Here is a 59668-nt window from a genome sequence, read left to right on the forward strand (position 1 = left end):
AGACAATACAAAATATTGATTTAATGGTTTTCAACTCATTTCAATTTCATTCAAGAACCAATGGGATATTCAATGTAAATCATCATGTGCATCATACCATTTTCTAACAAGAGTCGCGATAAACTAACGCGGTTAACATGGCAGTGCACATAACCATAGATCTTTTTCTTCTTGATACACAAGGAAAAAAATCTATGGTTCTGTGCATATGGCACATCAACCGAGTCAATTTATCATTAGTCTTTTAACAAACATGGCTCACAAGCGATATTTGAAAATATTAATTGATTGAGTCAATAAAACTCGACACAGTCAATTGATATTTTGATTCAAATAATTTAAATATGGGAGCAACTAATCGAATACAACCTAGAACTAATTGCAATTTCCAAAGAAAAAAGTTGCACTTTATATTTTTCTTTCCTTCCAACAACAACACATACACACATAAAGATTTCATCTTCTTCCTTATCCTTCAATAAATAGATATAAAAAAAAGGATGGAGAGAGTGAGAGGTTATTCTTCTTATTTTCTTCAAAAAATATATATTTAAAAAAACAAGATGGTTCTCCCCCCCCCCCCCCAATCATTATCATCCGTAGGAAAACGTTTCTTGAGACAACTTTATTTTCTTTTATCTTTTCCTTTTTCAGGAATATATCTTCAACTTTATATATTATTTTTCCTTTTTCAATAACACCTCTCCATTTTTATTATCTTTCCTCTTTTACCCCCTTAACCCAAGGGGATGTATGTGTCATAGGCACGAAAAAACTTTAGTACACCTATATAATAAAACACAACAGTTATCTTCCTAATGTTTATCTCGAGGTACCTTTTATCTTCTGTCCCTTTCTAAGAATACCTCTTCAGTCCTCAACTTTATTGCCTTTCATCTTCTACCTTATTTTCGAAAATATCCATTCAACTATATATTATTTTTTCTCCCCTCCCCTTTTTCCAATAATACCCCTCAACCTTATTGTATTTTCTCTTCTAGCCCCTTAACCCCAAAGAGGATGCTCGTACTGATGAGCATAGGCAAACACAATGGTTCCCATTCCAATGTTTATCCCTCCGTAAGTAAGGTTTGGAATTTAATATCCTCACGAATCTCAATGATTAATTTCAATTTTATTTCATTTTCTCTCCTCTCTGTCCAAGAATACCCTTCAATTTTATTTCTTTTTATCTTCTATCTCTTTTATCTCTTTCCAATAATACCTTTCCATCTTTATTGTCTTTACCTTTCTACTATTTTTCAATAATATCCTTAAAATTTTATTATCTTTCCTTTCTTACCCCCTTAACTACAAAGAGGATGATTGTGTCGTAAGCATATGCAAACTCTATGATATATATGGGTCAGGTTCAACATCCAAAAAACATAGCCAAAGTATTTTGTCCTATATGGGCTAAAAGTTTTAGAATGAGCTGATTTTTTGTGAAAACAGTTTATATGGTGATGAAATAATCCTCACATAAAATCAACCCATTCCGAAACTTTTAGCCCATATTGGCCAAAACTTTGACTCCCAATTTTGGCAACCAAATGTTGTGATATATATATATAGGGAAATGTTCGGCATCCTACTATTTACCTTACGCTTTGCCCTATGTGTTTTGTCCTACATGGGTTAGAAGTTTTGGAATGGACTGATTTTTTGTGAGGATAATCTCTATAGTTAGAAGATCATCCTCATAAAAAATCAGCCCATTCCAAAATTTATAGCCCCATGTTTACAAGTTGAAAAATCGTGGGCTGTCCATTTTTTATTAACCATTTTTTATGGGGTTAGAAGTTTTGGAATGGGCTGATTTTTGTGAGGATGATCTCCTCATTATAGAGATCATCCTCACCAAAAATCAGCCTATTCCAAAACTTGTAACCCATGTAGGACAAAACACGTAGGGCAAAGCGTAGGGTAAATAGTAGGGTGCCAAATGGGACCCATATATATATATATATATATATATATGATAGAGTAAGAACTTTTGATTTGAAGTCATTCATTCCCTTAAAATATTTATTATTGGGTCTTTTAAGGGCATATGTTTAGGTGCATTAAATATACCTTGGAAATTAGAATTTGAAGGTATTTTTTATATAGAAAAATCTTTTGAGGGTATTTTTGGTAGGAATTTCAATTTTCAAGGTATATTTAATGCAGGGCACACATCAATAAAACCCTTTGTTATTTAACTGAAAATATGATAATATGACTATGCATCTTTTAATCATCTTATTATATATAAAAAATTAATTTTTTACATATAATTATACTAGAGTTTGCTTGTGCCTATGACACAAGCATCCTCTTTGGGTTTAAATGGGTAAAAGATGAAAGATAGTGAAGTCAAAGTGGTATTCTTGAAAAAGAAAGTAAAAGGGGAAAGATAGTAAAATTATAGGGATACTATTGGGGGAGGGGAGAGAAAGACAATAAAATTGAAGGGGCAAAGAAGAAAGAAATTAAAGTGGGATAGTATGAACCCCACTCCATTGTATTGGAATGAGACGTTTATATCCCCTACAATTTTAGTTAGAGTGGGATCCACTGAATGGTAAATTGAGTTAAATAATTTATCTCATATGGGTAAAGATGGTCTCGTGAAATTTAAAACGATTTATTGTTAAAATTAAATTAAAAGGATGAATCTACTCTTAGGAATTAGTAAATCCCGTAAATGATTGTTCTGATGTATTGTTGAAATTCTTTGGGATCAAAATATCTCTCATGTCCCCCTCGAATAGATTCTTCTTTTGGATTTCCAAAGGAATGTTGCTGTGTTGACTTAAACGGTGCACTAATCCTTTAAATCCGGTACCAACCGGTATCATCCCCCCCAGAACAACGTTCTCTTTCAGGCCTTTCAACCAATCGATACGACCTCGTAGAGCAGCTTTTGCTAAAACTCGAGCAGTTTCTTGGAAACTCGCTTCGGATATGAAACTTTGAGTATTCAAAGATGCCCTCCATTAGAGGTTGGTTGCACCCCAATCTTAAAAAAATACCTTTTTTATTTATTATAATCTCTCTTAAACTACAAGTTGCACTTCATTATGAACTTTCCTTGTTCATCTTCTTTATTCTACTCATGTTCTCTTTTTAAAAAAATATTTTATTATTTGTTGATTAAAACCTGTCTTTTTTATTTTGATATCGAGTATCCTTGTAGATAGGGGATCGGGCCCGTATTTGGGCTTTGCCCAGTCCTAGGGAGCATGCCCCTTGAGAAACATGATAAAGCATAGACGTTTGAAGAAGTAATCATTTTTGTGGGTGTGTTTAAAGAAGAAAGAAAGAAAATAGAGTTACAACTTTTTTTTGTTAGTGAGTTCAATCATACAAATGAAGTGCAAGGGGTTTTTTTTTTTTTTTTTTAAGGGATGGAGTGCAATTGATAATGGATGGTGTGCAACTAGTCATTTCTTTGGATAGGATTTAAATAGTTTAACTCGTCTGAGACGAGATGACCCATACGAGTAAACTCAATATACCAGATAGCGTAAGCGGACAGAAATTACAGGTTTTAAAACCATTCTCTGTACTTTGAAACCCTATTGTCTCTCTGTCCCTCTCTTGCCATTAACACAACCTGCAACTCTTCCTTCTTCTTCTACACGCATCAAATATGATGGGCAGCAGCAGTGGCAGCGACATTGAAGCAGGATTCGCAAAGCTTCAAGGCGAAGATTTCGAATACTACATGCAAACCTATTCAATCATTCTAGGTCGCAACAGCAAAAAATCAACAGTAGATGTAGATCTCGCAAGTCTGGGAGGAGGCATGAACATCTCTCGCCACCACGCACGAATCTTCTACGATTTCCAGCTTCGCTGTTTCGCTCTCGAGGTACTCGGAAAGAACGGATGCATTGTCGAGGGTTTTCTTCACCTTCCTGAAGATCCAACAATCAAACTCGATTCACAGTATCTCCTTCAGATTGGAGACAAGAAGTTCTATTTTCTTCTTCCAATTCGAAGTATTCTTGGTGGTAGTGGTGGTGGTGGTGGTGGATCTTCGTTGCCTCGTCACATTGGTCATCAATCTGGTGGTCGTGTTGCGCCTCCTCCTCCGTTGTTTGGGTCGAAGAAAGGGAGAGCTAGGGCACCGAGTGAGTATATGGAGGATGATAAGGAGGAGGAAGACGATGATGATGTTGGTGGTGGTGCTCTTGTTGTTGCTGGTCCGAACAAGAAATTGCGAAGGAGAGCAGGTGAAGGGCCTGAATTTGGGTATGGTGTGGCTGGAAGGGCAGGGTCCTCTGGACAATTGGGTTAGTAATTCTCTCTTCTGATTATTATTATCATTATTTGGATATTAGTTAGTTATCCGTCGATAATGGATTTAGGGTTTATATATATATATATATATATATATATATATATATTTATTTATTTATTTATCTCTCTCTGATTAAGTGTTGTTTATAAGTTTTCAAGTTTATTTTTTGGATTACAAAATATGAAATTTTATGTTCTTGGAGCTTCTGGATATTTGACTAAACTTTTGGTTTATATCAGTTGTTTTATTTGTGATTTAGAGACTTCTATTTCACACATTTTTGGGAGGAATAAGTCTTACTCATTTTGATGATTTTACTCAACTATTTTGTTTCTTGGCAATATATATCAGTGATCTCTAGTATGGATTGTAGAATTTTGTTCATTGGCCCTTTTTTTTTCCATCCACTTATAGATAGATAGATGGAATTTTTTGTAGAGAATGGATTAGTTGAAATGTTTCTTGGGTCTCAATTTTCAATGTTTTGTTTCGTTGAGTTTAGAGGGGTTGTGTTTGATGACTTTGTAGTAAATTGGGAGAGGGTTTACTCTTTATGTGTAGTCCTCTTGAATCTATATTGCCATGGATATCTTTGGGGAGACCTGCAGGAGCCCACTTCATATAGATCCTATTAATGAGTTGAAGCCAAAAAAAAATAGTTTTGTGGGTATTTTCCCCATTTGCTATCTGTTGGGGGATTTGGAAAGAATTGGTTAAAAGGTTTTTTGAAGGGAATGAGCATTCACTTCCAGAAGTTCTTATTAGCAGTGGGATATAAGTTCCTTGCTTCCTTTTGTTGTGAGGTCTATCCTTATTTTAAGAGGAGGGGGGGGGGGGGGGGGGGTGTCCTTTTGTTTTTTTGAGCAATAATATTTTTACTTATTAAAAAAAATTGAACATTATTATTATTATTATTATTGTTTTTAAATTGTTGACAAGTTAACTGAGGACAAAGTTTGGTTGTTTTCTTCATCTAATACAAGATGAGCCTTTTGTTTTTGTTGATCTTTACTCTTTGCTACAATGCCCACTTGTGTACCACCATCCCATTCGGAAGGTCTTGGGTTTGAGATACCCAAGTGCATAGTGCAATGGGATGAGGCCTTCCCAATATCCAGTGCGTACAAGCCCACTTTACCAATTGGTTTGTGGTATATGAACGATGCATGGTTCCTTTAATGGATTCATTGAACTTTAAAATAATTCCCCTTTAATAAATGTGAAGAAAATCAAGATTTTTGTAGGGAAGGATGGCCCCCCATTTGGTGTCTCTTTTGGATTACTTATCATTGTCGATTATCTCACCTATATAGGGCCATTTCTTCACAAAAAAAAAAAAAAAAAATTGATAGATAAAATATCATTTCATTAAGACGGTCGAGATGACCAAAGCAAAGAAAAAATACGAGTAGGCGCAGCTAGGGAGACACAATGCTACAAATTGTGATGTGGTTAAATAAAAAAGTTGCTCTTTTCATTCATTGTGTTGTTGATGCTATACTTTTTTTTTTTTTTCATTTTAGATGTTGTGGCCTTTTCAAAGGGACTGGTGGACTTGTTAGTTGCTTAATTCCCTTTGTAGAATAAACGGTGTGAGAATCAATAAAAAAACTATCAAAATAGAATGTAAATTAAAAGTAAAGAGAATTTTATGTGGTTCAATGAGATTCTTCCACAATTTTTGGCGAAAACTAGATTTACAATCTCTCAATTTTACATCCTGTAGAAAAACTAAACTCCCTCATTGAAACCCTAAAATGAGTTGGTTATGAATTTATAAACTGTAGAGAGATGAAATTATCCCTTGGGAGAAAGTTACAAAAGTCCCTAGGATCCACACTATCCACTCCTTGGTGTACAATCCCTTCTGCCAATACAAAGCTACCATCAACAGAAAACAAGGAACATACATAACAGCCCATGTGACCTTCATTGTCTTTTGTTGGAGGTAGAAGGAATGAAATGATAAGATACTTTACTTTTTTTTCTTTGGATGAAGTGACAACTCACCGTTGATAATCGGGACAGGGCTTTTGTGATTGGGCTGATAATGGGTCAACTCATGAATTTTAAATGTAAGGCTGCCTAGATGATGGCATTAGTGTGTATCCACTCGAGGAATTATTTATGCTTTAAGATTAGCATGCTTTAGGTGAAAATGTGATAGAATTTTTTTTGATAAGTAGAATCATTTTATTGAAAGAAAAAAGGCTGGTTGAGAAAACCAGCCAAAGCACAAGAGTCAATTTACAAAAAACAGAAAGTTAAGAATTACACAATTAAATAGCCCATAGGGATTCCCATTTAAATACAATATCATCAAAGAAGACCCCTTTTGAAATCTGATACTAGTTTACTCCAGAAGAACAAGAACCCCAGCACCTCCAATATAATTTCTTGGAACTCCAAACATGCCCATTAAACACTCTGATTTCTTTCCTTCCACATTACCCAACATATCGCAAAAGGGGTGAGGGACCAAAGATATGTCTTTCTACCCAAAAACATGTTATGATTCCATTCTTGAAATAGTGACACAACCGAATTTGGAAACACCCATGAATAATTAAAGAGACTTAAGAAATGAACCCAAATTTTTCGATCAAGTGGGCAATGAATCAAAATGTGGAAAATTGACTCCCCATCCCCTCTACACATGAGACAAATATTTGGCCCAACATAACCTCGTTTCATAAGGTTATCAAAAGAAAGGATTTTCCCTAAAGCTGCCAACCAAATAAATAAGGAGACCTTTGAAGGTACTTTATGTCTCCAAATGGGGCCAACTAGGAAGGAGTCTAGCCCACGTGGGACTAGTGAAACATGGAATGAGCTTATCGAAAAGTTATTGCCCCTTGTGCGTGTCCATACCCTCTTATCAAGCTCCGACGGCTCCATATTGGTTTGCTCCAGTTTGAAAGTCAAATCTGCCATCTCCTCCTAAATCTCCCAATGATTAAGACCCCTTTTGAAGCCAAAATCCCAAGAGTTCCTTAACCCCGAGTTATTCAAGAAGTCTGCAATCGGACTTTCCTTTTTCAAGGATGGTGCATAAACATTCTTGTTGGAGTAAACGATCAAAAAAAATTCTTGTTGGAGTAAATGTATTAAGGTGTCCTAAAAAGAAGAAATGTAAAGAGATTCGCAGTCTTGGTAAAAAAACGGCTTCTATTGGTGCATGTTATGTGTTTCTGGTATTATTTAAAATGATCTTTTTATATCCTTTGACATGTCTATTACCAATGAGCGTTGAGTGCAGTGGCCTAAGCATTCCTCCAAAAAGGGAGAGGGCTTGAGTTCAAGCCCCCTTGTTGGCCACCCACAGGGATTTATCCCTGCTTACCTGGTATGTGTGGTTTGTGGGGTATTACATGTACCCGGGGGATTTGGGCGAGATGTGGTGCTCTAAGAGGCCAGTTGCCTTGCCCCTACTAGTCGGGCCTACAGGTCCCCCCACACACCCACACACACTGTCATCAAAAGAAAAAAAATCCTTTGATGTGTCTCCAGAAATAGTATTGGCCAGGAAAGGCTAAACCTTTATTTTCAGGGATGAGACTGAGCTTGACTTGTAAATGGTTTTAACAATTTTTTGGGTTTTTCTTTTTTCTTTTTTCTTTGTTTCAAGTAACAATGCACTGGAGTTGCCTACTTATCTGTGGCTACTGTAGAGAATCTTCATGCATTACCTATTGTCCTTCATGACTAAGTAGGCATTTCCTAACGAACTCCAGTAGCGTATAATTTTTTTTCCCTGTTTTGGCTACTAAATTTGCTACTGTTGGATCATTATTTCCTTTTACCCTTAAATTCCTAATAACTTCAATTATGAGGTGAGGATAATTAATCTTACTGTTAGTTACTTTTCTTGTTATTGATTTTATTCTTCTTCTTTCATGACTTTCTATATACATTTGCTTATGTTTCAATTTAACTTGGATTTGATAAGTTTGACTTTGTTTTCCCACAATAAGGTAGTAACCATTCCCTATTTCCTGCAGAGAAAAAGTCAGAGGCAAGATCAAGGGCTGATAGAGAGGCTGACAACCATCAACTTCTGCAGTTAGAAGAAAAAGATGTGGTTTCATCTGTAGCAACTGTGCTTTCTGATCTTTGTGGTCCAGGAGAATGGATGCCCATGTTAAAACTTCATGAAGAGGTTAGTTTGGTCATAACCTTGATACCTTATTTTAAAATAGCTGGTCAAATATGTTGCTTGACAACAGGATAGTTTAATATGAGATATGATGATGCTTTTACTTGATCAAATGTCTCATTTTACGAGCATACACATGAGATGACCTGCCCCTATGGGATATGCAGATCATGTTTTTAGATGCTAAGTTGTGAGGCGGCATTTCACTCACCAAGCCTTTGGCTTAAGGCATAAGCCTTATAAGCTTGCATTTTTATAGTGTTCTTTTTACCATAAGAAACACATAAAGTTGGGTTTCCACGAAGCAGGCAAACACGACGTATGCATCAAGCTTTCAATTTTTATCCCTCTAATGCAATTGAGACGAAGTCTTGTTCAAAATCCTTGGATGCGGCATTTCACTCACCAAGCCTTTAGGCTTAAGGCATAAGCCTTCTAAGCATACATTTTTATAGTGCTCTTTTCACCATAAGAAACACATAAAGTTGGGTTTCCACTAAGCGGGCAAACATGATGTATGCATCAAGCTTTCAATTTTTATCCCTCTAATGCAATTGAGACGAAGTCTTGTTCAAAATCCTTGGATGTAGAGCATCCAAGTTTTCATATCAAATAGCCTCAGTGTGATTAATTAGACCACATCCCCAAAAAACACCCTTTGAAATCACCATGGAGATATGTTTATTCGATAATCAGAACTTTAATGTTGATAATGAGATTTGGCTCATTTTATTTCTTTATTTAGAATTCCATTGTGTTTTCCCATCTATATTCTAGAGTTGGCAGGTAAATTTTCCCTCTCAAAAGAGAATCCTTTTTTTTAAACCTCCTCGTTGGCCATCCCCCTGGTGCTTTAAGAGACCAGTACACTTGGCACATGTTGGAAGGGCCGACTCACATGTCCATGGAGAGAGAGAGTCCTTTGGTCCTTTGGTCTGTTAAAACATTTTAAAATTCCGAAGCTATCCCAACTTCTCTCCTGTCAATCCAAACATGGTGGAGAGAAACTGAGTTCTCTTCTCTTCTCTCCCCTTCTCTTAATGAGTCTCTCTTCTCTCAATCCATAGTGTTGTGTTTTGTACTTTGTTGGGTCACCTTTCTTTTCGCTTCTCTATATTGATATTTTCTGTTTGCTTTGCCCATTTTATATATATGGGGAATGCTAACGTCCAAGTCCTCATGGGGACGTTAGCACTATCGAACACTTTTTTTTTTCAATAATACCCCTCCTCATTTCGTCCTTTAATGAAAAAGACAAGGGTATGTTAGTCTTTTACATAATATATATATAGTCATGGTTCGCAAGGTTGAGATTCTAACTCACACATAGATTCCAATCAAGAGATACTTCAATAGCATCTAATGTACATTTATCTTGTTCTTTTCTCTAGCTGGTGGAGCAGTACCGCAGTATCTGGCATCACGGTCGGGTGAGGAAATACCTCACATCAGAGGAGTGGCCTCTCAGTGAATCCAAGGGAAGACCATGGTTTGGCTTGCTTACCTTGCTAAGGAAATATCCAGAACACTTTGTCATCAACACAAGGTCCAGGGGAAGGGTAACATCAGAGTTTGTCTCCTTAGTCTCTCTGCTTACATAAGATCACAACCCATCATCGTCTGGTAAGGTCAACTTGAAGTGATCCTCTTTTTCAAGTGTGTCGAATTGGATTATTTACCAAACAATACAAAACTGCAGTTGTAAATGTGGCCCCATTCGCTCGAGGAGCACTCATACCCCTATTTCTTGTAAATGGCATGCAAGGGTTGTAAGTGTTCATGGTTTTCCCATCTACATTTCCTAGGTAAAGTTAACCCTATTAAATATAGTAATTTTCTCAAGGTCCTTTTTCTTGTATATGTATCTGGATTAGAAATGTTGCATCATTCTTCAACAGTTCACAGAAGTTAACAATGGAAGCTGTCGGCGCCTTGCCTTGGCTGTAATGAAGATGAATGATACTCATGTTTGCAGCAAAAGCTTCCTCATCTGGTACTTGGTGACCATTGGGGCCATCTCAATAAATGAAGTCTTATGTTCTGTAAACTCTTCACCTTCTTGGACTCATTTATGATTATCTCATGGGACGGTTTATTAGTTGCAAAGATAATTGAGTATTTGATCACCTGAAATCATGGTTTTGAAAACAGAGAAGTTCAAATCGTCTTGGGCAAGTCACAATAAACTTGACGACCAATCAGCTGAGTTTTCCAACATGAACAGGCCACCACACCTCATTGATTCAGCTGAAACCAAGCTGATTTGTATATTTTTTTAAATAAAAAACTTGGCCGAAGACTGGTTTGAATTGGTTTTGATGGATTAGTTTGAAAGAGCTTGGCTTGTTCGAGTTGAACCATCTGAATCAAATCGGAGTCCATTTGTACCAATTAATCCCCAAAATTTATCAAGTTAAAATGATGGATTTTCATATTTTCAAAAACTGCTCGGTCGCTTTAGAGACCCAGTCATACTATGAGTTTCGGACGAGTTTTAAAACTGTTACATTAATTAAAAGAGAAAAAATCCACTTTCTGGCTATATATTATTAATGGCCACTACCAAGTCATCAATGAATCATAGATTGTCCCTTCCCACAGTAGGAAAAATGTAAATTTTCCTTCCTAAGAGAACTTTTAGCTTTTTTTAGAAAAACAGACAAACAAACTCAAGTCCTTGAGCACATGAACACTACATGGTTTAAGGGAGTTTGTGCCCTTAAACTTAATCCAGATTTAGTTCAAAAAAAAAAAAAAAAATCAAATACAAATAATTAAGAAATTACAACAAAAATATAGTGACATCGGGTACTAGATTTCATGATAGTAAGTGATATTACCTTCTTTTTTTTCTTTTTTTTTATTGGTAAGCCTGTTTTAATGAGTTCAATAACTCGGTGTTGACGGGATTTGAATCCAAGTCTCTGATATCACCGTAGCTGTAAAGTTAGTAGATCAGATTTAGATGTGGATTGTTATAAATTTTGAACTGAATCAAGATTTGGATTAGGGGTAAGGGAATTTCTCTAAATATCCCTTGTATTTGATTCGAAGATCAATGAAAAATATTAATAAATAAAATCTTTTAGATTTAGAAGATTGATCATCTTGGATTGGTCTAGAAGGTCCAACAACCTTGAAACAACTTCTTTCCTTTTCTACCCTTCCTATTTTGTAACGATTCTACGGGAATGTTCCAATTGATATCCAAGTGAAACCATTACTATTCATCATATTCAAACTCAAAGAAGACGAAGAACGAATTTTTTTTATTGAAACACTATAGTCGGTGAAGATTGTCACCATCTTGTTAAAGAAGTGCTCAAATCCTGTGAACCCTCATTTAGATAGTTTTCAAATGAGATGAAATGTACAACACCAAAATATTCCTAGTAGAAGAATACTAATATTATGCATGGTTTTAAATCTCGTCTGAGACCAAGACGATTCATCTGATACGTCTCGATATCGTCCACAAACGAGATGGATAGACAAGTCAATGTATTGGACGAGATTTTAAACCCACGTTCATTTTTCTCATTGTTGAACAAGACGTCTCAAACGTATTGGAAACCTCGTCCAAGACGACTCGGTCTCGTTCACGAACAAGACAAACTCAGTCTCGTTCATGGACAAGATGTCAAAACGGTTTTAAAACCATGATATATTGTGTTAAGTTGCATAATAGAAATGTAGTTGACAAATTAAGTGATTTGGGTTAGGCATAAATTTGTATTAGGTTTATGATTAGTTAGTTAATGAATTCCTTTCTAAATATACTTTAGCAGTCTGTTTTGAAGATCAATGAAACATATTAATAGAACCCTTTAGATTAGCCCTTTTCAAACTGTTTTAGAAGGTCTAACTACCTCTAATCGGTCATCTTCTTTTGTAACAACAATATTGGAGAATGTTGCAATGTCAATCCACATTTGATTTACTTGCTTGGAGTCCATTTCCAACATGGATTAGCTACACCAATAAATACTTTTTGGTTGTCTTTCAATATATAGCTAGATCTAGGGGGGGTTCTAAATGATGACAATCACTTTGACTTTGATCTTACGTGAGAGAATAACATAAAATGTCCAAAACACCATCATCTTCAACCTGGTGAGAAAAGCCCTTTCTTTCTTTTCCAACCTCTTGACAAAAATCCCTGATTTTTCTTCCAAAATCCTACCATTTTCATCATTCATCAAAACCCCTACCATGTTCTTGAGGTTTATGGTTGTTAGAAGATAGAATTTTAAGGTTGAAGATAAGGGTTAAAAAGATTACCTTCCAAGTATTTTGGTAAAAATTTAAGGTTCTTGGAAAAGTTTCAAGGCAAGGGTGTTACAATCATTTTACAATAGTCTCAAATGAACTGAAGTCAAGGGGTTCTCAAATTAAAGACACCAGGCACATCCGTCGTGAACCCACCGGTGTGCCCACCCAGGATAAGGAAAGGGCTGCCAAGACCGATGAGTCAAAGTGGAGCCGTCTTGTACACTGGATGGAATGGCAAGGGCAGTAGTGATTTTAATTCCACATTGGTGGGGTAGATGTTCAGAACTTGGGCTATAAGGGAAAGCTTTACCCTAACATGTAAGACAGATTAAGTTGTTTGGACTTTGGCCCAAAGTGGACAATATCATACAAGTGTGGGTCAAGGCGTTACAACATCTCTAATTTTCATCAAGCCTAGAGGGGTTCTTGAAAATTACCCCACTTATATAAATGGTGTGGTTCTACAACCTTTAAGAAAAATTCACTTATGGTGTGATTTTATGATGGGATGCTGTATGATAAGTCTATTTGAAGTCTATAGTATATTGATGTGCTAATATCACAGATATAAGAACCATAAAAAGGACCATGGGTAGGTTTCAAGCCCATCCCATGATTTGGAATAGGGGAAATATTCATGGAGTGAGTGGACCCAAAATATCTATCTATCTATCTATCTATCTATATATATCTATATATATATATATATATAGGGGGGCGTTCAATGGCAAACTTTTTGGCAAAACATTTTTCAAAACATGAGTTAGAGGTTTTGGAATGGGCTGATTTTTGGTGAGGATGATCTCTACGGTGAGGAGATCATCATCACCAAAAATCAGCCCATTCCAAAACTTCTAACCCCATCAAAAACAGTTTACAAAAAATGGACGGTCCACGATTTTTCAGCTTGTGGTGAGGAGATCATCCTCACCAAAAATCAGCCCATTCCAAAACGTCTAACCCATGTTTTGAAAAATGTTTTGCCAAAATGTTTGCATTGAACGCTACCTATATATATATATATAATATATATATATATATATATATATATATATATATATATATATATATGGGTCCCGTTCGGTACCAAACATTTTGGCCAAACATTTTAGCCAACCAGTTTTGTCCTACATGGGTTAGAAGTTTTGGAATGGGCTGATTTTTGGTGAGGATGATCTCTACGGTGAGGAGATCATCCTCACCAAAAATCAACCCATTCCAAAACTTCTAGCCCCTTGTTTACAAGTTGAAAAATCGTGGACCGTCCATTTTTTGTAAACCATTTTTTATGGGGTTAGAAGTTTTGGAATGGGCTGATTTTTGGTGATGATGATCTCCTCACCGTAGAGATCATCCTCACCAAAAATCAGCCCATTCCAAAACTTCTAACTCATGTTTTGAAAAATGTTTGGTGCTGAACATTTCCCTATATATATATATATATAGTGTCACGTGGCATTTTTTGATTGGTGGTGGATCAAACTTTGCTCCATTGTTAGAGCAAACTTTATTTCTACGTATGATAACAACAATGCATGCAAGAAACCTGATCTTTATTAGATATTCAAGCATGAGATCTTGACAGATAATGAAAATCCACCATAAGTTGCCCTAATAGGGGCCTTTATGCATAAAAAATAAAGGAGGCCAAATAACTAAACCTCAATTGCTAAACTTGGGTTAACTCTTAACCTTCTTCTAAATATGCAAGAAAACTAACAAGATACCTATCAAGACACCGATGTGTCTAATTCTGCATCTTCCGAAGCCGAAAAACTACCCATTACTTGTTCACCATCCCAATCGTCGCTTTGCAATGGGGTCTCGACCTTCTTTCGTGTTCCCACCCTAAGCCTTCTCTGGTGTTCTGAGGATCGAAAAAAATTCAATTATCGGTTCTCCAAATTACAAAAATATGTAAGAATACCAACTAAAGAAACTCAAGTGTTATTTATTGTCTTTTATCCCAGTCGTTGGATTAGGTTTCCACCTAACAGTTGGGAAAAGTTCTTGTTTTGTACACCTATAAATAGCAATATTGGGAGTTTTTTTTAATTAGATTAGGGTTTTATTCTACTAGATTTTGAGAGAGAGAGAGAGAGGGAAAGGGGTGTAAAAGGGTTCCAGAGCTTGGGTTTGGGATTAGGACCTTCAATGGATATTTTTTGTATAGTTCTCCTTTGATTTCTTAGTGTAGAAGATTGGGTCTGTCAGTGGGCATAGGCATCATAGCCGTACCTCATAAATCATGGTGGTCTGTGGAAAAAGTTCTATTTTCTTTGCTATCATATTGAACAGGTATCTCTAAATTCAGAACAGAAAGAACGTTAAAGAAGAGTTTGAAGAAGAGTGTACTTTTGTTAGTAATTGCATTGCGCGTCATTGTCAAGAATTCGTCCCACTTGAATCTCCTTAGTTCTTGTTTCTCTTCCTCTGCAAGTTCAAAGTTTGGTTCTCTCCCACACATAAACGCTGCCCTGCACAGATACACAGATACTACTAGATTAAAACCACGGTCTAAAGAAAAGGTTACAATGCTGTTAAAATGTAAACAATCCCTCTCTCGCGATATGTTATTTGTTATATAACACAACATTGTATAGAGACATCCTTTATATGGGCTAGAAGGTGCTGACTTGCTAAGTTGGTTAAAGTCTATACGAGTTGAAACCGCGAAATGGGTTCAAAACCCGCATTCACCTATTAATTACAGCATGCCTAGCAAATAAAAATGATAATGACATATTTCAACATATCGGATTTCTCCAACTGATATTCAAGTTCAAATTTTTTTGAAAAAAATGGGTTTAAATAAATGGTGTAATATTAAAAGCAAACAGCGGGCCTTGCCATATGTTATTTGTTATATAAATTACACTTGACATATTTTTCCTTGGGAAAAAAATGAAAAACCTACACTAGAATTTTAAGGCATTTTCATCAAATCGCGCTGCAAGGGAAGATCCAACATAGTCTATTTTTACCCCTAATCAGCTTTTGTGAACTCCTGAACTAGAAAAAGTATATTAAATACGGTATTCTTGTGGCGGATTTTATCTCCGTTTCTTTATTTCAGGAAGACTGTTTTGTTACCATCCTACTGGCTGATTTAGTATTAAACTTGATTGGATGACGGTAGCAATATATCAACAATGGAAAACGTAATGCTCGAACATCTGGACCATAAAAGGCCAATTCAATTGGAGAGATCACATTTTCTATTCTTGGTCAGTAAACAGATGAAAGTGGGTATCAAATTCATGTCCGTAGTATTACCACTCACATACACATTTTCTGTAAATAAATTGTGAAAATCAATTTCGTATTTACCCTATATTTTCTGAATTTTAAATTGTGAAAATCATTTTCGTATTTACCCTATATTTTCTGAATTTTAAAAAAATGATTTTGGACCATAAATCATGATTATCATTTCTTCAAAGAACTAGATTTTTGTGCTTGATTAATCAAATTACAACAATGGTGATAATGTTTAAATTTTATCTATAATAGAACCCAGCAAACAATTTATAAGTATGGAGAAATTAGGAATAAATTGTGCACCTGTCATACAAACGGGCAGCTTCTTCTTGTGACCCAACAGTCCCTAAGTGGATTTGTTTCTTGTCGACTTTAATTGCTGCCTGCCATTTCATATTCTTGAAATAGACACCTCTCATTAGGCATGGTTCCTGGTCTTCAAGATGTTTCCTCCTATGTCTTTTTCTGCGCTTTATTTCTTGTCCTATAAATAGCAGTAGTAGCAAAGGTCACATTGGAGCCAAAAGGCAACCCTTTATCGGAAGAGTATCGCAGAACATACGAAGGATTGGCCATTTATCTTAGAACATATCATCTTCACACACTTGAAATTGATCATCATTAAATCCTTGTTCCAAGGATTTGTGGGTAGGCCAAATGAACATTGCTTCTCCATTCACTCTCGAAACCTATTAATTATATATATATATATATATATATATATTATCTCCCCCGGCACACGATCAAGTGGACATGAGCAAGCATACAGATGAACATGGACAGAGGGGAGTGCACGTGCCCTGAGGATTAGTTGTGTGCCCTAAGAGGCCCAGATACCTCGGTTCTAAAAAAAATTACAGATGAACACATAGATTGTCACACACACACACATGCACATAAAATCTACATCATCCCACCCCACCCACACATGCACAAAGAACATAACATCATTGTTGCATTGGGCATTCCCATACCAGTTGTTTGGAATAGAGTACCCAACAGAGAACCCACGAGAAATAATAGCTAGAAAAATTGAAAAGGGAGAAAAAAAAAAGGGGGGGGGGGGGGGGGGGGGGGGGGGGGGGTTGCGTTGAAGCAACTACTCAAAGATGAAATACTTAGGTGGCTTATTGCTTACAGCAAATAAATGACCACAGGTGTCGATAATTGAAAACTTCTATGTAAATTTAACAAAATACAAGATAGACCAGTTTCTCTGGTCTTTAAAACCTTACACTTAACTCACAACCTCCAATTGATCACCCAACCATAACTGCTCCACTAGAGTCAACTAAGCCTATTTTCTGGAGACAACCCCAAACATTCAGATTCCACCTCCAATTACAGGAAGGTCTGGGTCTCTGAGAGATCCCCATATAAATATCTCCAGATACCCCTCCAGTGTTGATACATGTACGATAATCGGAGCCTTTCAGTATACATCAAAAAAGCATGTTATTAACTTCCCAATTTTTTATCGATCCTAGAAAAACCAATCGCACCCTCCAATCTCATTTTTTTTTAGTAGGCTCATAATTCGAAACTAACCCTTAACAATCCCCTCTCAATCGAATTCACAAACATGTTCCCCGGAACACAGACAGTTCCTCTAAAACTATAAACATGCGTATCATGGACAACCTTGAACCTCCATTGCCCCTTCATATAACGTTCATGATCATCCATGTAGATATTTGATTAAATCCAAGCCTCCCTCCAACCTGACTAAGGGTTATCCACTTGCACCAACTTTCTCACTACAAGTCCCTGAAACTTTACCGCCTCTTTGTCTGCTTTAACCATAACATAGCTATTGTACACCCCCAATAGCGAGTTCTCAATCAAAACTAGATCACTAGAGCACCGTCATAAATCTACACAAGTCCACCTTGTAGTGAATTTGTAGCCATCCAAAACAAAGAAAAATCAAAATCATCTTCAATCATGACATAAAATGATTATCCCCAAGTGTGCGAATGATCCTCATGCGAACAGGACCAACTCCCCTTATTAGCCTTAAAAAAAAACCTTTGGTTTTTGGTCGATTGTGAGTCATCATTTTTACCAGATTGGAATGACAGCCAAAATATAAGTCAATTACGTAAACTTCCGACACTTACATCAAAGAAAACAATATTTTAAAACATAAGGAGTGCATGAAGCCCTGAGGATGTTTCTGTATAATATATCATAAAATCCATGGTGTATATATTTTACATGGAAACATAAATAACGTAGGCTACGATCTACCCTGTATATAGAAACACTTTAATATTGATCCCAAATGAGTTAATTTGATCATTTCAAAATCCAAAAAAACAAATAATAATAACACTTGGATCTTACCAATAGAAATCTTCAAGCAAATTTTCTGCAATAGGTCTAGAAACTACAGTTGTAAGATGGACCATATAGCTTAACTTAAGACCGGTGTTTTGGTAGTAAACCTTACTTTTTTCTTTTTACATAAATGGGCCCTTGGATGATATATCTTATGCCATGCAACAAGATGGCATTAAATGCCTTGGTGTTCAACAAAAATACAAGGGGGTTTTCGATCCATGAATTTAAAGAAGACAAAAACCAAGCATGCCCGTACAGATGTTTTATAGATTTATAATATAATTATGTTAATTTTATTCAAATTAGAAAGTTCCTTTTTTTATAGGCAAAATATTTTATTAATAACAAAGAAGAAAATAGACGGGAGGCCAAGATAGGCACTCTACAAGGAAACAATAGCAAGAAGAAAAAGAGAGGAGTAAAGATAATACTTCACTGAATCATAACAAATTAGATTCCATATAAACATAAAATCCTCGAAGAAGACCCCCTTAAATTCCTTAAAAGATGTTGCTCCATATGTATATAAACTCCACTGTGGACAGAATGACTCCATGCAATGAATGTACGTTTCCTTGAAAAGTCCTATTCCGCCCCATCCAAATTTCCCAACATATAGCGAGCGACCACAAGATTCTCTTCTTGACAGGGATTCCTTCAAGTGTCAGCTTTGAAACAATAATAAAAGTGATGCAGGAAAACACCCTGAGATTTGGAATAACAAAAAAAAGTGGGCATACCTCTCTTGAAAAGGAACGACGAATAACTATAGCTGTGTTTAACAACTTGAGTCCATGGAGCATGAAATAGAAGTCATCTTTTCAAAATATTTTCTAGGATGTGTGGTGTGTAGAGAATGTGGACACACATTGTATCAGCCAAAAAAAAAGAGTAGACATTGTTACATAGGTTGTTTGAAGAAAGTACGTGCACTTTTTTTTACCCAAGTTTGTACAGGTTGAAGTTATTAAGATGGCTGAAATTAAGAGACGAAGTAACACGATAATACCTATATACAAGGGCAGCATTTATGTCTCAGGAATTATCTTTGAGGTGTAAACAAGTGAAAATCAACAATTTATTTTTAGGCAGCAGAAAGCTCCACACAACACAAAATATCCAACATGAAATAAAAATGTCATCTCACATTTATTCTAGTGATAAATAAAAACATCAAGAGGTTTTTTTAAATACTAGCAATCAAATATTAAGTCCTGACATATCAAATATATTTTCAATCAAAAACAAACCTGAAAAATGTTGATTCTGCTCCTCTTTTGATGAACTTGAACCAGATATATTTGAGGATCCAGGATATAACTTTGGGATATTAATCTGTGTGACCAAATTGAATGGCATAAATTGAAGTTCAAGTACAAGATGAAACAAATAGGCATCACAACAATTATTGTCTATGATCCAAGAACCCAGTCAAATTGCAGGCCTGAATCTTAATGATGATAATGAAGAAATATAATCCATGCATTACCATGCCAAATAATAGTCCATTGAACCCAATGAGAAATGGAGGATTAAATCTATAATCTCACATTATTTCTTTCAAACACTAAGAGCAGAATGTCCATCACAGTTACTATTGTACCCCATTCCATATTAAAGCTGCAACATCCATAAAGCATAGCATATACAACAAGCCTATATATCTGGTATTCTTACATATTTAAATGATTCTTGGGATATTTCCATGAGGATGGTCTCTGCGCAATGGAAATAATCTTCACAAGCATTTATCTATTTTTGAAAACTTCAAACACTACAAAATCTGGAATAAAAGTGAAATGTTGACCGGGAATATTTTATTTTGGAACCCATATTATCTCCATCTGTAAAAATTAATCCATAATTCAGTTTGAAAAATCTAGAAATATTCAATAGAATTGTTACTTCAGGTAAAACTTTTCATTGTAGGGTTGGATTGTAGAACATGATCACTATGTGGCCCCATCAAAAAGAGTAAATGAGGGGAATAAATATATCATTTAGATAGAGGAGACTAAATTGGGAGACCAAAATAATTAAGTGTTGAACTCTGTAAGGTACGAAACACTTAGGAGTTCCACCTGAAGAAGCAGGGGCCGCGGTAGCTGCGGAATCTTCTACAGGTACATGGACAACTGTGTGGACCGATGGACTTACCAGCCTTGATCGTTACAAAGGACGATGCTACGACATCGAGCCTGTTGCTGGAGAGGAGAACCAATATATTTGTTATGTAGCTTACTACAGTTCTAAGGGAAGGGTTGAGTTAATTGATATGCATATCATGTATTGCTCTTGATCCACCTAAATATGTTTGCATGTGAGATACTTGTGTCTTCAACATTATTAAAATCTTTGATTCAACCACAAAACCTCAACGACTGGCCTTCCAAACCCAGGTACCCGAATTCACCAAAAGTTCAGATTCAATGACTTTCCTCTGTAAGGAGATCCATTCATCAACATACCTCCAAATCCACTTGTCTAATAAAACCAAGTCTTTAAAAAACCTTTTGGGAAGACAAGCTTGTTTCCTTTCAACGAGAAGGAATTCACCTTCCCTATCGTGTTGGCCATGCTCATATGAATGGAAAACAAAGATAAATTATAGATGGGGCGATTAGAGAAGATAATTTCAACAAGAAATATACTATCACCTTAGGATAAAAAAATTATTTTCCCAGGGAAGGCCAAGGTAGGACATTGGCAAGAGGCCAACCAAGCATCCCAATCACCAAGTTAGACATCCCAAGTTCAATCACTTGACTTTCAGCCAAGTTTATGTTGACACCTGAAATGGCTTCATAAAAGACTGTATCTTAAATTTACAAGCATTCCATCAGAGGTGTCAATGAAGAAGAAAATGTCATCGACAAACTGAAAATGATTAATTACAACACCGACTCTAATCAAAAACCATATAAAAGAATCCTCAACAGCCATAATCATAATTCTTATTAGGGTTTCCATGACTACACAACTGAAAACAGAGATAAAGGCTACCCCGGCCTTAGAACTCTAGAGCTTCTGAATTGACCAGAATAACTAAAAAAAAGAACATAGAAATGTAAGTTTTGGTCCATCATCTACACACTTCCCCAAAGCCCATTCTATGCAATAAATATAGCAAGAAATTCCAATCAGCGTGGTCATATGCTTTTTGCCATGTCAACTTTGCAAAGGATACCCAACTTCCCCTTCCTCAACCTGAAATCAATGCCTTCGTTGACAACATAGATATGAATTTTCCCATGTCTTCACTTGATAAAAGTAATGATTATATCTTTCATCGAGGACATAGATATGATAAATTACATTATATATTACATCATGAACATAGTTGCATTTGAAATAATTTTGGGAACTCCACCAATCAAACTAAAGGCGCAATATTCTTTCAGAGATGCATCTCCTATTTGAACAGAATGAGAGTGATGAAGGTGGAATTGTTCTTCCAATCAACAAAGAATTCTTGCTGAAATTCCATCAACATTTCCTGAAATCCCTTCCAATATTTTTTGTAAAATGCCAAAGGAAACCATCTAGTTCAGGGGCTCTATCACTTCCCAAGCTACTCATTGCTACCACTATTTATTTTCCTCATCTAACTCAATCCAATGGTTCTGATCTAAGGTCATTCACTCAATTTCCAAAGCATCAAGATTAGGTCTCCAAGTAAAAACAAATCAGAATAAAGATAAGTATAAAACTCCACAATATTTTCTCCAATCCTTTCTGAATTTACTTCAATGGAATCATCGATCCAGAGGACAAATAAATCATCTGTTCTCCTTCTCGGATCAGCAACTTTATGAAAGAAATCGGTGTTTTTGTCTCCCTCTTTAGGACACATGGTTTCTATTTCCAGTTAATTTTGTCAAGCTTCATCAATTTTTGAAATTCTGACATTCACTCTTTCCTCATCTCCTCCTTTGAAAGAGTGATGTCCTTTATTCAATTGAAGTTTATTGTTCCAACCATTATTTTCCCCATCTTCAAGTCTAATCAAGTGACCAAATCTCAGTTCCCCCTGAAAACTGAGTTTTCACCAAAATAATAACTAACCCTGAAGCTAAAAGAAGAGGAATTCCACCACCCCTTGATTTTACTGACCAAATGTAGGTCTTGAATGCTACATTTCAAAGAAGAAAAAAAAGGAGATGGATACCTAAGAATATAGTCCAAGAAAAATGGGTAAGTGATCAGAATCAGGCTTTAGAAAAGCTTCTTGAGAAACTTTTGAAAAATGTGATTCTGATGTGGAGAAATCAAAAAAAATTCAAGCTTACGCATGCAAGATTATCTTGATTATAGGACTATGTAAATCCCACTTCCCTTAATGGTATATCAAGCAATTCATGTCTAGACAAAATCCATGAAGTCATTCAAACTCCAAGTAACTTTTCTACCTCATTTTTTTTCTTTTGAGCAAGTGTAATGACATTAAAACTTCCTCCCAAAACCCAAGGGAAACATATCTAGCTGAATACAAGATGTTTTTGCATGGTCTTATATTGTCAGTCCCGATTCCTCCTTGGTGGAATAGTGCCGCTTTGTTGTATGACCGATGCCAAGCCGGTTAAGTAGGAATAGAGGAAAATGCATCATTCGGTGTTGAGCTCTTTCGGTTAAAAGATGCAGGAATTCATTCACTTTTTGGAGGTATAAAAAAATTTGCCCCAATGATAATAAAGATAGGAACTCCTTGTCCACCAAAATGGGATCTTGAATCACTCATTCTGTCCATAAGACCCAACAAAAATGATCCATTATATAGGTGCATATCAAAAATATTGAATAAACCCCAAAATACCTCTATATTCCATTATGATCGTCTTCCTATCGCATATCATTAGGATTCCACCTGAAAATCCAAAGGATTAAAGAGCACAACAGTAGAAAGTAATAGAGAGAAAAGTTATTAGATTGATTAGCCCTAATTAGGCTATATAAGTATTACATAAGAGAAAGAAGTGAAAAGACTAAAATAACCCTACAGACTTATTTAACACTCCCCCTCAAGTTGGTGCGTGGATATCAACAATGCCCAACTTGGACAAGACATCTTCAAAGGAGGTTTTACTAACACCTTTAGTAAGAACATCAGCAAGTTGTTGAGAGGTAGGGACAAAGGGAGTACAAATCTGTCCAGAAACTATCTTTTCTCTAATGAAATGCCGATCAACTTCTATGTGCTTTGTTCTATCATGCTGAACCGGATTTGCAGCTATGTTAATAGCTGATTTATTATCGCAATATAGTAAGAAGGGGACCGGCACAGGAAGACATAAATCAGCTAGTAAGATTTTGAGCCACAACAACTCGCATATTCCAAGTGCCATGGCTCTGTATTCTGACTCAGCACTTGACCGAGAAACCACATCCTGCTTCTTACTACGCCAAGTTACCAAGTTACCACCAACTTTAGTACAATACCCAGAAGTAGACCGTCTATCAGTCACTGAACCAGCATAATCTGCATCTGTCCATGCCTCAATGCGAAGATGACCATGATTGTTGAATAAAATACCTCGACCAGGACATCCCTTAAGGTATCTAAGAATACGATAAACAGCAGCAAGATGAGATGTTCGAGGCGAGTGCATAAACTGACTTACAACACTAACAGCATAGGCAATGTCAGGGCGAGTCATAGACAAGTAAATCAATTTTCCCACAAGACGCTGATATTGGCCAATATCGGACACACACTCCCCCTCAGAATCAGCCAACCTGTGATTCTGCTCAATAGGAGTATCAGCTGGACGAGATCCAAGCTGACCAGAGGCACTGAGTAAGTCAAGAACATACTTACGCTGAGAAATAAATATACCAGACCGGGACCGGGCAACCTCAATACCCAGAAAATAGCGAAGATGTCCAAGGTCCTTAATCTCAAATTGACGTCCTAAGTAAGTTTTGACCTCGGTAAGGCCATCGGCATCATCTCCAGTAAGAACAATATCATCCACATACACAATCAGAGCAACAGTTTTGCCTCGGGAGTGACGCAAGAACAAGGTGTGATCAGCAGAACTCTGATGGAAACCAAACTGATGCATGGCCTTAGTGAAGCGCTCAGACCAAGCACGAGGAGACTGCTTCAGACCATAAAGAGACCGGCGAAGACGACAAACATGTGCAGGAGAAGCAGAAGAAAGAAACCCAGGAGGTTGGACCATATAGACTTCTTCTTGAAGATCACCATTGAGAAAAGCATTCTTGACATCTAACTGAAAAAGAGGCCATCCTCGGATAGCAGCAACAGAAAGGAGAACGCGAATGGTGGTCATCTTGGCAACCGGAGCAAAAGTTTCTTGATAATCAATCCCATAAGTCTGAGCATAACCTTTGGCCACCAGACGGGCCTTATAACGAGCAATGGAACCATCCGGATTATGCTTAAGCGTGAATACCCAGCGACAACCCACAGCTTTCCTTCCAGACGGAAGAGGCACAATTTCCCAAGTTTGAGTCTTTTCAAGAGCAGTCAACTCATCAATCATAGCTGCGCGCCACTCAGGATGAGCAATAGCATCTGCAATAGTAGTAGGAAGAGAAACAGCGGAAACAGAAGCAAGAAAACTCCGATAGGAGGGTGATAGTGCAGAGTCAGATATATAATTTGAAATGGGATAAGTACAAGTGCGCTTACCCTTACGAGTGGCAATAGGACGATCATCACAGGGAACAGACAGAGGCGGAGCTGGAGGCGAGGAGGCGAGCTGGTCGGACATAGAAGTGATGGTAGTATCACGTGGACGTCGAGTGTAAACCTGCAATGGAGGAGAGGACGAACTGACGGGGGGTGGAGAGGGAGGAACAGGCAGGGGAAGGGGAAATAAAGAAGGAAAATGATCATCAGGTGAATCTAGAGGAAACCACTCAGATTGAATGCCAACGGGCCCATTATAGTAAGGAGTATGCTCAAAAAAAGAAACATCGCGAGAAATGAAACGTCGTCGAGAAGGAGGATGGTAACAACGGTATCCTTTCTGGGTAGAGGAATAACCCAAAAAGATACATTTGACGGCCTTAGGGTCAAGTTTAGAACGATTTTGGTCAAGAATTTGAACAAAACAGACACACCCAAAAACACGCGGAGGGAGTGGAAACACGGGACGATCTGGAGAGAGCTTAGAGAGGGGTGGGACAAACTGAAGAACACTGGAGGGGGTCCGATTAATTAGGTAAACAGCAGTAAGAACTGCATCAGCCCAATAGGATTGGGGCACGTTCATGCCAATTGAAATGGCACGGGCTAACTCTAGAATATGGCGATTTTTTCTTTCTGATCGGCCGTTCTGCTGAGGGGTCTTAACATTGAACATTTGATGCTCAATGCCAGACTCTAAACAAAGTTTCAAGACCTCACTATAGGTGTACTCAGTACCATGATCAGAACGGAAGGTCTTGATGGTACGACCAAATTGGGTTTGAACCATAGCAAGAAATTGCTTGAAGATCCCATAAACCTCACTCTTGTGTTTCATAAGATAAACCCAAGTGGTACGACTGTGATCATCAATGAACAAGACAAAATAGCGAAAACCAAGAGTGGATATGACGGGGGAAGGACCCCACACATCAGAATGAATTAAGTCAAACATAGCAGGTGTAGTAGGATTCATACTAATAGGATAAGAAGAACGCACATGTTTAGCTAATTGACAAGTTTCACAAGAAAAATCAAGCACATTGTTATTATTAAATAAATTAGGGAACATGTGTTTCAAATATCCAAAAGAAATATGGCCTAAGCGTAAATGCCAACGCATTACAAGAGCCTTATTAGATTGACTACTAATACTACTAAGCTGAAGAGCAGAATGGGTGCTAGGGGAACTGGGAACATCCAGGAGATACAATCCATTCACTTCACGTCCAGTGCCAATCGTCCTCTTCGACTCCAGATCCTGAAAGACACAATGAGAAGAATAAAAAGTTACACTGCAGTTCAAATTTTTGGTAAGACTACTAACGGATACCAGGTTAGTAGTAAGTTGAGGAACATGTAGTGTGTTAGTTAAGGATAAAGATGATGTAACAGGTAAAAGACCTTGACCAGCTATGGAAGACAAAGAACCATCAGCCAGGCGAACCTTGCGATGACCAGAGCAAACACTATAGGTTTGAAATAGGGAAGACATACCGGTCATGTTATCTGAGGCACCAGAATCAATAATCCATGGTGAGGAAGTGGTGGAAACACTGTGTGCAGATGCAAAGGTACCTGAGTGAGCAAAGGTAGAAACCGGCTGAGATGAAGTCTCTATCTGATTGAAGAATTTTCTGAACTTGTCAAGCTCGGCTTGGGATAGAGATACCGAGTCTGATGAGGATGTAGTAACTGAAAGAGGTGTTGAATCAGTAGTCGACTGAGAAACTATATGAGCTGAAGATCGTTGAGACTGTTTACGTTGCTGATTAGGATGACCATGAAGTGCATAACATCGAGCCTTCACATGACCCAACTTTCCACAATGATCACACTTATGTCGTTGACGGGTAGGCATAGACCCACTGGGGGGTTGTGTAGAAGATAAGCGAGTAAGCATAGCAGAATGATCCCCTGAAGAATGAGGTAGGACAGCTGCACGACGACTCTCATCCGCTAAGACATATGAATAAGCAGTTTGTAGCGACGAAAAATGATCCATACTCAATAAATGAACTTGCGCATACTCAAATTCGTCCCGGAGACCCACTAGAAACTGAAAAACCCGATTCTTATCCAGAATTGACGAATATAATGTCTCATCAAGAGGGTCCTTCCAAGCATAGGATGAGGAATAGAAAGTCAGCTCTTCCCACCGAGCACGTAGCTGTGAGATATAAGTGGTAACTGAAGAGTCTCCTTGGGAAAGACGAGAAATCTCACGCTCCAAATTGAAGATCCTGACATTATTCTGACGTTGTGAGTAAATACTCTTTGCGGAATCCCATATCTGTTTTGCTGTCGAGGAAAACATAAAACCAGCCGCAATGTGTGGTTGCATAGAAGTAACCAACCAAGAACGGACCATAGAATCATTAGCAAACCAATGGGAGTAAGAACTGTCAGTCTGTGCAGGTTGTTTGTCTGTCCCAGTGAGGTAGCCGATTTTCCCTTTTCCACCAATGAACATTTCAACTGATCTTGCCCAAAGGAGATAATTAGGACCATCTAATTTTACGGTAGTGATCTGAATACCTGGAAAATCGGTTGAGTTAGAGGGAAGACCACCCGATCCATTACTATTACCAGTGATTGAGGAACAAGACGTCTCGGAAGCCATCAAAAAATTAGATGTGCTTTAGTTTGAAAAAGAAACTGATCGCAGCACCCTAAAGGTGGCAATACACGATCGTAAGAGGCGTGGAAGATGATTAAACACTGTTGTATGTGACGCAAACAACCATCAAATCAATGGTAGGACACCAAGGAGTGGTTCTACCGTTGTCGTAGGCCTCAACTAGGGGTCCAGGTGCTGTTATGTGCCCCAGAACTTCCCAAACAGCAACCTGCTGTTGATGTACCCCACTAACGATGGCCTGACAGCCACAAGAAAACTAGCAACTGTCGTTGCTACAGCCTCCTAAACAGCACCTGCTGTTGTACCCCACTAACGATGGCCTGACAGCCACAAAAAACTAGCAACTGTCGTTGTTGCAGCCTCCTAAACAGCACCTGCTGTTGCCGCAGCCAAAGAACCAATCAACTGCTGTTGCTGCAACCCAATAAACAACATCTGCTGTTGCCGTAGCTCAATAACCAGCCAACTGCTGTTGCCGCAGCCCACCAGACATGCCCCTGCTGTTGCCGCAGCCCACTAAACAGCCAACTGCTGTTGCTGCAACCCAAGAAACAGCATCTGCTGTTGCCGTAGCCCACTAAACACCCAACTGCAGTTGCCACAGCCCACTAAACAGCCAACTGATTTGATTAAGGGTGTCTACAATGCTGCCATAAGGCTTCAAGAAGATCTCAAGGCCCTATCACATGGTGTGATTAGGGTGTGGAGCAAACAACCCCCGTAGGGGTGATCTAGTTCTTGAAGTCGAGAGTTGTTGACGATAGGTTTAAGGAGGAAGAGATGAGAGAGAGGGAGGGGACGATGGAGCCTAGGCTCTGATACCAAGTAGAAAGTAATAGAGAGAAAAGTTATTAGATTGATTAGCCCTAATTAGGCTATATAAGTATTACATAAGAGAAAGAAGTGAAAAGACTAAAATAACCCTACAGACTTATTTAACAACAACCATCAAACACCTTCACCCCACATTCGATGCTTATTATTCATTCTTGAACGATTTCCATCTTAGTTTTTAGAGAATAACAATGTTAAACTTATTATTCTTCATAAGACACCACATGGTTCACCTCCTTTCCTCATTACAAAAGCCTCTAACGTTCAAGGAAAATAATTTAGAATTCATTGAGTTCATCAAGCCTAAAAAAAACTTTTGACAACTCTTCTTCTTCATAGGCATCCAAACCTCCATGAACTATAGTTCAGATATGTTTATGTGGCCATTCTATCTTGGTAACAAGATTCAATGGTATTTCCTTCGTCGGTATGTATAAGATAATTGTAGAACATCACCAATTGGTAAAACATTTTCTCAAACCCAATTAAATAGCTTCAAATTTTTCATCCCAAGACTCATCCAACCCTTGCAAGGTTTGGTTCACCTGAGATACTGACTCCACACCACTTTTGGGATGTTTAACCAACCAAGCACCTCCCATGGAATCGTGATTGGAGCAAAAAAAATATGTATGGATTAGTCACCAAATCCTGATGAAAATTATTGGTAGACAGTGCCAATCCACATCAATGATTGAGTGTTCAATTTTGCTAACCTTTTACATCTCAAGCCACTTCCTTTTGTGTCTTTTAATTGAAAATTATGCAGATCCTATTTCCCCCAATGGTGAGAAAATCCCTCTTTACCATCATTGATTTTAATTTTCTCTACTTGCCATTTGCCTCCTCTATGGACACAAGCAACTCCATAGATTGGACATCTTTCACTCCCCTTCGAAAAAGTCACACCTCTTCTTGAGCATTGAACCCTATCATGCTTTTCAGAAACTATGCCTTCACAACAACATAGATATATCTCATTCCATAAGGTAAAGTGGCTATCAATTAAGATTTCGCACACTACTCTTCTTCCTTCCATCCAACTCACCCTCTTGTTCTTCCCTTCTACTCATCAGGACCCCTACCTAAGCACCACATGTATTGTGTAACTCCATAAAAGTCATGGATTCTCATATGAGAAACCTTCATTTTGGATCTAGAACAACTCCAATTTGACCTCAATGCGGACCGAGAAATAAGCACCTCTATCCAAAAAGGAAATCGACCAGAGAACCATCCTCAAAATGGGAACATGGATCTTCAAGCAAATAACCATTAACTCTTAAGGGATTATTCGTTCATTACTTCTGTTATTTGCTATAATTTAAACCTTTTACCAGACAAAGCCAACATAGTGACAAGATATTAGACTTTAGGCAAACTTTGCAAGCGTGTCTAGACTTTTTCCAGGAAGAAACCAATTTGTTTCATGAAATCGGACTCATCAAAATAAAAAATTCTGGTCATTAGTAACACTGCGATGTCAGATCCTGGTACAGTAAGTGACTCAATTCGACACCACTACCAGTTTAAAAGCTCGTTTACAATAAATAGAACTAAGGGTAAAAGACATAGCATACCTCTTTTGGCTGATTGAGATCAACTGAAGGCATGGGATGCACACCAACTGATTTGGTGTATTGAGTATGATTTTCAGGAATATTTCCATTGTCACTAAACCTAGGAAGCTGAACCAAGAAAGAATTTCTCCCTACAAAAAGCAAAATGGATTATCATGTGTTGATCTAAGCAAACATATATTCAGATTAACTCAGTTTTAGTACATCAATTGCAAGTGTGGGCAATTAATTAGCTGTACTAAGGCTAGAAGAACACAGAATTTAATAAAGGAAGCCCAAGTAGTTGGTCTGTACTAAGACCTTCTATTAGGGGTAAAATTTGATAGAACCTCCTTATTATCTGATCTAACTACTATGTCAGGTTTAGTATACCAGATCCTAAGAGCTTGCGCCTTCGTATGCTTACCATGGTTGACTCTACTCTTCCTGATAACAAAACACAAAAGTTCAGCTGATGATCTCAAGTATACTACCCATTCTTTGTAAATAACAAAAAACAGACATATTATAACCCAAATACATGTCAAAGCTAGTCAACTCCAGGTGATATACTACAACAATGTACAATAATAATCAAGTGGCACATATCTGACTTGTGTAGTTTGTTATATGGTTTGCAGACTACTAGGGAATGCACTAAACATTTTTTTTTAAATATTTAAATAAAACTCAAAATATCATGTATAAAGGAAGATTACCAATACATAAGGATAGAAACAAAAAAAACTATTACTAGCTGAACATATAAAGAACACCATCACGAGAACAGAACTCAAAAACACTTCTTCAATGATGAATAAAAAAGATGAAATGGGACTGCATCAATCCCATGTAAGAATTAGGTGGTTATTCGAAAATCAAGGTGGGTACCCCATGGAAAGACAACATATTTTCTTGAAAAATCCGATTACATCTATTTGCTTTCTTCTATATTTATATTAGAAAAGGAACTAGAGTGACTTTCTATTATGTCTTTTGTGTTGTCCTTCTCCACATAGACTTCTTCAATCTTCCACAAACTTTAGGTTCTCTTTAGAACAAGTTATCATCCATGAGGAATCTACTTGATTTTCTCGTTATCTTCTAGTCACCATCAAATGAATATTTTTTTTCCATGCTTTTTAGAATATGAATACTTGATAGTATAGTTTGACTAATATGACATCAAACTTAATAAGGCAATGGTTTTTAAATGAGATACTTTTTTAGATATACCTATTTCTTATTTTCTTTCGTTATTTTAATATTTTTTTAAAAATTATTTATATATTTTATATTTAGAACTTGGATCATTTAATATATTTTCTTTATGTATAAATTAGAACTTTAACATTATGGTTGTAATTGTAACATACTTACATGCTTAAATTATGTATATAAGCCAACCAAAGCTAACCAAACTAGCAAACCAAGAAACAAATTATCTAATCCTATCCCTAAGCAAAGCAAGTTCATTCTAAAATGGTGAACCGCATGCCCAAATTCGAATTTAGTGAACTAACAAACAAGGTAATATAGGTCCTACATGAGTTACTATCATCAAAACAAATAGATTAATTATGATATCCTATCAAAAAAATTCAAGCCCATGTGTGAATTACATTTAGTGTCAAAACTTCATATTTAAAACCCTTTAAAATCACTCTTCCCATACGTTTATACTTGGTCTTTTATGAGAACCAAACAAGAATGAGACTTACCAAGAAAGAAGAAGAATACTCAAGCCAAAAAACAAATAAGATCTGAAAACACACTATTATATAAAATTAGAACAACAAGCGATGTTTAAAAATCCCACCCCTATGCAAAGCATGAGATTTTGGTTACAAGGCTTAAGAAATATTTCGAGTAATTAAACTTATAAATGGTGAAGGAACCAAAAATGAATTGAGACCTTAACTCCTAAGAACTTGAGCTTCGGGTTAGAAGATCGAGACTACTGACATTGAAGTCAATGGATTCAATAAAAAGTCATCAACCTACCTGATTGTCAATATCATTGTTTTAGCCAAAACTATACGTTAATCGTGTGTTGGGTTGACCAATCGAGGGACAATACCACATTAGCAATATAAGCAACTGAATTTAAGTTACTGAATCAAAAATTATGACATGGGAACAATAAAGAGAAATATTTGTTTCAATGGCATCACGGAATAATTAGCTAGTGTTTTAAGATCAGACCTCAAGATGAGTGACTTTTGGTGATAAAACGTAAGAAACAAGTCCTTTATACTTCTTTTTTTCACTTTTTTCTTTATATTTTTATATTTGAAGTTGATCCATTAATTTATTTTTACAGTTTTATTGATTTTTAATAGATTTTTTTCATGGAAAAAAATTGAGGCTTACTCCTCAATTTGCACCTTCCAAAACATAGACAATAATTAACATATGCATACATACACAGCCATCATGGAAAAACCCAATATCTCTCTTCATAATATAAGTCAACCCACCAATCAACAACCTCACATAGAGAAACAACAAAATTTATAACCCAAACTCAACTCAACCACTAAACAAAAGTTCACATTACTGCAACCCCAAACACACAAATCAACAGAAACCCACAATATAAGTCAACCTACCAATCAATAACCTCCCATGGAGAAATAACAAAATTTAAAACCCAAACGCAACTCAACAAATAAACACAAGTTCACATTACTCCAACCCCAAACACAAAAATCAATAGAAACCCAAAGAACCACATGAGACAAAAGCCTGTTCCTTCTTACCCAATAATTCAAAACACCCATTATCAACCACCACCCTCAGTACAAAAAAATAAGAAACATAGATAAAGAAAAAACATCATGAAGTTACAGGCAAAGATGCTTAAATCCTTGAACAAAAACCACAATGACCCATTAGAAACAGTTATCTAGTCATACCTGGGAGTCAAAGAAGAACGAGTTTGAAGCGTAAAAAAAGAAAATCAGGGGGTTTCCGGGAAATATGGAGAGGATGAGGGTTTTAGAAAGAAAAGGTGGTGAAGGTTATAGGAGAGGAGGAGGTGTTGGTCTCCTCTCTCTTTCTCTCTCTCTGTCTCTCTCTCTCTCTCTCTCTCTCTCTCTCTCTATGCTTCCACCACCTTTTCTTCTTTTTTTGTCTTGTGTCCTGTGTGGAGGTGGTGATGGTGTTAAAAGAGGGATGAAGAGGGTTGAGGAACGTATGCTTATATCTATTTTAGCTTATATATAATACCTAAAATACCCTGGAATCTTTCCATATTATCCACCTACCCACATATATTCCACTTCCATCAACTACCCTTTACAATAATTTTATTGGGTGTGTTATTGATTTCCTATAGGTGGCAGATTCTTGTTTGGGAGGAAAAAATAAAAGGTTTTCTCTTTACCTTTTTTATTGATTATTAATTTTATCATGCAGTATGTTGAGTGAGGCAAAAGCTCATATATGAAACTACCACTTATAGGATGTTGGAACATCATAAGGGGTCAAAAACAAGGTCAAATACATGATAAAAAGATAATAAGATCTCTATTTTTAACTTGTATAAAGTAATTTTATATCATGATCTTGATTCTTTTCTCTCCTATATTGAGATTTTCTTCACGAATTACTTGCATATATTGGGTTGGGATCCGTAGACTTGTGAAAGTGAATTCATATATTCACACACAATCCCAATCGTGTAAATATTAAATCCAACTATTAGGATTTATCTTCGAGATTTATGTTATATTCTTGGGATAGTCATTTTATCTTGACCCTTGGATTTTGCATGTATGGGATCAAGATTGTGAGTGAACATATGAATATACTTTCCATGTGTCTATCGATTCTAACTCCTTTTTTTTTTATGAGTAATGTCGTCTTTCATCTCGTCTGAATGATAAGTTAATACTATAGGTTTTTAATGACAATTATTTGATGAGGGAATGAGAAATAAAATAAAATAATGATAAATTGATTCGGAAACAAATATTGAAAGATACTTAACTGACATGGAATGTGCATAAAACCATAGATTTTTCTTTGTGTATCTCAAGGGAAAAAATCTATGGTTTTATGAGCATGTCGCATCAATTAAGTGTGTTTTTCTTATGGTCAATTTTCACAACTCAAAAAAAAAATATTGTCATAAGGGACCATATTGTTGGATGGTCTTTGAAATTACGTAAATCATTACTAAATATATAGTTCAAAATAGAATTGTTGTAAAATATGATTCATAATATTGATCCCAATATTTGGCAATGTCTTAAATGATGATGACGATGTTTTTCAAAAATATGGTACTCAATTTATTAGTTGAATTTGTCATTAATTCATTTACCAACTATTTTTGGATTTTGAACCCACCATCTAATAAACACCAACCAACAAAAATAACTATAGCATCATATGCAACTTCTCCCAATGACCATTCTAACTGCTATTGGTCTATATATATTTACCTTATAATCAACAAAGAAAGTTGATTAGCTATCTAGCCATACATCTCTCTTTCTTTTTTTCTTTCTTTCTTTCTTTCTTTCTTTCTTTTCGCCACAAATGCACTAACCCGCGCATATCAAGAAAAGTACAATATTCTTCTTGTAATTTTTATTTTATTTTTATTGGTGATGGTTAATTGGGTGGAACCCATGGCTTCAAAGTTACATCACAATATACATATACATGTCAACCAATTAAATGTGTGGGGATGCCATTTCAATCATCTAGAATTTTCTACATAATTTGAATATACTTAAATTTTAGTATTTTTTCAAAGAAAAACTTATTTCATATGACAAATAAAGATTTTTTGGTGCTTTCTTGTGACATGAGCCCCCTAATGTGGCATGTGTCAGAATCATAGATCTTTTTTCTCAGAATACACAATTGCACATATTTATGAGAATGTGCAATTGTGTATCCCGATGAAAAAGATACGCGGTTCTAGCTCATATCATGTTAGTATCAAAAGTTAATAAGGGCATTTTTGTTATTTCACATACCCAAAGTCAATATCCAGTTTCTTTCCTTGTTTTGGTAAAGAATGAATCGTGTTGGGTGATAAAAAAGGACAGTTTGGGAATTTTCCACGTATCAGGGAAGTGATAGGTAAGGGATAATTTGGTCCTTTTAAAAATTTGTTACGGGTAATTAAGTAAAGTATGGATGGAGGATTGGTGGGCAGCGAGAGAGAGAGAGAGAGAAGAAAAGCACCGACGAAGAGGTGATTGGATGGGCGGCCTGCCATATAAGCGTGTGCGGATAACATCCCACCAAACCCCCGTATACCCTAAACCAGACACCCAACTTACCAATAATGCTCAAATAATTAATAAAGGACGAAGCTGCCATGACACAGGGCCATGGACTATATTCAGTGATCCACTCCGAACAATGCCACGTAGCATATTTGTTTTGATTCCACTCATCTGATGTCATACACCTTTCATAAAAAAAATCTTATGTATGTCAAACTAGTAATCATAATAATAATAATAATAACGTGTACACGCACAAAATACAATACAACTTATCTCGATTGTACTATCTACGTCGATAGATGAGTTGAAAAGCAATACAATCAAGATTCTCCCAAGACATCTGTTGAACCTTGAAACCAGTTACGTTTACGGCTTCAAAGAGATCTGAGCATAACTTTCTGCATCATTAGCACGTAAGTTATTTTTTCTCATTTAGTATCAGAGTCATACTCTTTATCTTAAGAGCGATTTGGGAAAAATGATATTTATGACTAAAAGAAAAAGACTACTAGAATGAAAGTTGTCACAAAATGAGTATCAAGAGCACTAGTAGAAAAGGTGATTTGGGGTTTGAAAATAATGGGTAAGTTACAAAGTGAAAACCACCACTAAGTGGATTATCGTGAATGTTGATTGTGCAATGTGTTGATGTGTTAGGACTTCAAAGAGATATTGGTTCAACTTCCGACACCACTAACAATGTATTGGTTGGGCTTGTATAGTTTATAATTGATACAATGTTGAATTGTGAATTAGAAATTAAATATACTAAATAAAAGAAAAAAGAATTAGATAGAAAGAACGACTTCAATGGTGATAATAAATCTCCTCCATTTACAATAAAAGTAACATTCATGATCTATTTTGCATAGCACAATATAGATTGAATCATCCAACACGCACTAATAAGTAGAATAAAATTCTAAGAGCTACCTAGAAGCGTCTTTGTTTACACTATCATCAACTTACTTGACACAAAAATTATCTCAAATGTTCATCTACACTTAAAAATCAATCTACTTGAGATAGGAACATGGTTTTAAATCTCGACTTCGTTTAACAACGATACGGATTTACAGGGTGTCTCAACAATCACATCATCTCATGAGATAAACGAGATATCTCGGCAAGTCAATTAAACTCAACCGAGACCATTGGGATTTTGTAGATTTAAATTAAAATAAATTTTTTTTCTAAAATTCAAATACTTATTATATAAATAAAATATAATTTTATGACTAAACATCTTCGAATCTACATTATTTTCTTAAATAATTATAATTATAATTATTTTAATTCAAGCATATGTAAATCAATCAAAATGTTATTCGTATATAACACATCACTCGTGATCAATTACAAATAAAACTTAAAACATCCATCATTACTTATACATTCTGCCTCTTAAATTGAAGCCATCTAAAGGTAAGGTTTGAAACCTTAGATTTGTAACATTAAACACTAGCATTAAAATATCACTCAAGTAACTTTGATATAAAGATCTAAAAAAGGTGTTTTTAATTTTTTTGTGCTAGGCTGGTGGATCAAGGACCATCAATTATTGAGTAAAATGCTAATTTTTAACAGAGGTTGTGATATCGACACTCCACCAAACCTTAACAACATAGCTAAGTTGGACACCTTTAAATTTTGAGTGATTCAATGTTTACAAGAAAGAAAAACAACATGTGATATCTCTCAATACCTCCCTTAGACCACACAAATATTGAAATCCTAGTTTCCCTTAATGATTTTATTCTCTCGTGACCTGATTAACCCTTTATCAATATTTTTATAATGGACACTGCATTTATAATGATCAATTATCAATTGGATTCAAGACATCTACCAAGGCAATTACATTTTACCTCTTGAAATTGAAATCATCTAAAAAATAAGATTTCAAATCTTTAATGCTTAGATACATACGGTTCAGGATCCATTGACTCCTAAGAATGACTCATGAAAATAACACATGATCCCAAACCTCTAAAAGCAAAATCCAATGATTGAGATTTATTATTGGGATAGCTTTCTTCAAGATTTGTGTTATCAAGATACTCGTAAATCTCAACCATTAGATATTTTGTTTGAAGGGCTGAGATCAACACGAGTCATTCTTAGGAGTCAACGGATCCCAACCCAATACATAAAATATATATATAGGGGGCGGTTCAAGGGCCATATGAGAAAACATATGAAAAAACTTTCGTTTTTCAAAATAAGGGTTAGAGGTTTTGGATTGAGCTGATTTTTTGCAAGGATGGTCACTATGATGAGTAGATCATCCTCACAAAAAATCAGCTCAATCAGAAACTTCTAAATCTATCAAAAGTAATTTACAAATTAGTGATAAAAATTAGTAAAAAATCGACGGTCCACATTCTAAATCACTTTTAATGGGGTTAGAAGTTTCAGATTGGGCTGATTTTTTTTTTTTTGATGATCTTCCATCATAAAGATCATCCTCACAAAAAATCAGCTCAATTCAAAATTTCTAACCCATATTTTAAAATTTTATTAAAAATGAAAGTTTTCTCATATGTTTTCTCATATGGCCCTTGAACCTGACTCATATATATATATATATGAACAATGTTAAAGTGACCTCAAGATTGTACCTCATATCGTACATCTTGATGTAAAAGTGTGTAAAGCCCACTTGTGGTGGAGTAAATGCCTCATCCAAGTTAAGTGACCCACTTTATTGCTTTCCTCCCACCCCTTCAACTTTACTGTCTCTATTCTCATCCTCCCCCACCCCTGCCCTTTTTACAATAATCTCTCCGACTTTATCATCTATCATATTTGACCCCTTCAACCCCAAAGATTTTTTTTTTTTAATAATATAGCTAATAATTTTATTTTATTTTCTCTTTCACAACCTTAACCTAAAGAGAATGCACGTGTCGTAGGCACAAACAAACACTCTAGCATAAGAATAATGATGAAGTGACCTCAAGCTTATACCTCATATAATACATCTTGACATGAAAGTGTGTGGGAAACATAAACAATTTCATCAAGATATGAGTCAAAAAACATATATGGTTCCTACACACTTTCACGCCAGGATATGTGATATGAGATATAATCTTACGGTCACTCGTAAATACCCCTGTCGACAACAAATTTCATGATTTACCTCAAGATTCGTGGAACAATATCATAAATGATATTTTATTGATTTGATGAATACGGCGAGTACAGATCTCAGTGCACTCATTCAATGGAGGGTTTTCCTCTGATTAACATTCAAATACAAAAAGAAAATAGTGTGTATAGCTTTCTTCTCTCTGGACTTCACGGTTGATCGGTTGAGAAATTTTATTTTGACATGAAGATGATTATTTTTTATGCTTGATCTTATGTAGAGGTTTCTATATAATTTATTCTTTTCGATATTCGCACTTGATCGAGTAAGAAATATTTATTGCCTTCAAATAAGGGAGTTTTTACTTGATTTTCTCTTTAATTGAAGTTTGAGTATTTCTAGAAAAATCTTGTTTCTTTTTTGGATGAGGACTTGAGAACTTCATTTTCTCTAGAAGTGGAGTTTATATCTTCCGAGAGAAAGTGATCCCCAGTCTCTTTCAAATGAGATAGGCTTTGGTATTTATAAACTTAGAGCAAGGAGGTATTTATCAGTATGCCTATTTAATAAATGAATTTTATATAATCGATTTAAATACTCTTTGGCTATTAGTTTGATTAGTTTCAATGGATTTTTGACTTAACCATGGGCTAACCCATATGTTGGATGTATAGACCCGATCACTTAGATTTACTAGATCATAGACTTTATCTACGAAAGTCCAAACCCAAACTTTAGGATGCTCGTTTCATATCAATAGTCCAATTTGAATTTATTAAACCTTTTATGACTTTTAGAGACTTCTTGTGGTTTAAGAAAGATGTAGGGATCAATTTATAATTTTAATGCCTACAACCCCTTTCATTTTTTCGTCTACCCTTTTTTTCCAATATATTACCCATCCACCATTATTATCCTTCCTCTTCTCCACCATTTCTTAATAATACCTCTTCAATTTTATTATTTTTTCTCTTTTACCCTTTAACCCCAAAGAGGATGATCGTGGCATAGGCACGAGCAAAATTTAATTTATATAATAACACATAATGGTGGACCTTCAACATTTATCCCTAATATAAAGAGGGTTGGGATTTATTTTTTTATATATCTCGGGGATATCTTTTACTATATTCTCTTCCCCTTGCATTATTTTTTCAAGACTATCTTCTTTTTTTTACTTTAATACATTTTCTTTTCTATTTAATTTCTAATAGTACTCCTCTAACTTTATTTGTTTTTGTCTTCTCTTTTCTTTTTTCAATAAGAGTTGTGATACAGAACAATGTCTCGTTCTTAAAGCAAAATACGGTGTTTACATGGCATATGTATGTTGAAAAACTAACACATTGGGCTGCATGTCTCACAAAAATTAATTTAATTAGCAGTCCAATGTGTCTTAAACTCCTACTAAAACACGTCAAGTAGACACCATTCCTATACTATAAGAACGGGACACCATTCTAGATCCTAACTTTCAATATTAATATCCTCCCCAAATTTATTACTTTTTTTCTCTTCATCCCTTTACACTAATACTCATTCAATTTTATTATTTTTTTCTATTTTACCCCCTTAATCTGAAAGACAAATTCTAAGTCATTGTTAAGAATAATAACCGAGTATTTATTTATTTATTTGTATAATGGTCCACAAAAGGTTGCAATAAATTTTTTTTTGGAGGTAGTGGACCCAAAATAACCTGCCACATGGCACTTTTTGCTCTGTTTTTGCCGTTGGATCATTGATTACTCCATGTCCCAGGTGTCATGACAGCATCTCCTCCGCCTTCATTAATAAACTTTTCTCACTGCCATCTCTGGATGACGAGATGAAAACAACACATCCAGAGAAAACTTTGATTCTAGCCAGAAAAAGGAGGATTCCTGGTTTGGTAGGGCCCACTTGACAAATAAACAAAAAGATGCCCCCAACATGGCACACGTGCTTGATTGGAGTAGGGATCCCCCACATGTTGCACTTGATTGATTGGATGATCAGGACCATCCAATCTAGGTCACTTTTTTGTGAATTTTTGAAAAAAAAAAAAAAAACTGACTCAGCTGAGTTGGTGAGACAAATTGAATCCAGCTGTTGAGATATTTTAGTAAAACCAATCAGAGACTGCCATCTGTACAAGACAGAGTGACCCCAGGTAATTTAATAAAAACATTTTGATGATCTGTTTGGGCCTACCTCCCATCCGAATGGGTCCCACCCACCGTCTTTACCCATTTTAATTGTAGATGGTCATATAGTGTCCAACAGCGTTGGACAAAAATAGTCCAACACCTTTATGATGGTGTTAGGTCTCATAAAGGCGTAACTGAGATTTTTTATTTATTTTTGTTTGTTTCTGGGGCCAAACATAGTTGGATGCTTAAAATGGTGCAACCCAGCCTTATAAATAGTGACACCTTGAAACATTACTAGATATTATTTTATAAATAAATAAAAAATCTAGTTTTGAGAAAACGAGTAGTTGTGTCCTGCACCGTTAGACACGTGTAAGAATTTGACTCATACTCATGTTTAAATATAGAGTCTGCATACTTTGATTATAGATATGGTTGGTTTGTTTATCTCGACCCGGCCCGACCCAAACTTGACAAACACCAATCCGACCTCGGGAACTTAATCTAAGTCGGGTTAATTCATTCTCCATTAATAATCGGTAATTTAGTATTGATTCTTAAAAATGTGTTTGAAAATTTATATACATTAAATTATAAGTAAATTTAAAGAAGAGAGAAGAAGAATAACAATATCATTAATTAAAATAATCATTTTTTTATATTTAAAAATATAATATAATAATTGTATGACAATATGATATTACACTTAAACAAAAATATTTATAATAAAAGTAATTATTTATCTAATAAAAATAATCATATATTAGACTTAATATAAAACATACATATTGAAATATAAATTATGAATTAAAAAAAAAATTCAAAATATAATAAATATTTTTAAATTATGATCATATTAAGTTCGGATTTAGGCAAAACGGGTTTGTTGATACCCATGCCTAAACCCAACTCGATTTGACTCAAGTCATTTTTTTTTTTTTTTTTTTGTTGCCCAAAGTTGAACCCAAGCTAACTATGCTTAAACCTGACCTGAGGTCGGGTTCAACCCAATGGATTCAGATTTTGCTTGTCCAAGTGTGGAAAGATTTTCTTAAATAAATAAATTTGATAATCAAACTCTTTGAATAATATAAAATTTTATGGAAAGATTTTCTTTGATAAATGTTTTAATATGAATAAAAATATAGATTCAAGATGAATTTGAAGATTGCGTTTCTTAAATTTTGATGATGAGATTTTCTCTGGTACATGTTTTCAATAAATAGATTCAATATGTATTTTAAGATTGTGTTTCTTTGACGAGGTTATAGTTTAACCTCAAATGTCATGTCATCTAGCTACTATGTGCATGAATGGATTAGCGAGATTAATTCTTAGTGTCCTTTACTACTATTTAATGAAATCACAATCAAAGGGGCAGACTTAATAGAATCAACAGGAAATGAAAGACTATTGAACTTGATTTTAGTACAACTTGGTGAAATAATTTAAGACGCGTAGAGTAAGTGGGAACCATCTTGTACGACGATAGTGAAATACACTTACCTTTAATTGTTGTTTAATTTACTTATTCCATAAGTCAAAAGCGAGACATCACCCCTCTTTTTGAATCCAAGGCTTGCAATCTTGAGGATTGATCTAAGTGGAAGATATTATTAGCTAAGGAATTTGACTTGGTCTGCACATATGTTAATCTTATAAAAAACAGCTGCTTTCTCGATTGACGTATTAATCATTTATTAATCAATCACTTTTAGTTGGTTGAGGACTTATGTAGCTGACATCATGGTTTAAGATATCAGAATGTATAGGTTGATACGTATCAGTATTAGTCCAGATTGATATGAAACATTGACCTCGAAACATTAAATGTTTTAGGAATTTATTGAATATATAGGCCGATATTGTATCAATTTTTTTATTAACCGAACATTCAATCCATATGATATTTTAAATCATGGTTGACATTACCAAACAAACTTTTGTGATGCAAAAGTAAGGCAAAAACCATTCACATTTCACACGTAAGTATTTTCATAGAAGTTATTTACATGTCATGAAAGTAATATCAAATACGACTATGTTTGTGTCTCACATGTGATTACAGATACTCACGTAAGGTTGATCAAGAACATCGCATGTACACAAACAAGTTCAATAGTACCTTTAACTAAGAAAGGAATTTCATGACTATTTAACACAAATTTGATACATCTAATCATTCTTAACCAGGTTTAACTATAATCTCCGAGGGTTTTTTTTTTTTTGTCATGTATGGATCAGGGATAATTATGACAATCTTGATACCAATTCCAATGTTGAAGGGTGGTCTCTGTCCAATTTTTTTCTTTCAAAAATTAGAGTGTCTTTTGACAATCTTCATCTCGATTTTGATTTCTAAGTGACGTTTGAGAGGATTTTGACAACTTCAATCACACTTCTTGGCTCGAGGATTGAGAGAACTGTGACAATCTTAAATATTGATCTCAATTCCAATAGAGTCGTCATACTATAACTACCCCACGTGGCACACTCAATTGACTCTCCCGATGTGACAAGTTTAGGAATCGTGGATTTGTATGCCTCAGGATACACGATTCCCTCGAGATACACGTGTTAAGGGGAAGTGCAGTTTTGTTTCTCAAGGCCTACAAACTTACGGCTCCCAAACTTGTCACGCCAGGAGAGTTGATTGAGTGTGCCACGTGGGGTAGTAAGATTATTACGATTCATTCCAATATTAAGGGTGATTATGGTTCGATTGCGATTTGATAACTCCAACCAATTAAGGGTGATTGAAACGGTCTTGGAAAGGTCCAACCATTATTCTCCACTCAAAGATTAGGAAGTACTCAATAATTTTGAAAATGATCGAAGAGGACCCATATCCATATCTAGGGTTGGCAATGATCCGAAATATGCTCGATGTCCAAATTATTCTGGTTTGACAAAACATGAAAATTTGGATTGAAATCTTAGATCTGCAACAATTTTGGATTGCATTTGAATGTATCCCATGCCCTCCGAAAAAAATCCGATCCGAACATATTTTAATATTTTTTTATTATTCTTAATTTCATATTAATACATATAAATAAAATATTTTAATCTTTTCAATTTTCCTTTATAGTTATATTGGAAAAGTAGATTTTTTTAAATTTTATATGTAGTTTTAAATTTTTTGAACATTGACAATTTGAAAATACGGCATGTGCTCTGATCAATTTCAGATAAAGGATGAATGAAATGGATCGGATTCAATTCACATATTCATTAATCTGATCGGATCAAGTACATGTTTAAAAATTTTCGGATCAATATTGGAGTGATACTGATTTGGTACCGAACAGATCCGTTGCCAGCACTATCCATATCCTGTTCAATGGTTCCCAAATCTCAACCCAATATTAACAATTCGGATCCGATCCATTCAGTGAACACTCACGATGAGTCCATGACATATTTTAGGTAATCAATCACTCATGCGTCCTTTTTTAAATGTAGAAGGGTATTTTCGTCTAGTAATTTTAATATTCATATTTATAGTTTGCGAAACCCTATCTATCACATTAAATACATCGCTACAGTCTACTCGTCGATTGCGTTGTTCAAAGAATCTATTAGGGTTTTCAAAGCTAGGGTTTCAGGAAATTGATTTGCATCAACAGAGTCACAATGATCTACGACGTCAATTCCCCCCTCTTCAGATCCTTCCTCAGCCAGAAGGGCGGAGCCTCTGATAAGAGGTATTTATGATCCAACAACAATCATGCTTTTAGTTCTTTAAATTCGACTAATATATGTATGTTTCAGTTTGTTCTTATTTAGATTTTCGGTATTTTTTGGGATTGATGTTAAGTAATCCATGCGAGGATTTTAGTTGTCATTTTCTTTGTGCCCTAATCTGATCTTTGAGGGTTAGTGGTGGTTGGTAAAGGATCTAGGGTTTGGTTCCCTGAATAGTGGCGTTGATGATGCATGATGGGTTTAGGTTAAATTTATAATGCAATTGTTTTATTTATTGACTTGGACTTTTTTTTCTTCCTGTTTGATTTTTGATTGCTAACCAACCCTAATACACCAATTTCAGTCTAGTTTAGCTCAAATTGATCGTCCAATTGTTGTATCTATTGAGCTGAAGTTTGATTGTTTTTAGATATTTTGAAAATGTACAAGGTGAATGCTTGCCTAACCTTTTTTTTTTTGAATGCTAACCCTAATGGGAAATAGTGTGGAAACCAATAGGGTTTGTACATGATCAAACCATTTCTATTGACTTCCCTAATTTTATCACCTATTAGGGCTACTCCATTCACTTCTTGGGACTATTCTTCACAGTAACAGCGGGAGCATGTTGTGTCAAGAAAAGAAATAAAAAAGAAAAAGTAAAATTCATAAAATTTAATTTTAAACATGTATTTGACATGTCACGTAAGGTTGTCAATTAGAGGTTTTAGCTTACATCTAGGAGTTTCTAGATTATAAATCTTGTAGACTAGAGTTTTCTATATTATATTGTATGGTAGAATTGTTGAGGATGGTAAAAAAGTGTGACATGTCTAGAGAGTTCCAAAAGGAGGTAGGTTTTTGGGAAGTCTTATTGAGAGATGATGAATTGTAGGATTTCTAGAGGGTTCTTTCATTGGGCCTGTGACGTATGGATCAATCCTAGCCATTGATTGTATCTTTAGTTTCCTATGTAAGAGGGAAGTGTTCTTAGCTAAAATGCACTTCGGGCATACGTAACAACTCTTTTTTTAGTAAAGTTTTTCATTTCCATCTTTCTAGGTTTTTTGTCGTGTACTCAAGAAGCTCTTTAGGGACAAATAACTCTTCTCTGTATATGTTGAATGCGAGAGTACCATAGTTATAGAACAATGTGATTATGAGCCTGGGTTGAGTGGCAATGGAACTTTTTTTTTTTGTGTTGAATGAAGGGTTTGCTGTCTTAAGCTTGTTAGATTGTCATGGTGTTTGTGGTCGTGGAAGACCAAAGCAAATCAATTCTCTTGTGCAACTTCCGGAGAAAAAAAATTCTCTACTTGTTTTCTTGAGATCGATGTTCATTTGAAAGACTACTATTCTATTTCACGGAAGAGCTTCAAATGTGGATGAAACATGCGTTTAATGGCATAAATGAGTTGGGATGGACATTGCAATAGCTGGCCAACTTGTTGAATTCAAGAAGATTGGCTCTTCCAAGCTCAAATCCTATAATGTTTCCACAAAGGTGGGAAGTAGTTTGGAGGCAAAATGTCAAGAAGTGGAACGATGTGTATGAAAAGGCAATTTGAAACCTAGAATCAATCCTTTTATTTATGAAGGAGAGGATCTCAATGTACTTATGCCGAGCTTGGTTAGAAGACGACTAAGGAATGTAGCATGCCAATTATGCAATTCTCAATACAATGAAAGGTTGATTTAAAGGTCCAACCTAATTATGATGAGGGCCCATGAGGTGGGGTCCATTGGTGGAGGTGGCCCATGAGACGGGGGTCCATTGAAGGGGAGGGCTTGATCGGGTACTCTTGATTATGAGTTAAAGGAATTAATCTCACTTATCTCACCAGTTTAAGACATTTGTGGAATATTGGTTAGTGTAATGCATCAAAGCAAGTCCCGTGCTTAAGTTTTCTCAGCGTGTGAATGATGCGGGAGCAGCTCCAAGCTAGGTGGGTTGGCCCATGAGGTGGGGTCCTATGATTGCGGGAGGGCTTGATCGGGTACTCCGGACTATGAGAAGAATGAGTTAATATCACGTTTCTCGAGTTGCGACTTTGGTGAGTATTGGTTAATATCATGCTCAAGTTAGCAATGGGCTCAATGTGCAGACTAGAAATATTGAATATTAGTAACACATGTTACAGTTTGGACAACACAATTGCCCTAAGTAGTTACCATAGATTTGGGGTGGTTTGAGGTTGACTATGAGTGGTATTGTTTAGATTCTTATGAATGACTAAAGTAGTGCTTGGAATAGAGTTTTTGGGCTAGTTCAAGGTTTCGTTTTTGCCCTTTGTGAACTTTGTTTGCATCATGGATGAGGTTTCTCTAGTCTTGATTTTTATGGTGCTTGGCAGTAGGGAGGGTTTCAAGGTGACATTTTCCTTGCAACCATGTTGTACGCATATGCAATCGCACAACAACATGCTGCATATTAGGACAATCTATTTTTAAATAAAAAAGCACATGCACATAATGTTCATAATGATGACATATGAGTTATTGACCAAAATAACATATGCACATGTGCGATGGAATATGAAAACCATGCTTGCAACTTAAAAAAGTGTTGAAAAGGAGTATGATTGAAAAGATAACTTTTTAAAGGAGTTCAAAGGAAGAGAACATGAAGGAAATAGTTTCTAAGGTGATTGAAAGAGTTCAAGGATGTCACGCCACTTGAGTTGCTTAAAAATCTACCAACTAGAAAAGAGGTGGACCACATGATCAAGTTGAATTAAGGAATAAGTCAATGTTGATGGCATTGCTCAACTTAGAGATGTTGAGAGGTTGATAAAGTAGTTGGAGTTGTTTGTAAAAGGACTTGAAGTTGCTACATGCGTGTTACATCAAACCATTTGTGGTACTGAATGCACATATCTATCATCATTGTTGATGTGGGGTAGAACACACAAACCTAGAGTTTATGTTAAAAAACTAGTTCTAGGGTGAAATCCCAAGAACTAAGGGTATGTTTGATTGCATGGAAAGTGACTTTCCATGGAATTTGAAATCCATGGAAAAATAGTGGTGGGAAATAGGTAGGGTTGGAAAATCAAATTCCATTGTTTGATTTTACTTGGATAAAATCATAGAAAAAATATGAGAAAAAAGAAGAAAAGAAGATGAGGAGGAAGATGGAGGGGGGAGGATGTGGTGGCGGTGGAGGTAAGTAAGGAAGAAGAAGGGAGACCATAATGGTGATGGTGATGGTGGCGCCTGAGGTAAGTGAGGAAGAAGATGGGGGGAAAACGTGGTGGTGGTGGTAGCGGAGGAGGTGAGGGATGGAGAAGAAGGAGAAGAAGAGAGATAGAGAGAGAGAAGGTGGCCGGAGATGGTGATGTAGAGACGGTGACGGTGATGGCGACGACGATGGTGACGACGGCGACGGTGATGACGATGACAACGAGGTTAGTGTAATGGTGGTGGTAGAAAAGAAGAAGATATGAGTGGGGAAGAATTGGAGATGAAAAATATTAGGGGTGCACATGGTTCGGATTGGTTCGGATTTTGACAAAATTGGAACCGAACCAAACATGATCGGTTCTACAAATTTGAAACCGAACCAATCCAATTACCCTATAGAACCGAACCAATCCAATCCAATCTTGGTTCGGATCGGTTCGGATCGGTTCTCGGTTCTCATACTTATTGAAGATAGATACCTTCTTCCTCAATCCAAGCATTCTATCTCCTCCAATCTTCAAACCATAAAAACAAGTAGGACTTTTTTTAAACGTGGACTTTGGGATAATAAAAAAATTAAAAGGAAGAAGAAGAAAGAAATAAAAAACCGAAATTTTTATTTTTTAAATAATTATATATACATATATATATATATATATATATATATATATAATTGGTTCGGTTTTTGGATTGGTTCGGTTCTATTATATCCTAATCCGGAACCGAACCAAATTAATCGGATTTTTTTTCTTCGATCCGTACTCGAACCGTGGGTGCGTTTAGTCCGAACCAATCCAAAAGCTTCGGATTGGTTCGGATCTCGGATTTACCCAATCCAATGTGCACCCCTAGAAAATATGGGTGGATTTCACTTTCCCACTCATATGGGTGGGAAAGTGAAATCCATGTTTTAGTGGACTTTTTGATTGGGGTGGAAAATGAATTTCTATTTCCATGTGCAATCAAACACTTGAAAAATGTCATTTTCCATGGAAATTGATTTTCCACCCTATTTTCCATGTGCAATCAAACATACCATAAGAGTAATGAAGAATCTTTATCATGAATCTGACAGGAAATTACATCTATGTTTCAATCCGCCAAGGTAGCTGTGTATTTATGTTCTCTTGAGTGAAATAGATAGTAAAATGTGCCTTAAAACATGATTCTGACAAGACATTACAGCTATGTTTCAATCCGCCAAGATAGCTGTGTATTGATGTTCTCTGTATATTTAAAACCATCTTTTCCTTGATGCACCAAACCCCAAACCTACAAGGATCCTATGTAATTTCTTTGTCCCTCTCATGTTAGTTCAATAAAAGTTGAACTAAGTCAACTTTTTTAGTTACTTGAATAACTAAGTTGAACTATGAAAAGTAATTGCCATTTTTTTTTCTTATCCTAATCAGTTACTCACACAATTTTGAAGCTATCATACCAACTTTTTCTACATGATTACAATATCTATGAAAAATAATTGCATATTAGTGTGTGATGAAAGTGGTTTCTCTTTTTCTCCCTTTGTTGGGGACAAGATGTAATTTTGTTGGATTTTGCAGGAAAATGGAAGAGCAGAAGCCCAAGGAGCAGAGGCCTAAAGCTAATGAGAATAAGCCTGTAATGACTGAATAACAGAGTTAGCTATATTGACGAATGAATGATGTAGACTTAGTGTGTTTGGAGGTGAAAAGACTGAACTTTGGCTATATTGGATATATATATGGGTAAGCGAGCAATCTGTTCGATCATGAATATAGCAAACTTTTAAGACATGGATTTTAAATTTTGCTTTTTCTCTATATATACTGTTTAGTGGTGGTTTTTGAGTTTGTGATCTGTATTTGTCAAATATGAGCAGTGTTGTTGGTGCGCATAAAAGCTTGACTCATGGTCAAGTTGCACTTATTATGCCCATAATGAGGAAAAAAACAAACCACTACCATGAATTGAAGGACATGGGGTGTATGCAAATTACCCAGTTTCTGAAATTGTCTTATGGGTGACTGATTTTGCCTGGAACATATTTTGTTGGTAAGATCTATTTCTTCTTATAATGGATTTCCTGCAAAATAAAGATTGCGTGCACGAGAAAATCACTACAGGGATGGTTGGGCCTCATGTCTCACCCAGTCTTGCAGACCCCCCTTAGATCACATTTGGCTAAATGTCGTCTTCAAGAACCCAACAAGGTTGCATACTGTTTATGGCTCCATGCGGGATAAATTTAATATCTTTATGCTAAGATAATAATTGCTGTAGATCTTCAAATGAAATTTATTTGTCAAAGACTAACACTGTTACGGTCAAGATTTAAAATCTCTTCTTGTGGCAATATTTTGGTTAGGAGAAAAATCAAGATGATTGAGCTCAAAATATTCTCAGAAAATTTTAAAAATTGATCCAATATTTCTGAACATCAATATTTTGGTATCTTTCAGACTTGGTCATAATCAGGATGCCTTAAAACATTTTCTGAGGCTATGAAAGTTTAAACCACGTTTTATGATTTTATGATATTTTCATCAGTCCATTTTAGTAGTTCAAGCACATTCTGCCTCGTTGGGTTGATATGCTAGTCTACCATTCTCTTTAGCTTGGGTGCCTTAATCAACGCAAAAAGGAATTCTATGCAATGGACTATTTATACTAGATGTTGTTGTGATATTAAAATTTACCTTGAAGAGAAGTTATAATCAAGCCAAAAAATAAAGAACAACAAGAGAAGTTATAAGCTTAATATGATTATATCCATTCAAAAATTCCTTCCACCACATTGGATGGATAAATTGGACTTGAACCCAAAATCTCAAAGTTGCTTTATAATCTGTTAACTAAGTCAGCCCTGGGTCTGAGCCTAATTTTTTTCCCCCAACCAAGTAAGCATCTTTTTAATGAGATCAATAGCTAGGATGAAGGCGACACTCACAAACTTTACTAATTAGGCTACTTGGCACTTAAAAAATTCTTCTGGTGTTGTCACTGGGTAAGCTTGTGATCATTAGCTCATGTGAGGGTGTGTACATTTTACCAACCAAGCCAGCTTGCACCTTCTCAAAATTTTGGCGTTACTGGTCTGTAGGTTTCTTTTTAACGAGATCAGTAACTCGATTGAGGGTAGTTATTTAAACCCAAGTCTATGGTATCAATGGCACCTATAGAATTTATCAACTAAGCTAGTTGTCACCTTTAATATTTTGGTGTTGTCACAAAGCAAGCCTGTTTTAGTCATGTAGAGCTATGAGAATCAGTGTCGAGTTGCAAACACAAAATAATGCTACACAGAGATAATAAACCAAAATTTCCCTCCTTTTTCAGAAGGTTTTAAGGTACAAGTGAAGGCCAAAAAAGGGGGGAAAAGCAAATGGATTCTCAACTGCTAATACCCGTGCTGCCTCCAAGTACAAGTGTGAACTCCTAGTCCTACACCAACAGAAAACTTGAATAAATCCCAGATCGACATCCAGACATCCACGATAGGGTCTGTTTAATATTTCTTCCCCGCACAACCGCGAAGACCAACAAAACAAATAGGAAAACAAAAAGAAAGTAGGCAAACTTTTCGAAAGAATGATATATAGGAACTCGTCATCCTCCAGAAGTACCATTTGAAATAGTCTCTAGAAACATTGCCTTCACGGTTGGGTCAATAAAAAAACAACCCAATATAGCTATGGTGGCGGTACTACTTCCCACCTTTTTGATCCCCCTCGAGATCATCCAAATATGGTTGGCTTCCACAACCACCATCAAATCTCCACCCAACACAGAAGAAACTGTCTCCGCAATCCGCCTAGTGAGCCTTTCCTGTACTTGAAGCTTCCAACCATGGAAATGTACGATCAACTGCTATATGGATCTTACTTTGGGTTCGGCTCTCTCTGCATGTAAGTATCCTATGTGTACCATACCATGGAACGGTAGGAGATGATGCTCACATTGAGACCAAAAGGGTATGTTCAGCTCAGAATGTAACTCACCTCGGTCACAACTATGCGGTCTAGGTTTAAGATGACCCGTTCTATCAGAATTGAAACAAGTTGACTTCATCTCAAGATTAGATCTCTTAAAGTTCGTCAACCACTGAACAAAATGATGGGGTGTGCCCAAAAGCTCTGTCCTTAATAGGTCCTCACCCAAAGAATGGCGAATCACGGATATCACTGCAACCATGGGATCTGCCCTCGATGGTATCCGGGTGCTTATATGCCCATTGCAAGCCTCATCCAGAGACCTATATGGGCACCAATGCTGACTAGAAGAGCATTGGGTATGATTTTTTTCCACTTTTACACCTCTTAACTTCAAAAGTGCTCGAAAATCTCCCCAAATGTTTTCATTTTCATGTTCAAAAACTCCCGAATGAGAGAAGACTGAGATCTTCAACCAAGGGTGGTGACTTGGATTGGGAGAGCTCCATTCTACTTCCTGGAATTAAATGTGCCAACATTGGAGGACAACAGCAACACCTGCCAACTTGATTCCATTGTGCAAAGCCATACATACTTCATCTGCTAGACGCTGTTGGTCTTGAAGCCTCTTGGCATATACATCTGGCTACTTTGGAGAGCTTGCTTAAGCCAATAACCCGTTGACGGGATGGGACCTAGCCCACATGGCATTGGACTTGGAATGGGAGCAAGCAAGATTCGCAGTATGAGAAAAGGTCAAGGTCTCGGACAGCTACGAGTCCACCGGTTCCTCTTGCATTGCTGACTCCACCATCCAAACCGGCTTCTGGAAATAGTGCACCTTCAACTATGTCCTTAACCTTTTGTTTATAGCCTGAAAGAGCAGAGACAAACGCGTTTGATAGATAAATGAGTGAAATCAAACCTCTTCATGAGAAGTCATAATCAGAATTACTCTACAAAGAGTTTACACTAACCACATCAGGATTGAGGATTGCAGACCAAAATGTTTGTATCATGCACAGACACAGGTACACATGCACATAAATACATTAGTACATACAACACCCATTTTGAAGCATCCAGGTAACATGGCTTGATGTAAGCTTTTTTTTTTTTTTTTTTCTTATTGTAAAGTAGGTGTTAATTGTCATGGGTTAAATCCCAAATAAATAAATAAACAAATAAACAAATAAAAATCTTTTTGCAGGTGTCATGGGTCCATATTGGCTGAAAATATATCCTATTATATTATCTCGAAGCCTTGTCTCAAAAGGTCTCATATGCTGATGTGCCTGTACAAGTATCTTATAGTAAAGAAGGAATGTATATTATAGCTCGACACTGAGGTTTTGTATGTAAGCTAAGAAACTATTAAATATTTTGTTAAAAAGAAATTTCTACTCAGTGAAAATCTTTTCAAAATTCCAAAACAATTGAAATCATCTTTTGAGGAATTTTTTCTAAAAAAGAATTTTCTAAGATTATATACAAGGCCTAAGAGATGCATGAAATAGAAATCAACAATTAAATAATTTCAAATAGACAAAATTGGTAAAATATATTTTTTTGTTGCCAAAATTAAGTCTATATCCACTTCAAAAAATTAGGAGAAGCTCAAAGTTTCTAATTCCGATTAAAATAAAAAAATTATAACCAGTCATACATACTCACTCTCAATAAAAGAAGATATGGCTTTGGACAGAGTAGAATAGTGGAACATGATTCGTTTAGCAGACCCTAACTCTTTGAGATAAGGTTTTGTTTGTATAGATAATCTGACATGCATACCATATATGGAAAATATTTCCTTACTCAAGCATTGTACCATGCAGATAGCATACATGTTGATGAAGACCATCCTAACAAATGGGGTCTACCTTTGTAGATTACTTTGGGAACGAATCAGGAACTGATATCTCTTCACACCACTACCACCACATCATTGTTGTCATCGCCATCATTATCAGTCAGCATAATTATCTGGTCCTTATTCTGGTTAAGCAACATGGTCCTATTTTGCAATTAAACTCTACCTAGGGTTGTTGTTAGATTCATAGTTTTTATTATTGCATTGTGTTGGGGACAAGAATTGAACTCAAGACCTCTTGAGTATTAGTTGTATAGAGTTTTCCTTATTTATGAAACCTAAAGCTAAAGAACTTTTTTCTTTTATGTACAAGTTGAAAGTCAAAGATTGTCTTTGCTTTCTAGCTTGTGAGAGTTGTAAAGCCAACTCTTCAAAACTTTAGTCCCACATCAAATAAATACAAGAGTAGTGTTCAAATAATAAAGGATCTCACTCTCCCTCTTGCTTGGATGTGAGTGAGAAAGAGAGTAGGTCTCGCACGGACATGGGGGTCCAAGGCACCGTGAAACTGCAACTCATTGTGTTTGGGGCTAATCTGCCAGAAAACCTTAATGCGTGCACAATAACTCTCATATGCACGCGTCGGGCGGGACTTGAGTTTGGGTCTTAATTGAGGTTCTTTTTAATCAAAATTCCTTTGTTCATTTTGTTTAATCCCAGTCGTTAATCCTTCATCTTCTTGAACCATTAGATCTCCAAACCGTTAAATTAACGTTCTCTTATGACAACATTCTGTTAACAGATCTTTTCTTAAAGCCCAAACATTACAATGGTCGACCATTGTCATTATGTATTGGACTGTTGGGCTCATTAAGTTCTAATCTGTTGGTCCAGTACTGCTCTATAAAAGAGGTCAGCCCCTAGGGCTAATTGTATATAGAACAACACAAAACACAAACATAGAACAGAATACATTCTTATCTCCCTTTCATCTTCCCTTCAATTCAGAATACACATAAACAAAGAACAAATTCTTGTTTTTTGCTCTCATCTTCTCTACAGTACATTGTTGTTCGTACTGGCCTGATCGAGTTCATTGTAGGCATGCTATTTTTGAGTGCACAACTAGCAGGTTCGTGACTGTTGAATCTTGGAAACCAACCGCTGGAGCCTTTTGCACTGTGGATACAATCCTAAAGATGTGCAAATTTGGTTTTAAGGACCATAACTTCCCCGTGCCTCAGTCACCGATAAGTTCTTCCAATTTTTCTTTCTTTTACATTCTACTGCCGATTATGGTCTATGGGTATCAAGAACACAGGACCAGAATTCACAATAAGAGTTACATCTTTTGTCAAAGCATGTGTATTTGGATTTTTTATTATTTTTGATCAAAACCACATACCTTCCACCATGCCCATCCAAAGAATAAATATCCCTTAAGTAACTTCCTTTTGTTCCTCATTGCTGCTAGAAACACTCAATTTGACCCTATCCTACTATGTAGGACCACTAATGTGGCCTGAGCTACAAAAAAGAAATGGGTTCAACAGGTTATAAAACACACAAACCAGCTTTGTGGGGTCATATCCAGATCTATACCACATGAAAAAGGTCGAAGACACTCCCTTCATTGTTACATGTGAAAACGGAATAAAGATGCAGAAGGCACAAAATCCCTTCAAAATAGTAAATGAAGTAGCACAACTTCGTGAACACTTGCCATAAAATGAAAGAAATAAAGCTACTCTGTAAACAACTTAACATAAGCATTCATGCTGTCCCTTCGAATCATGAATAATGGTAAACTGCTATCAATTAGATAGGAGTATCATACAAAAAGGAAATCCATGTAATTCAGTATAAGATTGATATACAATAGTAGTTCATATGAGTTTGAATTTCATTTAAAAGGCATTGAATCAGGAACTAGTTCGACAAAGAAAGCAAAGGATTTATACCTTTGGTTCCTTCAAGGAGGGCCTTGGCGTCACTAAATGGGGTCTTCTTGAGACCTTCTCTATTGAAATCCTCTCCCAAACCCTACAGCAGAACCTTGACGGCGTCTTTGATTGCTGCAATGGTCTTCGATTCTTCCCCCTTCTTCTAGACATCCCAATTTCAGTTTCACTCCGTCTTTCAGCTCTCCATTCAAATGCTCTTCATCCAAATCACCCATTTTGATGGATAGGCACACAAATCACACAGTTGAGAACCAAAATTCAGGAGAATCGATGCAAACCCATTGAATCCAAAACCAACCCAATTGAAAAAACACGAAAAAGAAGAGAACTGAGAACCCAAGGTACCCAATAAATAAAAAATAGAGAAATCAAATCAAATAACAGACCAAGGCCTGAAACTGAGAGAAATAAAATCAAACGACAGACCCAGTACTGAAACTGGATGAAGATTTAGATTCTGAGGTACCCAAATGAAAAGAAGGAAAGAAAAATAAAACAGATGGGTAACAGAAAAAGCAGTTTATAGGAATTAGGATATATTGAGAGAGACAGAGATCCATTGGGCTGCACAACTATTTTTGGAAACATGACCCATTTGGAAAGAAAAACACTTTCCCCTTTTAGTAAGATTTCAATCTTATTAAGGCCATGGGTCTCGAGCTCAAATGGATTACCAAAGAAAACCAACTCCCTGACTACTATACTTTGTAAGATTTCAAGTCTTACTAAGGGTCATGGGCCCCGCATGAATGACCAACTTGTCAAACTTCTAGATTTCATGGATAAAGATTATATAAAAAAAATTAAATAAAATTTAGGACCACCAAACTCTCAAAACTTAAAATAAAAAATAAATGATAAAATAATATTTTTAAAATGTCTTATTTTAAAATTATAAATTTTTATCCTCAGCAAACTTGTTGCATGAGATCATGTTTTCGGGATGCCAAGAAGCGAGCTCATGACCCTTAGTAAGACTTGAACTCTTATTAGTTAGGACTGTCAAGCTCATTACCAAACTGGCAATCATTGTAGCCATAGAGCTCATGAAAATATTAGGATGAAAAAAAAAACTCAAAATTTTCTTTTCTTTTGACTTGATCCAAAGTTTTGAGAAAGGACAGATATTAATTCCCATTGAATTCCTAATTTAAAATTAAAATTAAAATTTAATGGTGGAAAATAATTTTTTTTTTTAAGTGTTGATTTTTATTTTGAAGTTCATGGAATTTTGTCCTTTGCACCCCCTTATGGTATCGATCATGTTTTTGAATGCCATGTGAGCTCAACAATCTTGAGTAAAATTTGAAATCTTAATAAGTAAGGCTAGCCTTACTCATTTACAAGGGCTATCTATAAACACACCAATTTGCACGAACCCACCTCGATAAGGCCTATAAAGATTAGTTTTTTGTCGAGTTTCCAATCAAAAGCCTAGTAACCCAATTCTTGAATTTTCTCACTTTTTGTTGCAATAAAATAAACCCAAGACTTTTAATTTGTGAGTCTCATACACATCACTTTAATTCATATCCCCTAAGTCATCTCTAACCAATCTTTATTCCTCTCAAAATCCTTAAACGAATCAAATTCCTTAAAAGTCTCAAGTTAACCTAACCCTACCCAAAGCCCCAATCAATAAACCAACCTAACCTAACCCTAAACTCATGCAATCTAACCTAAATCACAAAATAATCATAAGCTCAATATCAAAAGTCCATTCTAAATCAAGTATCTACTCAAGTCCAAAATCACACACATGTCCATAACTTTAGCCAATTAAGGTCCGCCCAAGATCAAAATCCCATGATCATCAAGAGAGACACTTGTTACCACCACAACCCACCTCCCAAAATCAATTTACCTAACTCAATCACCATTCTCAAACACATACACAATTCATAGGGAAAATTATTAAAGATATTTTAACATTTTAATATTTATAAAAAATGAATCTATTTTTTTAAAAATAATAAAAAACGAATTAAGTCGTTGGACAATCTAACGTTTTAATAACTCGTTAGACAATCCAACGTTCTAATGTGTTGAAATACATTGCTTTACCAAAAATACCCTTCTACTGATTAAAATGCTGGACTGTCCAACGTTTTTACACCCCCAATAATTCAACTTCCATTTAAAATGTTGGACAATCCAGCGAGTTACTAAACGTTGGATTGTCCAATGAATTAATTCATTTTTAATAATTTAAAAAAAATGGATTCTTTTTTATAAATATTAAAATATTTAATCATATTTTAGTGATTTTCCCTTAATTTAAGTAGGTTATCAAAAGAGTTATTTTCTCATCTCAGGACCAGTAAGGGAATAGATAGGTCCTTGACTCTCTTCCCACAATCATTTTCAGTTTATGTATAAGAAAATTTTGATTCTCCAATATGGAATCATGAAATTTGGCAATAAAACATTTATAATCTTCATCACTTAGGAATTTCATTGGACATATACCCTCGGAGTAAAATATACTTGATTTGATTTTATAAGAAAGTTTACTTTTGAGTTACATCCTCGACAAAATATCATCTTTATGTATAATTTAACCTTTTCGACTTCCATGGTACCATCCCAAATCAGTTAAACCCAATATCATAATTTTTGTAATCATACTTATTTGGTTCGCGATTATCAAATTTTACAAGACTTATCAATTTTATCCCTTTGAAGATTGTTGCAAATTTCTTTGTCATCTTTATCTTACATATCTTATAAATAGAATAGATACCATGTTGAGAAAATTTCAGTTTCCCCTATGTACTTTCAAATTCCAAACATCTTTAGGAATACTATAATGGGTGGCGTTCGACAGCTAGGGTTAGGGAGTTAACATAGAGCCAATGCATTTGTTCTATATGCCTTAAAAGTTTCAGATTGAGCTGATTTTTTGCGAGAATGATCTCTAGGATGAGGAGATCATCCTTACAAAAAATCAGCCTATTCTGAAACTTCTAAATTCATCAAAAGTGATTTACAAATTATTGGTAAAAATCAACGATTCACAATTCTAAACCACTTTTGCTAGGGTTAAAAGTTTTATATTGAGCTTATTTTGTGTGAGGGTGATCTCCTCACTATAGAGATCATCATCACAAAAAATCAGCCTAATCCGAAAATTTTGAACCATATAAAACAAATGCGTTGGCTATCTAACGTTGGCTGTCGAACCTGACCCTACTATAATAGCTTAAAATCTTTCACGCCTAATACTTTTATCCACTCAACAACCAAATGTGTTGGACAATTTTAAATGAGGTGGTATAGAAATACCCCTCAGCGATTTGGTTACTAATTGAGATACCCCTGTGTTTTCAAAATTTTGACATACCCCCATTGTCCTCGATTTATTTAATAGATTAATGGAAAAAGACTTAAATACCCTTATCTTCAAGACTTTTGATTTTCTTCCCATAATGATTTGGATTTTTTACCTTCATCTCCAACCTTAAGCTTCCATCCACTTCAACTTTCAAATCTCAAGAATGAATTTGGATAATAAAACCAAGGTTTTTACTAGGGGATGAAGTGGGATGAAAAATATAGATTGGAAATGAGTTTGATTTAATTGTATCTTACCATGAAGGTTGAAGATAGGGTTGGCAATGGATTAGTCCAGTATCAGATGAATATTACTCTAATATCAATCCAATTTTTTTTTAAACATATGCTTAATTCGATCAGATAAATGAATATGTGAGCCGAATCTGATCCATTTTATTTCATCCTTAATTTGAAATCTATCCTAGATCCAATTCGAACACAAGTCTTATTTTCAAATTATCAATGTTCAAAAAATTTTAAAAATATAAATCATATAAAATTTTAAAAAAAATCTATTTTCCAACAATAAATATAGAGGAAAATAAAAAAGACTAAAACATTTTATCTTTATGTATTTATATAAAATTAAGAATAATAAAAAAATTATAAAAATATGTTTGGATCAATTTTTTTCCCGAACCGGATTTGGGTATATCCGAATCCGATCTGAAATTATTTTGGATCTAAAATTTCAATCAGAATTTGATTTTTTTTTTTAATATTTTTTCGGATTGGATCGATTACGACATTAGATATATTTTGGATCATTGCTAGCCTTAGTTGCAGAGTTAGAAATGACAGATTTTTGAAAGAAAAATGAAAGATGTTTTGCTAAAGATTTAAGATGAAGGCATTTAAGCATTTTCCCTTAATCTATAAGAGAAGATCGAGGTCAATTGACATGGCTAAATCACTCTTTTGAATATGGGTGATTTAGACATGCCCCACCTCTCATGCACGATTTGGCGAGTATTGGAGATACCCTACCATGTTTTGAAGCTAGTGGTATGTCTTCCTTGACCTTAGTTTCCTTAACAAGCTAATAAAGAAAGACTCAAATGCTCTCGGCTTTAACATCTAACAAAAAACCCTTGACATTTTCTTCTAAATCAGTCCTTCAATGTTTTTGGGTAAATTTTTTAATCTTCATCTTCAACATTAAATTTTATACTTCAATACTTCACCCTCCAAGACTCAAAGTAAAATAAGATTTTTATAGAAATATAAAACAATGGAATTTTGGGTACAAAAAAAATCTAGGATTTCCTTCAATGAGTAGAGTAAGGT

General features: G+C 35.7%; 3 protein-coding genes and 1 pseudogene across 5 annotated transcripts; 2 read left to right on the forward strand and 2 right to left on the reverse strand.

Moving 5' to 3' along the window:
* The first annotated feature begins 3520 nt into the window (after positions 1 to 3520).
* On the forward strand, positions 3521 to 10494 carry FHA2 (SMAD/FHA domain-containing protein). The gene is made up of 3 exons (XM_086443412.1): positions 3521 to 4283; positions 8293 to 8450; positions 9839 to 10494. Exons 1-3 carry the CDS (start codon positions 3638 to 3640, stop codon positions 10046 to 10048), a joined length of 1014 nt encoding a protein of 337 aa, XP_086299538.1. The 5' UTR covers positions 3521 to 3637; the 3' UTR covers positions 10049 to 10494.
* A 3761-nt stretch (positions 10495 to 14255) lies between these two features.
* LOC147401926 (Integrase-type DNA-binding superfamily protein) lies at positions 14256 to 33134 on the reverse strand. 2 transcript variants are annotated; one of them, XM_086443413.1, is made up of 7 exons: positions 32931 to 33134; positions 30406 to 30459; positions 30034 to 30164; positions 19574 to 19658; positions 16284 to 16464; positions 15075 to 15196; positions 14256 to 14586 (listed from the first exon to the last, which is right to left on the reverse strand). In XM_086443413.1, exons 2-7 carry the CDS (start codon positions 30440 to 30442, stop codon positions 14450 to 14452), a joined length of 693 nt encoding a protein of 230 aa, XP_086299539.1. In that variant the 5' UTR covers positions 30443 to 30459; positions 32931 to 33134; the 3' UTR covers positions 14256 to 14449. The 2 variants fall into 2 exon arrangements, with proteins under 2 accessions (XP_086299539.1, XP_086299540.1); XM_086443414.1 differs by having other exon boundaries at positions 30440 to 30459; positions 32931 to 33133.
* A 10875-nt stretch (positions 33135 to 44009) lies between these two features.
* On the forward strand, positions 44010 to 49137 carry LOC147401927 (wound-responsive protein-like protein). Its single transcript, XM_086443415.1, has 2 exons — positions 44010 to 44197; positions 48923 to 49137. Exons 1-2 carry the CDS (start codon positions 44127 to 44129, stop codon positions 48993 to 48995), a joined length of 144 nt encoding a protein of 47 aa, XP_086299541.1. The 5' UTR covers positions 44010 to 44126; the 3' UTR covers positions 48996 to 49137.
* Positions 49138 to 50832: 1695 nt separating this feature from the next.
* Positions 50833 to 55545, reverse strand: LOC147401928 (GTP cyclohydrolase 1-like; annotated as a pseudogene). Its single transcript, XR_015178758.1, has 2 exons — positions 55043 to 55545; positions 50833 to 52145 (listed from the first exon to the last, which is right to left on the reverse strand). The product of XR_015178758.1 is annotated as a GTP cyclohydrolase 1-like (transcript).
* Positions 55546 to 59668: the final 4123 nt, after the last annotated feature.

This window comes from Akebia trifoliata, chromosome 5 (assembly GCF_017979445.1).
Source record: "Akebia trifoliata isolate Shusen 1 chromosome 5, ASM1797944v1, whole genome shotgun sequence".
Taxonomy (NCBI): domain Eukaryota; kingdom Viridiplantae; phylum Streptophyta; class Magnoliopsida; order Ranunculales; family Lardizabalaceae; genus Akebia; species Akebia trifoliata.

Coding starts and splice junctions, on each gene's coding strand:
- FHA2 (XM_086443412.1), top strand. CDS start 3,638: ATGATGGGCAGCAGCAGTGGCAGCGACATTGAAGCAGGATTCGCAAAG. Junction 4,284..8,292: donor AGGGTCCTCTGGACAATTGG/GTTAGTAATTCT, acceptor TATTTCCTGCAG/AGAAAAAGTCAGAGGCAAGA. Junction 8,451..9,838: donor TGTTAAAACTTCATGAAGAG/GTTAGTTTGGTC, acceptor TCTTTTCTCTAG/CTGGTGGAGCAGTACCGCAG.
- LOC147401926 (XM_086443413.1), bottom strand. CDS start 30,442: ATGGTAAGCATACGAAGGCGCAAGCTCTTAGGATCTG. Junction 19,659..30,033: donor ATCTCAATCAGCCAAAAGAG/GTATGCTATGTC, acceptor TTGGTCACACAG/ATTAATATCCCAAAGTTATA. Junction 14,587..15,074: donor CAATGCAATTACTAACAAAA/GTACACTCTTCT, acceptor TTCGATCCTCAG/AACACCAGAGAAGGCTTAGG.
- LOC147401927 (XM_086443415.1), top strand. CDS start 44,127: ATGATCTACGACGTCAATTCCCCCCTCTTCAGATCCTTCCTCAGCCAG. Junction 44,198..48,922: donor GGCGGAGCCTCTGATAAGAG/GTATTTATGATC, acceptor TGGATTTTGCAG/GAAAATGGAAGAGCAGAAGC.